Genomic DNA, 72089 nt, shown 5'->3' on the forward strand with positions numbered 1-72089 from the left:
CTTATACAGAAATCAAGGAAATCAACTGTTCATTCAAAACAAGGCAAGCGAGCTTATCCAATCATAAGAACTCAAAAGTTTTGAGAATGTGCTTACCTCTGGCACTGACAGTTAAAGATGAATTGTTGTTCCATACTGGCGCACCCGAATTGGTGGTGAAGAAGGGAGAATTGTACGCGCTCGAAGGACGAAACTGCGCAAGTAGAGAAATCGTCAGGTTCTAAATTCAAATCTTCAACTAGAGGTTAACTTTTTGTCAAATGGTCTTGTTGGGTGGATTTGCTGGCTCATGCACCGCTTCCTATTATCCACTATGCTTCTTTAAAAACCATCCTCGACTACATGGAAGACTATTGAGAGTCGGAGACCTATGTACGCCTCATTCCAGCTTGTCTTTTCAAAATTCGACGAGTCTATGATAGAGAAGTGTAAATATATATCCATATATCTCTCGTTTTTTAAAAGTTTGGCAATCCATCACAGCACACCATTCTTTGTGAATTCACAAGATCTACATGACAGATGTCTTTTAACATCTTTGAATGTGGTAAAAATGCTTTGATAGTATGCTGATCAGAACTCGGAGGATTGTTTAAAAGGTTTTAAGTCGGATAAGTGCGTGTGCATGAGCTTTATCTTTTCGTAGCTAAACATGATTACGGAGCGGGGTTGCATGTAAGCCATCTTTGTAATTGATCGAATCTATATCATTCTGTAATTGTTCATCCACTTGGGTGCATCCTAAGTTTTGATATATCATTGCTTCTTGCTCAAGATATCTTCATTGAGAATGAATCTTTTATCAACAACAGTGGGCACCTTACAATTTTGCCTTGCATGCGGCTTTAGATAGTTTCTATATTCTTAGCCTTAAGCTCCCCACCATGGTCAGTGAATGTAGGGCCCCCCCCCGGGTTGCCATCAATGCCATTAGCATCATGGTCTGCATCTACAAACTTACCAAGGACAAGAGTTGTTAAGATAAAATATGTTCTCGTTTTTCATTGATTAAATTATTTCTTGCAGCTATTCCAATGGATCATGCTACATCTCCTTTGCTAACAACTTGGAAGCTTAGAACCATCACCCGTTTGTTTCCTAAGGCATCATATAGGATACTCCAAGGGGGGGAAGACCTCAATGAGAGCGTGGACAGAATCCAATCATCGACAATGGCATCAACATAATGCTGTGAGCACCAGAATGGGGGGCCAATGGGCTAAATGGATGTTGATGGACATGTAATGTTTTCTTTTTCTTAAGCAACAATCACAACAACAAAGCAATTTTCTATAGCAACGTGGTTTTTGAGGATAAATACAATCTCTTCACCATCGAGAGATCGCGTAATGTTGCTATGATTGCTTCATCAACCCTTTACACATGAACAATTCATGTGTGAAGTCCTCCATCAAATATGAATTTTTGCATTATTCATGAATAATGAGTAGAGTGCATTTTTCCATCTTTATAGAGAGTAAAAGAGATGGCCATGACTGGTGGTGCACCATATCAACTTCTCAAATTGCAACATGAGTATGACTACTGACATTCAGGTAATATGTCGATATCTTATCTATTCACAATGCTACTTCGTGACTCTACTGGACTCTTTATTCTCGATGCTCATGACGCCCAGGGAAGGGCTCATGATGTCCAAGGAAGGGCCCATTCCCTTGGATTATAATTCTTTGGGAAAGGAAGCGCACCACCTCCTCAGCCACAATATGTGTGGTTATAATAATTACATTATATATTATTATTATACTTTGTTTTCTTTCATTGACCAAGATATTTTACTTCAACCTAAATTCTTACAACATTCCTCTATTTTGATGCATGTTCTCAAACCGAGGCAACATTTGGAGTCAGGAGAGATGAGCAGGTTGGATGCAAAATTGAAGAATGATGACAACACTATTCATGTCATTATCACAATAGTATGGAAAGTGCAATGAGGATAATGTATGAGCTCTTTTGAGTATAGCCTTATTTATGTATTTTTTAGAATTCAATTTCCAAAAGGCACAATTCTTTAGACATCACCAACTCAGTAATAAAGCACCACCTTTGACATTTACAGGGAGGATCGAATCTTGATGGACCTTGTCAATGTCTCGTTTCCATAATTTTACTAATTCTATTCTTGTCCTTCTAACATTTTAATAGTTTATATGATTTAAGTTAAATAACAAGTTACGTGTTACTTGAACAAAAGTGGACTATAGAATACATAAATGGATAAAAAACAAGGCCAAACAAGGAAAGAAATGATAAGCAGAATTAATTTGTGACCATTTCTTTGGCCATTATCTTGCAACACTGCATTTTGTTGTGATTATGTTAATGTCTATTTTATCCTCTCATGTTAGACTGCCTACCCACCCTAGTTGTTAACAATGAATGAAAATCAATTCCAAATAGTTCCCTTGTCTCCATTAGAATATCGTCGCACAATTGAGTGAGTATACAACATTGCCTAAGTGAAATGACACTCATTAGGTTTCCATTCTCAGTAACAATAACATCAAGTAACTCATTTGCAAGTCCAAAAGAGTTCACATCCTGATCCAGTGGCACAAGTTGTGTACCAATCTACCTACTATATTAGGTTTCCATTCTCAGTAACAATAACATCAAGTAACTCATTTGCAAGTCCAAAAGAGTTCACATCCTGATCCAGTGGCACAAGTTGTGTACCAATCTACCTACTATATTTATAATAAAAAGAAAATATACAATTTTGAAAAGCAATCATGTATTTTAGTTGAATTGTGTTGAGGAAAACCTCACACTACACGTTGTTGGATGTTTTCCTATCCTAACCATCATCCAAAAAATGTGGAATGCCTTTAGTTCCACTTGCTTTGTATGTCAACATTGATTTGCAATCTTTTATTGAAAAATATGAAATAGCTCTATGAACACAGTCAATGGCATGCAAAATGTTTATTTTCACTATTCTAGTAGCAATCTTTGGTCTTAAAGACTAGTGTACCTCTATGAAGAGCTTGGCTCTATATGCCTATGTTACATTGGCATCAAGAATAGGCTAGTCCACTGAATTCCATGCTGGGAGATCTTGTCTTTGTAAAGCACCATGTGTTTTACGATTGTTCAGCAGTTGGTAAAAATGGTCATAAAAAATATACCCGAATATTTAGCAAGTTGTATTGTAGATCTACCTTGACATTGCAATTCGCCTATGTCCCCATGTAAGACATCCCAGAATCCTAGAATACACTCTATTAGTTGCCACTCCTCATAGGATGAAGGGTATATGTCTAAACAAGAAAGCAGGCATTATCGATCAATGATAAAGAAAAAAGGTTTTTGTTTGAAATTCCAATAGCCTGGAAAAGATACTTACAATTAGGTCTGTGTTGTGGAAGATAGCTTGGATAATCTCGCAATACAAGTTCTCTATACATGTATGCATGCTGTATCAAAATTTCTTTTATGCATTTTTTCCCTTTCAAGATTCTAAAATATTTTACCCTACGCTTCCAAGATGCCAAAAAAATATTAGCTCACCATGGTTTCTTCCTTCTATTGGGTTGCATTAGCACGCATGATCCTTTTAACACAGCTAACTTCCACAGTGACAATACTGGAAACTTCTATACATGAGATAGAAGAGGTAGGTTGATAAGGCAGACCTACTTTGTACATCTTCATCTTTGGCATTATTATTCACACAATGTTTGCATATATAGTTTCTCTTCACCATCAAAAACTTAAAAAGATACTTCAACTTAAACTCTAGTGACTATGAGAGAAATGGGCAAGCAAGGCTATTAATTTATGTCTATTTGTTGCTTTGTATTGTTTTGCACAAGCAAAGATGTGGTTTAGGAAAGGTAATCGAGTTGAAAGAACATAAAAAACTAGACAAAATAGATGAAAGATGAAGAGAGCTTACTATTTTATGTTTGAAAGCCAAAATTTCAATCAACACATCAATAGTAGAATGGTGTAGAATGATGAAAGAGAACTTTGAAAACTAGAAAAAAGGAAATGGTTGAATGCAAGAAAACTTGAAGTTTGAAACTTTAGAGACAAGTGGAAGCGAGAAAGCTTGTATAGGAGAGAATCCATTTCAAAAAGCGTGTTTTGTTTCAAACATGACAAAAATTTGCCTTTATAGTGACAAGATCTTGTGAGAATTAGAAAAAGATCACCTCATTAATGTGGCACGCTTTGTGTCAACATAAAATATGATTTCTTTTTTCCATTTTCACCCCTTTTCTTTTCTTGAAAATTTTCAACATTATGTTGGACTATATATATAGATACATACATACATATATTCTATATATATACATATATATGTATGTATGTATATGTATATGTATATGTATATGCACACACACACACACACACACGCACGCACACACGCACACCCGCATGCACACACACAATCTCTCTCTCTCTCTCTCTCTCTCTCTCTCTCTCTCTCTCTCTCTCTCTCACTTACAAACCTTGAATTGAATGCATCCACATAAACTCTGAGAAGTTTTTTGCAAATTGAATACTTAAATACCTAGAATCTTGCATTGGTAAAGTAAAGTAGGGGAAGGGACATATTATTTGGTTAATCTAGAGATTATCCTTCTATAGTCTTCGACGTGACCATGAACTACCTTATTATAAGTAGTCCTTGTATGCATTAAACCTTGACACTCTTGAGCTAGCTTACTTAGCAAGGCCTTGGGGAACATGAAAATATGGATTGCGAGTATTCCGCTTCGATAGCCTAAGAATGATAAAAATCTCTCTCTCTCTCTCTCTCTCTCTCTCTCTACCTACCTACATCACCAACACTAAGACTATATTTTATATGGTATGGGCTTGTTAATAAAATGTAAAGGACATATGTAGTAAGTTAGTAATGTTCCCCTTAGATTAATAGAGTCGTTTTAGTAATTGAAACACTCAATTTTATCCTTTTTTAACTACACTGGACTAGGCCCATGTACTCCCATTGTATAGCCCCCTCGTGTATGAACTGGATGTGCCTTTCTCCACCTGCGGAAGCAATAGCTAATCATGAATATCACAATATGGAATTCAAGTAAATTTGCCAAGTGAGGGTTAGCCAGCTTCGTATGCCTTACCACATTTGCCCATAAGGTGCCTTCTCCAGCTAGGGGCAATAATTCTTCTAACTCCGGCTTTGGTGATCGGAGACGATATGGTACATAAGGTTGTTTTGTTGATGTAATATCAGAGTAAGCTTCTGGTAGGTTCAAATGGTGTTATTTACATTAACACCTTAAACATTAACTTTAAAATTCAATGAAAATCAAACCCACAATGTTTATATTTCATGCATTTTTTATTGTAGCAAGTACAATTGTATAGCTTGCCGTTGTCACTAAATTTGTGTTTCTACCATTCTACAATTGAACTTCATTCATCCCTGCAAATAAATTGATCGTTCATTTGAAAGCATCCCTTAGCCATAGCAATATTTAACTTTGGTGCTTTAGTGAATTTAGTTGAATTTTGGATGAGCAAAATGTTCGGCCTTGCAATTTTCAATATTTTTTTATGCTCATATGTCAAAGATCAAGAATTTGGGATGTTTACAAGGCATCACTATTTGAAAAGCTATTAAAAATGTCTTAAGAAGAAACTCATATCAATACTTAAGAAACCTTAAGTGTTGAGCACAGTTTTTTTATCATATTTGTAAGATCAAACTTAGAATTTGTGAGGCTCGCTCCCACATGAAGACAAGTACATATACATGTTGTGAGTGCACAAGTTGTTATTTGATGATAAATATCACAAATATATATTTCCAAATCGCTTTCTAAGGATATGCTCATTGTACTAGCATTAGGAGATTTTGATTCAAGCAATGTGTAGCTTGGTTAGGAGCATCTTTATTTTTTCTCATCTTTATCCTCGTTAGGGCACTTACTTTACTTAGCACCTTCTCCCTTTTGGTGATGTTGGCATAGGCATGGCCTTTTTTTTGGGATTTCTGCTACAAGCTTTGTTAAGTTAATCTTGTGATTATAATGCTAATATATGTGTATGTGTGAGTGTGTGAGTGTGTGCATGCACGTCGGGGTGTGTGTGTGTGTGCGCGTGCACGCACGTGCGCATTTGTATGTATGTATACACATCTCATATACATATACATATACACATCGTAGACACATATAGATACACATGCATACATACATACATACATATGTACATGCATGCATGTGTGTGTGTGTGTGTGTGTGGTACACACACACACACACACACACAGATATATATCCCATGAAAATTTCACAGACCCATTTTCAATGTAGATATCCTCCTTGCACCCATGGGCATTGAGCTTGTTTGGCTAACACAAGCAATCAAGGCCAAGACATGTCAACTTTAACCCCCCTCATTGCACCCAATACGGGTGCCAATAGCATTGGTAGAATTATTATCTGTAAGTAAAGAAACCAACTTGAAAACAAAAGAACTTTATTTTTTGTATTGAGGAAAAAGTTTCACTAATTTTAAAAAAAAGTGAATTGTTGGATTTATATACATATACCAATCTAATTTATAAAAACTTAGTTAAGGTAGTGTCATTCTAAGTGCTACATGTACATCCTTTCCCTACATGCGTATTACGAACAAAAATTTTCCAATAAATCCTTGGTAATTATATATACATACATGCATGAATTCACACAGACACACACACACACACATGCACGCGTGCTCTCTCTCTCTCTCTCTCTCTCTCTCTCTCCTCCCCCTTGTTTCTTTTGACAAATGGTATCTAAAAATTGTGTGACGTTTAAATTTAGGTGTTATTTATAAAATCTTCCTACTACTTGCAGTGTATTTGTGTAGAAATCTTTCAAATTTTATTTATGATTTTTATCTATTAAAATAGAGAAATTGTAATAACAAAAGCCACCAAAACATTCAAAAGACAAATCCTTTTAACTTTGTGCATGTGTCTATTTGTAGTGTTACATGGCCCTTTATCACGTTATGAGCATGAAAGATAACACCTCTCTAGAATCCAAATGAAAATAAGATGCAACCACAAATATGCATGTTAATCGATTTGTCTTGATTGTGAAAATGTGAATGTGTAATGAAATTTTCATTTTGTGATCAAATGAAATTATTTTCTTCAAAATCACTCATTTTTCCATAGATGGCACAAAGTATGCCCTCTTTCTTTTGAAAAAAGATATGTAGGAACACAATCATTACTAGAGCATTACCATGAATGAAAATGGCCACATGAATCACATGATTAACTTGACTAACATGAATGATTCTTAAAACATGCTTTTTCCACATAAGATTCAATGAGATAGTACTATCCCATTGATACATAGATTAGAATCCCTTGTAGGTAATTGGATGCATTCAATCTTTCAATGCTCATGTTTGCATAGTGTGAACATAATTTATTACTAAGATTGTTTGGCTATGATTATCCGGAGGGGTAATTTTCACATTTTTGACATCTTTGCAGTTAGTTCCCGCACAAATTTTGATGCCACCATGGCGGTCATATGATATGATGTGTCACGTTGAGGATTGTACTCCACAACATCGCCTGCAACAATGTCTCCCTTCAAGTGTTGTAAGATATTCATCACATCACGGAAGGAGAGTCCACCAGACTCTATGTGAGACACTCCTGGTGCAAAACCTGGGTCGAGGCAATCTACGTCAATGGATACGTACACACCTTTTGCACCCACGCCAAGCTCCTACAATACACAGTCCAACATGAACATAAATAATTTTGTCACATGGCAAATATGGTGATGAAACATAGTTGAATGTCTTTTCATGGTTTAAAATGGTTTTTTGCTACCTGAGTAGTAAAAGGTGGGCAAAATGTCCAAGTAAAGGTTGGACAAAAGGCCATATATGGATGCATCATCATTATCAAAATTAAGCTTGGAGCATTATTCTACAACTTAAGGCTGGGTAAGATGTGGCATACCAAATTCTCCAAAAATTCTCGATGTTTTTCAAAATGCCTCATCTCATAAAGCTCCACTCCAAACCTCTCGGCTTGCGCCCTCCCCTCTTTGTTTATAGAACGTATTCCAACCTTTGCATTACAAAGAAAAGAGCAAAAAATTATTTGAATTTCTCTCACGTACTATTATAATGAAATGAAAGGAGAATATAAAAGCAAACCTGCAAAAGACGACGGGCATGGCCACCTTCCATGATGCGTGCAAAGGATGATGCATGCGAGAACTTGTTTCCTTCAAAAGATTCATAAAGGTCCGGATGTGCATCAAAGTGGATGATATCAACTGGGCCCCCAAGCTTCTCTGCAAAACTGCTCGTACAATAGGGTAGGAGAGGGAGTGATCACCCCCAATAATCAAAGGGCGAAGAGGATACTGTCAAGAAAAGAAAACATTTATAAAACAAAAGTTGAGAATCTTTAGGGTTGTGGTTTTTTACATGCTTGTGGCTGTGATTTAATTATTGCTTTGTGGACAGGTTGTGTTCACAACTAATTGTAAAATGTGGTTGGAATTAAGAACCATGGAAATAGGATGGACATGGAAGTTTCCTAATCCAAGGCATCCATGCCTCACCCATCCTAGAATATAGCACACATGTGTAACTATGCTTAATGATATATCAATTTTACTTTTTTGGGCACAAGTTCGAAAATAAGAAAATTGTATACATCTCAAAGTTTGTAAAAGAAACATTAGTATCCCTACTAGTGCAGTAAAGAAGTACATGAAAGGTCATACTTTATGCAATATGGAAGAAGCACCAAGCTTGCGGATTCCATACTTCTCAGTTCTTGTTAAGTCTTTGAGGCTTCCTCTCTATAGAAAAACTATGGATAACTGGCTAGATGTAGAACTCCTTTGAAAAATCTAAAATATTAGCATATTTTTATGAACTTAACTCAAAATTGTTTGCTATGTAAGCCAATCCTTTAATGTTGAATCAACTTATTTAATCTCAAGGCATAGCACATTCTCAAGGCCTATGAGACTAAAGGAAGTTGTAATATGTGTATAGTCTACGTTTTGACAAAGGGATCACTATTAAAAATTGAGCTACAAATAAATATGAGAATTAACATCATAGAATTAAGACATTAACTATTCAAATTTAAAACCTCTAGTGGCTCCCATGGGCCCAAAATGTATGTTAGAAATATTTTGTCATGTACATTAGTGCTAAGTAAGTTACTTGGCAACATTCTTTCGCAAACCCTAGGCATTATGATGGTTTATCTTTAACTATTGTCTAACCTTTTGTAAGAAAGGGTGACAATAATTCCAAATGTCTTTTTTTTTTCATTTTTTGCATATTTCATGGGTCCTTAGTACAATAATTCCATATGTCTTTATGTTGACTTTTTTGCATGTCGAGAGATAGGTGGTTAACTATCACACTATGTTGCCCAATGGAAAGTGTGAGACACTATACTAAAAGGTAATTTGTTGCAGCTTTATTTTAGTAACTACAATGAACTCAAATGCTTGAAAAGGTTGTGTTTGGAGGAATTCCCATAGGAGGCTTCCTATATTAGAGTGCTCATCTAGGGAAGACTACCAATCTCACATCCACCAAAATTTGCAATGCTCATAATTGGCAAAAGACAAGCCATTTGGTGTTTCCTTTTACAAGGAAAATTGCGTTGGCTTTGTTATTCTTACATTAAATGCAAGTCTTGCATCATCATCTAGTTCTCAACCTAAATTCCCATGCAACCACATTTTAACAATTAGTTGTGAACACAACCCCTCCACAAAGCAAGAGTTAAATCACAACCACATTTTAACAATTAATTGTGAACACAACCCCTCCACAAAGCAATAGTTAAATCACAACAAGCACAAGATGAGAAGAGTCCATGTGGTAATAAATAAAGTAAAAGACAAGTAAAGTTAAGTAAACCATCACTTGAAACATCTTTTAATTTCATGTCTACCTGATCCATGACCAGCTTCACAGAGTCAGAGACTGTCTTCATTAAGAGTTCATCTCCGATCCCAAGATTTTGCAACTCTTGGATTGGAAAATCCCCAACATCAGCTAAGACCCGTGGATCTGCCAAGTCCTTCCCTGCATGGTTATGTGACAAGTCGGGAGGGAAGTTAGCATGAGCCTCTTCATGGAAGCATTGGTCCTTTGCAAGCATATTATGAAAGGATGAGGTATTTCTTGTACAAGAATATGAAAGCCTAAGGTATGTCATGACCATCTCTTGAATCATAGTCGTGATAGAAGTTAGCATGAGCCTCTTTATGAAAGCATTGGTGCTTTTTGCAAGCATATTGTAAAAGCATAAGGTATTTCTTGTACAAGAATATGAAAGGGTAAGGTATTTCATAACCATCTCTTGAATCATAGTCACGACGAGTCAAAAATCCAAATTTGCAAGTTAAAAATGCAAACCTATTCATTAAAATGCTACGTACTATACATAGTCACGAAGAGTCAACATTCCAAATTTGCATAGCTCATGATGTGTCATATGAAGGTGCAACCACTTCCCCCAAGTGACGTTATGTGTCCTCTCCCCCCTAACCTCTCATAAATGGAGCAAAGTAGCAAAATGAAAAGAGGTGAAGCACCCAACCTTCCTCGGTTGTGGAATTGGCACTTGCAGACCAAATGGCCTCTCGTACAAACGGAGGAGCAAAAGCCGTTCCTCGATGGTAAGAGGAGTTGTGGCCCAAAGGAAGTCCAAGAAGACAGGAGACTGCTTGTGCCCCACCAGCAGCATGCACAACCTCAGCCTGTACTAAGATAACAACTAACACACTAAGTCAGCAACAGGGATGATGGAATGCATGTTACTAAGAATTGGAAGCATTAGACGATATGATAAAATTGCCTTAGCCCTTGCGCGCTCGTGAAGGAGAGCTAGCGAAGCGTTTATGACACGATCCTGGGCATGGCGAGACGATGCTGTTACTGGGATGGTGTATTCGGAAAAGTTTCTCGCACGCAGCTGGGTCTCGAGCTTTCTCAGGTGCTGGGCAATCCTCATCATGGCTGCAAATCAATCAGAAACCTCTGCTACAAAGAAAATGGACAAGTCGTAAGCATGAAATCTCTGTTCCTACGCAAACTGGTAAACTAGAGAGTAAAGGCATGGAAGCAAGGCGACCACCTTATAATAATGGTCTGCTAGTTGGTAATGTGAGCGATGGAGCAATTTCTGGAAATCGGAAGTGGAGATTATCTACTATCTAGAGTTGGTTACGAGTCAGGATTCCTGACTTCTGACAGAAACGGCTTGGCCCGCAATTTGATCACGAGGCCAAAATAAAAGCCTGAAACTTGTACACTTGTGCTTTGTAGTTTGGCTCGCAGAATTCGTACCTACTAGTACACATGCATGCGCGTTGCCAGTAGCGTTAACTTTGTGTGTTCAGGCGTGCGAATACTTTGCCAGTAGCGAGACTCTCGTGCGTCGTGAATTGTGTGCAACTCTCACTCCTGCGCTTAATGCTCTTATAAAGGCCAACCTACGTAATATTTTTTTCATCTCTGGAAATCGGAAGTGTAAAAGCCTGAAACTTGTACACTTGTGCTTTGTAGTTTGGCTCGTACACATGCATGCCCGTTGCCAGTAGCGAGACTCTCGTGCGTCGTGAATTTTGTGCAACTCTGACTCCTGCGCTTACAAGGGTACATGCTTTTGGGATAGCATATATAGCATCAGCACGTTACTTTGATTTTTGGCCCTCACAGAGTTAAGAGCTTGTTGGATTTGTTTGCAAACCAGCATGCGGCAAAGTTCGGGTTCACTTGTGCATGCAGGGCTGAGGTGTCAGCAAAGAGTTCCTTAACATATCAAAATCACCTGGTGCAGACATGGTTTTTCCTTGGGTCCTTGCTCTAGAATAGGGGCCAGCCCAAAATCCAATTTCCAAGTATGAGCTGCCAATGACAAGTTGGTTTACAAACCAAGCTGCTTGCGTGAACAAGCTCCAAGGGTCTGAGGCAACTATTTCAAAGAGTTATGCATGCTGACTTTTCTTAATGCTGCTTAATGTTAGTTTAAATTCAAGTTAGTAGTAGTTTAGTTGATAGTCGTGAAGTATTTTATCTTATGTGAGATTATTTAAATGGGGGTCTCCACTCATGTCCCAGCATTTTTAATGGTCCATGCACCGGAGTGATCGACTCTAAGGTGCTAGCGAATTCATAAGCTAGGGCACGGGTTTCCTCCGAGCGTCAGGGGCTCATCAGAGCCTGAGACCCTGGCTGGTCCAAAAAAAAAAAAAAAAGGTCCATCCCCTCTCCACTTCTCTCCTCTCCTCTCTTTTTACTCATCTACCTGTTTCCATATTTATTCACCTTCACTTGCATTTTTCACTACCCCTTTCCTTCCACTTTTCCTTCCCTTTTACAAGTTATTGGAAAACATTACTGCCTAAGCTTGTTAAAAGCAAGACTATAGTGGTTTAGTCACCTTATTCACTTATGTTGGAGAGATGTAATTGCTTTTATTTTGTCAATGTTTACTATTTTAGTAATGATGTGGTTAGTATAAATTTTTAGTTAAATGTTAAATTAGATTATATGTGATGGCTTGTTTTGTCTTTTAGCTTGTATGACACCACCCTTTATTAAAAGCACATACTATTATTTAAATGTAGGAAGAGGGTCCCGCACTTATATTTGATGGTCCATCCCCTCTTTCACTCTCTCCTCTCCTCTCTTTTCACTCATCTACCCTTCCTCGTATTTATTCACCTTCACCTACTTTTTTATTTCCCTCTCCTTTCAACTTACACCCTTCATTTTGGTTTTACAACTTATTGGGAATTTTTATTGTAAATTTATTAGAGTTACTTTAAAGTTTCTCTAAATGGGAGCTTCTTGGTTGTGCCACCTTGAGACACAAAATGTAGACATAATATCAATTGAAATAAGTGTTTCAATCCAATAATTAACTAGCATGTTTGACCTTGAAACCTAAATCACTTCACTCATTATTAATGACTATTTCATAATGAGAAGCAAGTCAGTTTGTCAACATCCATCTTCCGATTGTTTACACAAGTTTCAAATGCTACAAAAACTAGGCAAAATCAAGCACCTCCTAGCTCTTGTAGTGCATGGCTACAATGTGCTCCATGTCACCTATGCACTTTCTCCAATTGAGTTGGGGGACATTTAGCCACCATAGCCCGATAAGAGCATAGTGGGATGGGACTCTTAGGGCATCTTCACATGACCAATGTAGTTTGCAAACCTGCTTGTCTTTGTCAACTTCGACTTAGAAACTAGTTTTTGGGTTGGCCCCTACCGTCAAAGTAAGGGCTCAAAAAAAAACCAAGTATGCAACTATTTGCAACATGTGATTTTGACATGTCAAGGACTTTGTAGCTAACACCTCACCTTGCATGCACACCTGTCTTGAGGAACTACATTGCGTGTGAACAATACCTCTAGTTTTTTGTCCATTATGGGTTTACAAACTAGACCCTATGTATGAACAAGCTCTTACATGTGTTAAATAAGGTGGATTATCCACTGCAGCCCTTGCTTTTAGAGAGTTTGACTTGGAAACCCCATGCAATAATGGCACACATGTAGGCTCCAGATGAAGACGATGAAGGCACAACCATGTTGTTTGCTAAATTTATTCCTGGATCTGCTAGTTGTCCTTGGTCCCCTTATGTCGAATGGAACAAGTGTTTCTCTGCAATTTATAGATGCATGTGTTGTAGCTCCTCCACCCCCATAGTGGGATGAGCTCTAAGTGACTTTCTCCTTGACTTGGTAATTCCTATTTTCAATAAAGTCAAGATTAAATCAACACACATTTCTAAATGCTTTAGTTTAGTAAGTTTTTTATTGTTAAGAAAATTATGAAATGTTTATCGATATTCATATGTTAAAATTTAGTTTGTTGTGTATGACATTAAACACAGTTAATAGTATGAATGCTCACCCAATCTTGAAAGGCATATGCTCGAGACACAAAAAAGCTTTATGAGGTGTAGACCATAGTCATTTCGGATAACTAAGAATAAAAGTTTTTGAAAATATTAATGAAAATGTTCTTTACATAGAATTTTCCTTAATCCTTTGCCTCACATTCCCATAGTGAATGTTGCTTCTGACATCACTTCTATGTTTGTAAGTACCATAAAAAAGGCAACAACCACTTGTTAGGGTGAATTTATTTGAAGTTATTCAAACAAGTGTAAAGATATACTTGATTACAACATAAAAATGTACATATAAAATACATAATCAAGCATTGTAATTTTTAAATAAACACCTGATATATGCATTATTAAACCTTGAATGTTTACACTAGGCATGTTGGCTCATTGTTGAGCCTCACACATTCTAATATATATTTCGAGTCATCTTCAAATAGACATCTATAAATAAAGACTCTTGAAAACTTCTATATATACTCTTTTATTAGCAAGTTTTCCTTTGTTTCTTCATTCCTTGTGATTCTATATGCCTCACAAAAATGTTGTCTATTAATGGGCTCAAACTAGCACTATTGCCCTTCACTTTATCTAACTTGGCCTTAGAAATTTCCCCCTCCTCAAGCAGAGCTTGTAGGTGGTGCAATAACCCTACACTGCCCTAGCAAAGCCTATCCACCAAACCTATGCTTGGAGATCTTCTCCTCCTTTAAAAGTGTAGTTTTGAATGAGTTGCCCGCCGTCATCGTGGACCACATTGATTGCTACCATTATCATCGAGCTCACTCACTCCTTGCCATCAACATTCAGCCTGGTAAGATCCTTCACTAATCTGAACCTCGCCTCCTCAAATTGCGAATGCATGGGTGAAGAGTTAGGTGGGCGGACTAATCGATCATTGCCGAAAAAACCCAAACAAGGAAAAATAAAAACCATGAATTTTAGCTTTGCCAAACAAGCATCGTGCATAAGACTTACTTATATAGGCAGGCCAAAAAACTTTCTTCTCATGCTAGACTTAAGGCTTTATATTTTTGTAGATTAAAAAAATAGATATATCGTGACATGTTCAAGAAATTCACTCAATAGTATATGTGACTAGCATGTAAGTTCAAGAGAATGACATATTTATTTCATATTTTTCTCACATTTATACTAGCAAAACAGTGGCATAAAAAAGTTTTGGAAAAAAAAAAGAGAGACTACATGGGAATTATACATAGTGAAAAAAAAAATCCCAAGGTGATGTGTGATCGTCTAACATGTATGAAAGTTCTTTTGGCCTTGCATGTTCATTTCACAATGGCAGTACATTGTCTAATTGCCTTGGGGTCGGCATTGGCAAAGAAGAAGGAACTTTTAATGCATGTGTGAAGCTGCAAGCTGCACAAGGTGGCTCACTGCAGACACTGATAGAGAGTAGCAAGAGGAGGATTAGGAGGAGGCAAAAAGAGGAGGAAGACTATAGAAACTTTAGGCAACTCCCTATACATGAATTTTAGGGGGAACCAGGAAATTTTAGCATATTTCCTAGATAAGACTAGGAAATTTTATTCCTAAATCTAGGAAATGAGTTTTCCTATTTAAATCACTAGAATAAATGTTTCCTATGTAGTAAATGAGGTTCTTTTACATAGGAAAATAAACTTTCTATGTAGGCTATGCATTGCTATCTAGGAAATATGCACTTCTATATGAAATTCAACATTTTCTATATAAGAAATGAGGTCCTTTATATAAGAAAAATTAGTTCCTAATATATAGACCATACAATAATATCTTGGAATTTTTACTTCATATATGGAGAATGAAGGTTCCCTATATAAGAAATAAGTTATTTTTCTAGAAAATACAATGTTTATTAAAACTAGAGAATCCATTTAATTTGTAGGTAATTATGTTTGTGATTTCAGTTAATGGTTTATCTATATAAGAATTCTTGTTTATCCTCATGGCCAATGTTTTTATATTTGAAAATGAGCACATACTTAACATACTTGTATAATTTTGATTTTTCTAAGATATATAATATAAGCTAATTTTGTTTTATAAATTCTAAACACTTATGTTTCTTCTATACGTACAAAAAGTTTCAAGAGAATTTGATATGAAGGGTAAGTGCACCATATAATAATGCCAATGTGAATTGTCAATTATTTCAATATTGAAATATAAAATGTAATGTCAAAAAGATGTTCAAATCAAAGTGCCCATAAAGATTGAATGTGCAATTTGAAGTTCATTATCAAATGAAAATAGCAATTTTCTTGTTTTAAAAGATAAATGTGCAAGTCTAGTCCATTTTCACGCAAAGTATAATGGTGTCACTTCATCTTTGGCCCATTGGCTTTGGATACCACAAACATCAATCTAGATTGTAAATATATCCACTATAAATGCTTGGGCCTACTGTGGTTTTGTTCTAAGCACTTAGGTGAAATCTTGGCTAGTGTGAATCTGTAGCTTCATCATTGGTCTCCTAGTAGCCTAGATTGTTGGAATTAATGTATTAGTTAAGGCAGTGGAAAATGTGTAAGCAATAAGGGTTAATGGCATGTTTTCTGTTATTTAAGGTTTTTCCCTCAAACCACAATAAGTTGTTGAGTTAGTGATAGTGTGTGTGTTTCAACCCTAGTTGGGTTCCACACTAGGGTTTTGGCATGTTGGGTAGCCATTGTGTTCTCATTCTTGCATCTTGTAAATGAGTTATGTCTGCTTTATTCCATGCTTTTCTCTTGCTACATTTGGTATTAGAGTAGGCTCTGCCTTGCTCCCCCAAACATTGATTTCTTCTCTCACATTTTTTCCTCTTAAATACTTATGAAAATTCTCAAATTTTGTGTCGGTGCGAAAGCAGCGCACTGCTTTAGAGATTCCTCTATCTGACAGCCAGGATGGCACAATAAATGTTGTCAGAGGGGGTAGGTAATAGCTAGCAGCAGCTGGCAGGCTACTGCTAAAGCGGCATACTGCTATGTATAGCGGCGCACTACTTTACTAAAGCAGCACACTCTAGGCAGTTGTTGACAGTTTTTTTGTGTCGACACAACTTTGGACTCTATCAGGGGGTTTTTGTATTGTTTTTGATCTATTTTGACACAAATGGACACACACAAACACACTCTAATGACCTATCACAAAAGAAATAATAAACAAACATTTTTTTCTACCGATTTGACCTTTTTCCTACGATGTGACACCTAGAACCGGTCACTTTAAACATCAAATCACAACTAAAAAAGAGATTTCGTACTAGTTTTTCTTGATTTTGACAACAATCAATCAAAAGCTAACCTTTCTACACAACTTTCAACAACAAACAACACTCCTATCACCTTCAAATCTCTCCAAACTCACAAAAACGGTCTATACTCCAGCTCAAGCTTCTAAGTTCGAATCGGGTGGATAATGAGGGAACGATTGGTATTGGTGGAGCGTACCTGACTAGTATCCCTAGCAATGGCACCAAAAATGTTAAGTCTTCTATGTATGCGACTCACATGTCATTGGGGATCGTCCAAGCATGCCGCAAGTGAGTGCTCAACTCCTTGCTACTTCCGGGTAGGAGCCAACCTCGCAATCGGTTCTACGAATGTCACGTTTGCAGCTCCCAACTTGTTGCAAATGCGATTCCACTTGGAGAGGAGAGGGAGAGGGAAAGAGAGAAGATGGCATACTCGTGAGCGTGGGTGAAGGGGAAACCGTGGACGTAGCAATCGCATGAGACCATAGAAGGAAAGAAAGCATGCAAGAAATCCAACACCCTTAAGGGAGTGGAGGGAAGCTTGAGCTCTTTGCATTCAACGTGGTATCCAACAAGTGAAGACTAAAGTCAAAGACTTTGCCTTTTATACAAGTACCTTTTTTCAAGGGAGGACTAACCCTTTCCATCTCTTGCACTCTCTCAAGCTCTAATTCTCCTGGCTAGTGGCGCAATGTGTGACCACCCTACTCTAGCTTCCCTCATTTTCTTTTTAGCTCTCTATGTACATGGCCGAATCGGCAAAAATTCTAAGTACATATATTACAACATGGGTGGGCTGCCAAAAGGTTAACACACCCTAAGACCCATTTCAAGTTTGGTACCAATTAGACAAGTGACATATCAATGTCATTGGCCGACGCATAATCTTCCTTCACATACGTAACATGCATGTGGAAATTGGGGCATTTGGCCTTCCCAACCAGACATACGGGGTCCAATTCTCTTTATACTTGGCAAGATCAAGGAAACCACTCAACTTAAGAACCGTTCCAAGTTTGGTACCAATCGGATAAGTGCATATATCAATGTCGTTGGCCAGCCCGTATTTTTCCTTCACACACGTACCATGCATATAGAAATTGGGACATTTGCACTTCTCCATTGGACATATAGCATGCGATCCACTTGATACATGTCAAGATCATGGAAAACATTCACCTTAAGACCCCTGCCAAGTTTGGTACCAATCAGAGACTTGCACATATCAATGTTGTTGGCCAATGCGTAATTTTCCTTCACATACATACCATGTGTATGGAAATTGGGCCATTTGTCCTTACCAATTGGACATACGATGTAAGATGCTCTTGATACTTGTGAAGATCATGTAAAAAACTCACCTTAAAATCCATGCCAAATTTGGTACCAACCAAATAAGTGCACATATCAATGTCGTTGGTCGACCCACATTTTTCCTTCACGTACATACCATGTATATAGAAATCGGGGCATTTGGCCTTCCCGATAGTGTAGCAGATAAGAGGTTCGTTGCACCGGTGGTGCGGTCCCGCTAGTTCCTGCGTCTGCTTCTGACATGACCCACGGACCTTCAAAACTCTCTTGTATGCACCATATTTATCCATGGCCGTCTCTGTAGTCACATTGAACAAGCCGCCTCATAGACAACAGTGGGGCAATTTTAGAACTAGTGATTCTCGACGTTTTGTGCAGGTAGCGGAGCATCCACGACAAGGCGTGGGGATCCTTAGCCGGCCTGTTTCATCATTGAATTCCATGTTTTTGTTAGCACTGCCGTAATGCTAGTGATGAATTTCGAAGTGTAATTTTTCAAAAATAAAAATAAATTTTGTGCCTTCTCTCTTCTCTTCTCTCTATCTATTAAGGACGGATCATCTCTACGCCACGTGGAACTATGTGGTGATCTAAGGAACATTCCTTTGACACGTGTGCCTTCATCTAGATTGCCTCCTTCTGCCTCTGTATATCAAGTTGCAATATGACACAAAGAGCATATGCATGTATCAGATTAAATCAACAACTGACTAAGAAATCACATAAATGCAAGTCACATTGAGATCCATACTTACAAATTCAGCCCCCCATGACACTCCATATTGCTCCATCTGGATCCCTCATGCGTCCCAGTGCTACTAGCCTTGTTTCTTCCATGGCAGCTTTCTTTGCTTGCTTCCACTCACGTCTATGAGCAGTGGCAACTTGCAAGCTATCTCTTTGGAGCATGTCCTTGCTCTATCCTGGCCAACTCGGCCTTGGCTTGTCTCTTGAGCAAGGACCTCTTATTGGCAAGTCTTGTCGGCAAAGACATGATCCAAAGGGCCAGCCAAACACTGCTCATAGGCACGAATGGGAGCAAGAAAAAAAAGCTATCATAGAATAGAGGACATGGGTATCGGCTACATGATTTATTATATATTTCTTTGATATACAATGTGCATAGCTACAAGAGAGGGCTTAGGGTATAGCATCCGACTTTATTATATATTTCTTTGATGTACAATGTGCAAAAAAGAGCCTGAGGTATAGGGTAGAAAAAAAAGAGCTTAGGGTATAGGGTACAAAAAAGGGTACAAAAAAGAGACGAGAGGGGTTTAGGCTCAGGGTCACTACATAACTAATGCACAAGAAAGCTAACTAGTAATTAAGACCTGAGTGCTACTCGTGGAGTGCTCTCGTCGCGCAAAGAGTTTCTACGATCTTTCGGGTCTTCCCAAGAAGATGTGCATGTAGTCCTTGGTGTCAGGCTACTCTCATCGTGATGCTCATCGCGATGATAAGCTCCGCGTACTAGCTTCCCAATCAAAAAAGAAAGGTACCCAACGAGTATTGTACCCCCAATCACTACACCACACAATAAATATGAGGGAGACATATGCACACACAGCACTGGTGGGTTAGGATTAAAACATATGCAAGATAGAAAAAGAACACATAGATAATGGATGGGAAAAAGTGAATGGAAGAGGGAAGGGGGATGGGGAAGAACCCAACTCCAGCCCCAAACTATCTCGGGTTCAAGGGGTAACGCATCTAGAAATGTGTCAATAAGCACGACTGTACTGCCAAACAGTAGCACCATTTGACGCGCTAATTGGCGCCCTACAGTTCAAATTTTCTGTGCCAACTGAGCGTGATGGGGACTGTCGCCCACAATCCAAACACCAAAAAGAAAATAACACGTGCACAAAGGACCACCACAAAAGACAACATTGCAACAGCTAAACCCCAAAAACATGTACAAAAAAGGAAGCAAGTGGCATACCTTGGAAAGGTATGAGTCAACGAGTTCTAAGTCCTCTTTGATTCTTGATCTTCCTTTCCCGTTCCTCGTATGAGTGCTCACACTTGAGGTGGGAGGTAGGAAGGTGTGGGGGTATGAACTAGTGTGGAGGTATGGAGGTGTAGAGATGGGAGGGTCAGCGACGGCAAAATGTGTAGTGAAGAATGAGCCACTGGCGTAGGGTTATAACATAGTAGTGCATCTATACACGCGTATAACACCTCGTCAATATGACAGTGTATACGTGGCTATAGATGCGTGTTTATATGCGGTATTTGGCATAGTAGATGCGCTTATAAATGCACTAATAGACTGTGGAGACACATTGATAGACACATATCATACTTGGTAAAGATCATGGAAACCACTTGCCTTAAGGACCCTGTCAAGTTTGGTGCCCATCGGACAAGTTCACATACCAATATCGTGGGCCGATGCATATTTTCCCACACCTACGTAGCATCACTACTACAGAAACACCGGTTATCGTCGTTCTTTTCATCAAAAAATACAAAGAAAATGATTTTCTTTTGACCAAAAAAATGATGGTATCTTAGACGGCATAACCGACGGTATCTTCGACGATATAATTGATGGTATAATTGATGCACAATACCATCGAACATACCATCGACAATACCAAATATGATACCATCAAATATCCCTTCTCTGCTACCATCTAATATACCGTTGATTGTACCATCCAAAATACCGTCGCTGTCTATATATTCACAAAATGACTCTTATGTAGATGCCAAGAAGAGAAAAAGTATAATAAGGTCTTCTTTTTTTTGGGGCTTTAAGCTTGGAGAGAATAGTTACCCCCCCACAATATGTGGACCGATATAGATCTCTTGTTATACAACAACTTCTACTTTATGCTCATAAAGCAGCTATGGAAAAATAAATCGCTTCAACTTATGGAGTGCAACATGAGGAGCATGTTACAGATTCAGATGTTGGGGTGAAGGAGACCATGTAGGAGGAGGCTATTGCCACAGATAATGCTGCTAGTTTGCACGAGCCCATCCTCGATGAGATTGTGACCGCTTTAGTTTTTTAGAATCAATAGACCATGCATGAGAAAGTTGTTGCCACATCATCTATTTTTGGCATGTAGGACACTATCCTTGAGGAACCTACTACAATTGCAGCTATAAATCTTGAACTTAAAGTGCTAGATGAGGAGGCGTCCACCATTTTTGTGTAGGAGATGATTTTTGAGAAGGAGACAACTTTTGGTTCTGGAGAGGGTGGTGTCATGGATGATTTGGAGCACAAGGACACCATTCATGTGGAGGATCAGCCTGCGGACGAGAATCTTGATGATGATCACATGCACTAAACTTCTAAGTGCCTTTAGTTCCACTTGCTTTGTATGTCAACATTGTTTTGCAATCTTTTATTGAAAAATATGAAATAGCTCTACGAACATAGTCAATGGCATGCAAATGTTTATTTTCACTATTCTAGTAGCAATCTTTGGTCTTAAAGATTAGTGTACCTTTGTGAAGAGCTTGGCTCTATATGCCTATGTTACATTGGCATCAAGAATAGGCTAGTCCACTGAATTCCATGCTGGGAGATCTTGTCTTTGTAAAGCACCATGTGTTTTACGATTGTTCAGCAGTTGGTAAAAATGGGCATAAAAAATATACTCGAATATTTAGCAAGTTGTATTGTAGATCTACCTTGACATTGCAATTCGCCTATGTCCCCATGTAAGACATCCCAGAATCCTAGAATACACTCTATTAGTTGACACTCCTCATAGGATGAAGGGTATATGTCTAAACAAGAAAGCAGGCATTGTCGATCAATGATAAAGAAAAAAGGTTTTTGTTTGAAATTCCAATAGCCTGGAAAAGATACTTACAATTAGGTCTGTGTTGTGGAAGATAGCTTGGATAATCTCGCAATACAAGTTCTCTATACATGTATACATGCTGTATCAAAATTTCTTTTACGCATTTTTTCCCTTTCAAGATTCTAAAATATTTTACCCTACACTTCCAAGATGCCAAAAAAATATTAGCTCACCGTGGTTTCTTCCTTCTATTGGGTTGCATTAGCACGCATGATGCTTTTAACACAGCTAACTTCCATAGTGACAATACTGGAAACTTCTATACATGAGATAGAAGAGGTAGGTTGATAAGGCAGACCTACTTTGTACATCTTCATCTTCGGCATTATTACTCACACAATGTTTGCATATATAGTTTCTCTTCACCATCAAAAACTGAAAAAGATACTTCAACTTAAACTCTAATGACTGTGAAAGAAATGGGCAAGCAAGGCTATTAATTTATGTCTATTTGTTGCTTTGTATTATTTTGCACAAGCAAAGATGTGGTTTAGGAAAGGTAATCGAGTTGAAAGAACACAAAAAACTAGACAAAATAGATGAAAGATGAAGAGAGCTTACTATTTTATGTTTGAAAGCCAAAATTTCAATCCACACATCAATAGTAGAATGGTGTAGAATGATGAAAGAGAACTTTGAAAACTAGAAAAAAGGAAATGGTTGAATGCACAAAAACTTGAAGTTTGAAACTTTAGAGACAAGTTGCAGAGCGAGAAAGCTTGTATAGGAGAGAATGCATTTCAGAAATCGTGTTTTGTTTCAAACATGACAAAAATTTGCCTTTATAGTGACAAGATCTTATGAGAATTAGAGAAAGATCACCTCATTAATGTGGCACGCTTTGTGTCAACATAAAATATGATTTCTTTTTTCCATTTTCACCCCTTTTCTTTTCTTGAAAATTTTCAACATTATGTTGGACTATATATATAGATACATACATACATACATACATATATATGTATGTATGTATGTATGTATATGTATGTATGTATATATATGTATACATACATATATATGTATGTATGTATATGTATATGTATATGTATATGTATATGTATATACACAGTGCAGGGATTTAATATTCACGTGATCACAAGATTTTTTGTGATAATAACACATGTGAACAAGTTATTCACATGTTCTCGTGTTACCGTTCACAAAATAACAGGTCACTTGCCATTTGGGAACCCCTTAAAAGCTTGGCTACACATGGGAATAAGCTATTCACATGTTCTCATGTTACCATCTTCACATAATAACAGGTCAGTGGCCACCTAAGAAGATTTTTTATGCCCGACAAAGATAATTTTTTTAGGCCCTTGTGAAAGCTTTGTGAATATAACATGTGATCACAAGATTTTTTGTGTTATTAACATATGTTATTAACATGTTCACATGTTTTCATTTACGTCAGTGAAATCCCTGATACACACACACATACACACACACGCACGCACACACACACACAATCTCTCTCTCTGTCTCTCTCTCTCATACAAACATTACAAAAGTGTTTATATATATTGCCCAAAAAAAGGCTTGTACATACATACACATGTGGCCTCACGTACGAAAAGTGATAAAGCCTTAAATAAGATCCAGCCACATGTGGCTTCTTCAAGTACAAAAAATAGTGGCTTTGTAGGTTTGTACATACATGCACGTGTGGCATGAAGTACAAAAAAATAGTAAAGCCTAAAGCCACATCCAGCCATATATGGCTTCAAGTACAAAAAATAGTTGCTCCTATCTAGCACTACATCTACTACTAGTCGGAGTCTCTCTCTCCTCACTCTCGGAGCTTTCTTCGGCGCCTTCATCTGGATTGCCTCCTTCTGTCTCCGTATATCAAGTTGCAATATGACACAAAGAGCATATGCATGTATTAGATTAAATCAACAACTGACTAAGAAATCACATAAATGCAAGTCACATTGAGATCCATACTTACAAATTCAGCCCCCCATGACACTCCATATTGCTCCATCTGGATCCGTCATGCGTCCCAGTGCTACTAGCCTTGTTTCTTCCATGGCAGCTTTCTTTGCTTGCTTCCACTCGCGTCTATGAGCAATGGCAAGATAGCTCTTTGGAGCATGTCCTTGCTCTATCCTGACCAACTTGTCTCTTGAGCAAGGACCTCTTATTGGCAAGTCTTGTCGGCAAAGACATGATCCAAAGGGCCAGCCAAACGCTGCTCATAGGCACGAATGGGAGCAAGAAAAGAAGGCTATCATAGAATAGAGGACATGGGTATAGGGTACATGATTTATTATATATTTCTTTGATATACAATGTGCATAACTACAAGAGAGGGCTTAGGGTATAGCATCCGACTTTATTATATATTTCTTTGATGTACAATGTGCAAAAAAGAGCTTGAGGTATAGGGTACAAAAAAAAGAGCTTAGGGTATAGGGTACAAAAAAGAGCTTAGGGTACAAAAAAGAGACGAGAGGGGTTTAGGCTCAGGGTCACTACATAACTAATGCACAAGAAAGCTAACTAGTAATTAAGACCTGAGTGCTACTCGTGGAGTGCTCTCGCCGCGCAAAGAGTTTCTACGATCTTTCGGGTCACCCCAAGAAGATGTGCATGTAGTCCTTGGTGTCAGGCTACTCTCATCGTGATGCTCATCGCGATGATAAGCTCCGCGTACTAGCTTCCCAATCAAAAAAGAAAGGTACCCAACGAGTATACGGTACCCCCAATCACTACACCACACAATAAATATGAGGGAGACATATGCACACGCAGCACTGGGGGGTTAGGATTAAAACATATGCAAGATAGAAAAAGGGAAAAAAATTTTAAGTGAATGGAAGAGGGAAGGGGGATGGGGAAGAACCCAATTCCAGCCCCAAACTATCTCGGGTTCAAGGGGTAACGCATCTAGAAACGCGTCAATAAGCACGACTGTACTGTCAAACAGTAGCACCATTTGGCGTGCTAATTGGCGCCCTTCAGTTCAAATTTTCTCTGCCGACTGAGCGTGATGGGGACTGTCGCCCACAATCCAAACACCAAAAAGGAAATAACATGTGCACAAAGGACCACCACAAAAGACAACATTGCAACAGCTAAACCCCAAAAACACGTACAAAAAAGGAAGTAAGTGGCACGCCTTGGAAAGGTATGAGTCAACAAATTCCAAGTCCTCTTTGATTCTTGATCTTTCTTTCCCGTTCCTCGTATGAGTGCTCACACTTGAGGTGGGAGGTAGGAAGGTGCGGGGGTATGAACTAGTGTGGAGGTATGGAGGTGTAGAGATGGGAGGGTCGGCGACGGCAAAATGCGTAGTGAAGAATGAGCCACTAGCGTAGGGTTAAAACATAGTAGAGCATCTATACACGCATATAACACCTCGTCAATATGACAGTGTATACACGGCTATAGATGCGTGTTTATATGCGGTATTTGGCATAGTAGACGCGCTTATAAATGCACTAATAGAGTGTGGAGACGCGCTGATAGACGCATATCATACTTGGTAAAGATCATGGAAACCACTTGCCTTAAGGACCCTGTCAAGTTTGGTGCCCATCGGACAAGTTCACATACCAATATCGTGGGCCGATGCATATTTTTCCACACCTACGTAGCATCACTACTAAAAAAACACCGGTTATCGTCATTCTTTTCATCAAAAAATACAAAGAAGATGATTTTCTTTTGACCAGAAAAATGATGGTATGTTAGACGGCATAACCGACGGTATAATTGATGCACAATACCATCGAACATACCATCGACAATACCAAATATGATACCATCAAATATACCATCTCTGCTACCATCTAATATACCGTTGATTACATGCCAAAAATAGATGATGTGGCAACAACTTTCTCATGCATGGTCTATTGATTCTAAAAAACTAAAGCGGTCACAATCTCATCGAGGATGGGCTCGTGCAAACTAGCAGCATTATCTGTGGCAATAGCCTCCTCCTACATGGTCTCCTTCACCCCAACATCTGAATCTGTAACATGCTCCTCATGTTGCACTCCATAAGTTGAAGCGATTTATTTTTCCATAGGTGCTTTATGAGCATAAAGTAGAAGTTGTTGTGTAACAAGAGATCTATATCGGTCCACATATTGTGGGGGGTAACTATTCTCTCCAAGCTTAAAGCCCCCAAAAAAAGAAGACCTTATTATACTTTTTCTCTTCTTGGAATCTAGTCATTGTGAATATATAGACAGCGACGGTATTTTGGATGGTACAGGACACTATCCTTGAGGAACCTACTACAATTGCAGCTGTAAATCTTGAACTTAAAGTGCTAGATGAGGAGGCATCCACCATTTTTGTGTAGGAGATGATTTTTGAGAAGGAGACAACTTTTGGTTCTGGAGAGGGTGGTGTCATGGATGATTTGGAGCACAAGGACACCATTCATGTGGAGGATCAGCCTGCGCGGACGAGAATCTTGATGATGATCACATGCACTAAACTTCTAAGGAAGCTTCACATATGGAGCCTCCCACATCATCTACATAGTAGGACATTATTGCATGAGTGTTTTAGTCACTCATTCTTGTAAATCTTACTTGTATTTATACAATACCTGGAATTAAAATCTTTCAGCTATCTCAATCATTCCATTTGGGATGTCTTTACATTGTATGATGCTCGCTCTTCTTTGCATTACCTGTGAACATGTGATTGGAATCAATATTATGAATAAGAAACTACACGTAAAATTATGTTGACGGTGGAGAACCTCACGATTAAACGACTCTGTACACCAAGTGCCCGTAGGAAGTCTATGCAGGTGAGATGTGAAATATCACGTGTCACTTCGAAAAAGCCCTTCGCGTGCACCACGCGTTCAGGGATCCTCTCCCGATCGAATTGAGCGAGCCTCTTGACCAAATGATAATCTTCTAAAAGGATAGGACCTGCAGATAGAATATGATTTACACAACCTCTGATTAGTAAACATTTGAGCAGGAAAGAGTTTAAATGTAAGGGAGCACAACTTATACAGAAATCAAGGAAATCAACTGTTCATTCAAAACAAGGCAAGCGAGCTTATCCAATCATAAGAACTCAAAAGTTTTGAGAATGTGCTTACCTCTGGCACTGACAGTTAAAGATGAATTGTTGTTCCATACTGGCGCACCCGAATTGGTGGTGAAGAAGGGAGAATTGTACGCGCTCGAAGGACGAAACTGCGCAAGTAGAGAAATCGTCAGGTTCTAAATTCAAATCTTCAACTAGAGGTTAACTTTTTGTCAAATGGTCTTGTTGGGTGGATTTGCTGGCTCATGCACCGCTTCCTATTATCCACTATGCTTCTTTAAAAACCATCCTCGACTACATGGAAGACTATTGAGAGTCGGAGACGTATGTACGCCTCATTCCAGCTTGTCTTTTCAAAATTCGACGAGTCTATGATAGAGAAGTGTAAATATATATCCATATATCTCTCGTTTTTTAAAAGTTTGGCAATCCATCACAGCACACCATTCTTTGTGAATTCACATGATCTACATGACCGATGTCTTTTAACATCTTTGAATGTGGTAAAAATGCTTTGATAGTATGCTGATCAGAACTCGGAGGATTGTTTAAAAGGTTTTAAGTCGGATAAGTGCGTGTGCATGAGCTTTATCTTTTCGTAGCTAAACATGATTACGGAGCGGGGTTGCATGTAAGCCATCTTTGTAATTGATCGAATCTATATCATTCTGTAATTGTTCATCCACTTGGGTGCATCCTAAGTTTTGATATATCATTGCTTCTTGCTCAAGATGTCATCTTCATTGAGAATGAATCTTTTATCAACAACAGTGGGCACCTTACAATTTTGCCTTGCATGCGGCTTTAGATAGTTTCTATATTCTTAGCCTTAAGCTCCCCACCATGGTCAGTGAATGTAGGCCCCCCCCCCGGGTTGCCATCAATGCCATTAGCATCATGGTCTGCATCTACAAACTTACCAAGGACAAGAGTTGTTAAGATAAAATATGTTCTCGTTTTTCATTGATTAAATTATTTCTTGCAGCTATTCCAATGGATCATGCTACATCTCCTTTGCTAACAACTTGGAAGCTTAGAACCATCACCCGTTTGTTTCCTAAGGCATCATATAGGATACTCCAAGGGGTTGAAGACCTCAATGAGAGCGTGGACAGAATCCAATCATCGACAATGGCATCAACATAATGCTGTGAGCACCAGAATGGGGGGCCAATGGGCTAAATGGATGTTGATGGACATGTAATGTTTTCTTTTTCTTAAGCAAGAATCACAACAACAAAGCAATTTTCTATAGCAACGTGGTTTTTGAGGATAAATACAACGTCTTCACCATCGAGAGATCGCGTAATGTTGCTATGATTGCTTCATCAACCCTTTGTACATGAACAATTCATGTGTGAAGTCCTCCATCAAATATGAATTTTTGCATTATTCATGAATAATGAGTAGAGTGCATTTTCCATCTTTATAGAGAGTAAAAGAGATGGCCATGACTGGTGTTGCACCATATCAACTTCTCAAATTTGCAATATGAGTATGACTACTGACATTCAGGTAATATGTCAATATCTTATCTATTCACAATGCTACTTCGTGACTCTACTGGACTCTTTATTCTCGATGCTCATGACGCCCAGAGAAGGGCTCATGACGCCCAGGGAAGGGCCCATTCCCTTGGATTATAATTCTTTGGGAAAGGAAGCGCACCACCTCCTCGGCCACAATATGTGTGGTTATAATAATTACATTATATATTATTATTATACTTTGTTTTCTTTCATTGACCAAGATATTTTACTTCAACCTAAATTCTTACAACATTCCTCTATTTTGATGCATGTTCTCAAACCCAGGCAACATTTGGAGTCAAGAGAGATGAGCAGGTTGGATGCAAAATTGAAGAATGATGACAACACTATTCATGTCATTATCACAATAGTATGGAGACTGCAATGAGGATAACGTATGAGCTCTTTTGAGCATAGCCTTATTTATGTATTTTTTAGAATTCAATTTCCAAAAGGCACAATTCTTTAGACATCACCAACTCAGTAAATAAAGCACCACCTTTGACATTTGCAGGGAGGATCGAATCTTGATGGACCTTGTCAATGTCTCGTTTCCATAATTTTACTAATTCTATTCTTGTCCTTCTAACATTTTAATAGTTTATATGATTTAAGTTAAATAACAAGTTACGTGTTACTTGAACAAAAGTGGACTATAGAATACATAAATGGATAAAAAACAAGGCCAAACAAGGAAAGAAATGATAAGCAGAATTAATTTGTGACCATTTCTTTGGCCATTATCTTGCAACACTGCATTTTGTTGTGATTATGTTAATGTCTATTTTATCCTCTCATGTTAGACTGCCTACCCACCCTAGTTGTTAACAATGAATGAAAATCAATTCCAAATAGTTCCCTTGTCTCCATTAGAATATCGTCGCACAATTGAGTGAGTATACAACATTGCCTAAGTGAAATGACACTCATTAGGTTTCCATTCTCAGTAACAATAACATCAAGGAACTCATTTTTGCAAGTCCAAAAGAGTTCACATCCTGATCCAGTGGCACAAGTTGTGTACCAATCTACCTACTATATTTATAATAAAAAGAAAATATACAATTTTGAAAAGCAATCATGTATTTTAGTTGAATTGTGTTGAGGAAAACCTCACACTGCACGTTGTTGGATGTTTTCCTATCCTAACCATCATCCAAAAAATGTGGAATGCCTTTAGTTCCACTTGCTTTGTATGTCAACATTGTTTTGCAATCTTTTATTGAAAAATATGAAATAGCTCTAGAAACACAGTCAATGGCATGCAAATGTTTATTTTCACTATTCTAGTAGCAATCTTTGGTCTTAAAGATTAGTGTACCTCTGTAAGAGCTTGGCTCTATATGCCTATGTTACATTGGCATCAAGAATAGGCTAGTCCACTGAATTCCATGCTGGGAGATCTTGTCTTTGTAAAGCACCATGTGTTTTACGATTGTTCAGCAGTTGGTAAAAATGGTCATAAAAAATATACCCGAATATTTAGCCAGTTGTATTGTAGATCTACCTTGACATTGCAATTCGCCTATGTCCCCATGTAAGACATCCCAGAATCCTAGAATACACTCTATTAGTTGCCACTCCTCATAGGATGAAGGGTATATGTCTAAACAAGAAAGCAGGCATTGTCGATCAATGATAAACAAAAAAGGTTTTTGTTTGAAATTCCAATAGCCTGGAAAAGATACTTACAATTAGGTCTGTGTTGTGGAAGATAGCTTGGATGATCTCGCAATACAAGTTCTCTATACATGTATACATGCTGTATCAAAATTTCTTTTACGCATTTTTTCCCTTTCAAGATTCTAAAATATTTTACGCTACGCTTCCAAGATGCCAAAAAAATATTAGCTCACCATGGTTTCTTCCTTCTATTGGGTTGCATTAGCACGCATGATCCTTTTAACACAGCTAACTTCCACAGTGACAATACTGGAAACTTCTATACATGAGATAGAAGAGGTAGGTTGATAAGGCAGACCTACTTTGTACATCTTCATCTTCGGCATTATTATTCACACAATGTTTGCATACATAGTTTCTCTTCTCCATCAATAACTTAAAAAGATACTTCAACTTAAACTCTAATGACTGTGAGAGAAATGGGCAAGCAAGGCTATTAATTTATGTCTATTTGTTGCTTTGTATTATTTTGCACAAGCAAAGATGTGGTTTAGGAAAGATAATCGAGTTGAAAGAACACAAAAAACTAGACAAAATAGATGAAAGATGAAGAGAGCTTACTATTTTATGTTTGAAAGCCAAAATTTCAATCAACACATCAATAGTAGAATGGTGTAGAATGATGAAAGAGAACTTTGAAAACTAGAAAAAAGGAAATGGTTGAATGCAAGAAAACTTGAAGTTTGAAAGTTTAGAGACAAGTTGAAGTGAGAAAACTTGTATAGGAGAGAATGCATTTCAAAAATCGTGTTTTGTTTCAAACATGACAAAAATTTGCCTTTATAGTGACAAGATCTTGTGAGAATTAGAAAAAGATCACCTCATTAATGTGGCACGCTTTGTGTCAACATAAAATATGATTTCTTTTTTTCATTTTCACCCCTTTTCTTTTCTTGAAAATTTTTAACATTATGTTGGACTATATATATAGATACATACATACATACATACATACATACATATATATGTATGTATGTATGTATGTATATGTATATGTATATGTATATGTATATGCACACAGACACACACACACACATGCACACACGCACGCACACACACAATCTCTCTCTCTCTCTCTCTCTCTCTCTCTTACTTACAAACCTTGAATTGAATGCATCCACATAAACTCTGAGAAGTTTTTTGCAAATTGAATACTTAAATACCTAGAATCTTGCATTGGTAAAGTAAAGTAGGGGAAGGGACATATTATTTGGTTAGTCCATAGATTATCCTTCTAGAGTCTTTGACATGACCATGAACGACCTTATTATAAGTAGTCCTTGTATGCATTAAACCTTGACACTCTTGAGCTAGCTTACTTAGCAAGGCCTTGGGGAACATGAAAATATGGATTGCGAGTATTCCATGGGCTTGTTAATAAAATGTAAAGGACATATGTAGTAAGTTAGTAATGTTCCCCTTAGATTAATAGAGTCATTTTAGTAATTGAAACACTCAATTTTATCCTTTTTTAAATTATCTCTCTCTCTTTCTTTCTCTCTCTCTCTCTCTCTCTCTCTCTCTCACACACACACACACACACACACACATACACACACACAAAATATACTCTCTATAACATGAATACACAATCATATGCACACATGCACATGCATTTGTGAGGCATGCTATACTCACACACACACATACACAAACTTCACACCCATGGCATCAATTACACAAGTTCACTTTTATTTCTGATAAGTTTCTAATACTACAAGGGAATGGATCCAATGGAGTATGGTTGGGGGTTGCTTAACATCATTTTGTAACAAATGATGGGATGTTATTACTTCAATAACTTTGATAACCAAGAAATTGATTACCGTTGAAGATCTTGTGAGAATCAGAAAAAGATCACCTCATTAATGTGGCACGCTTTGTGTCAACATAAAATATGAATTCTTTTTCCATTTTCACCCCTTTTTTGTTTTAAAAAAATTTCAACGTTATGTTGGACTATCTATCTATATATCTATATATCTATATATATATATATATATATATATACATACATATACATATACATATATACATAAACATATACATATATACATACATAAACACATACATACATACATGTATATGTATATGTATACGCACGCACGCATGCACGCATGCACACACGCACACACACACACACATTTATATCTTTAGAGATATAAATGTGTGTGTGTGTGTGTGTACATATATATACATATGTATGCATGTATGTATGTATGTATGTATGTATGTATGTATGTATGTATGTATGTATGTATGTATGTATGTGTGTATGAATGTATGCATGCATGTATGTATGTATGTATGTATATGTATGTGTATATGAATATGAATATATATGTATATGTATATATATATATATATATATATATATATATATATAGAGAGAGAGAGAGAGAGAGAGAGAGAGAGAGAGAGAGAGAGAGATTTCTCATGTAATGTTTCCAAAAACAAAAAGTTAATAAATTATAAAATTCAATGAAAATCAAACCCACAATGTTTATATTTCATGCATTTTTTATCGTAGCAAGTACAATTGTATAGCTTGCCGTTGTCACTAAATTTGTGTTTCTACCTCATTTGAACATTCTACAATTGAACTTCATTCATCCCTGCAAATAAATTGACCATTCATTGAAAGCATCCCTTAGCCATAGCAATATTTAACTTTGGTACTTTAGTGAATTTAGTTGAATTTTGGATGAGCAAAATGTTGGGCCTTGCAATTTTCAATATTTTTTTATGCTCATATATATATATATATATATACATATACATATACATATATACATAAACATATACATATATACATAAACACATATACATATATACATACATATACATACATACATAAACACATACATACATACATACATGTATATGTATATGCACGCACGCATGCACACACGCACACACACACACACATTTATATCTTTATAGATATAAATGTGTGTGTGTGTGCGTGTGTGCGTGCATGTGTACATATATATACATATGTATGTATGTATGTATGTATGTATGTATGCATGCATGCATGCATGCATGTATGTATGTATGTATGCATGCATGCATGCATGTATGTATGTATGTATGTATGTATGTATATGTATGTGTATATGAATATGAATATATATGTATATGTATATGTATATATATATATATATATATATATAGAGAGAGAGAGAGAGAGAGAGAGAGAGAGAGAGAGAGAGAGAGAGAGATTTCTCATGTAATGTTTCCAAAAACAAAAAGTAAATAAATTATAAAATTCAATGAAAATCAAACCCACAATGTTTATATTTCATGCATTTTTTATCGTAGCAAGTACAATTGTATAGCTTGCCGTTGTCACTAAATTTGTGTTTCTACCTCATTTGAACATTCTACAATTGAACTTCATTCATCCCTGCAAATAAATTGACCGTTCATTGAAAGCATCCCTTAGCCATAGCAATATTTAACTTTGGTGCTTTAGTGAATTTAGTTGAATTTTGGATGAGCAAAATGTTGGGCCTTGCAATTTTCAATACTTTTTTATGCTCATATGTCAAAGATCAAGAATTTGGGATGTGGCATCATTATTTGAAAAGCTATTAAAAATGTCTTAAGAAGAAACTCATATCAATACTTAAGAAACCTTAAGTGTTTAGCACAGTGTTTTTATCATATTTGTAAGATCAAACTTAGAATTTGTGAGGCTCGCTCCCACATGAAGACAAGTACATATACATGTTGTGAGTGCACAAGTTGTTATTTGATGATAAATATCACAAATATATATTTCCAAATCGCTTTCTAAGGATATGCTCGTTGTACTAGCATTAGGAGATTTTGATTCAAGCAATGTGTAGCTTGGTTAGGAGCATCTTTATTTCTTTTCATCTTTATCCTCGTTAGGGCACTTACTTTACTTAGCACCTTCTCCCTTTTGGTGATGTTGGCATAGGCAAGGCCTTTTTTTGGATTTCTGCTACAAGCTTTGTTAAGTGAACCTTGTGATTATAATGCTAATATATATGTGTATGTGTGAGTGTGTGAGTGTGTGCACGCACGTCGGGGGGTGTGTGTGTGTGCGCGTGCACGTGCGCGCGCATTTGTATGTATGTATACACATCTCATATACATATACATATACACATCGTAGACACATATAGATACACATGCATACATACATACATATATACATATGTACATGCATGCATGTGTGTGTGTGTGTGTGTGTGTGTGGTACACACACACACACACAGATATATATCCCATGAAAATTTCACAGACCCATTTTCAATGTAGATATCCTCCTTGCACCCATGGGCATTGAGCTTGTTTGGCTAACACAAGCAATCAAGGCCAAGACATGTCAACTTTAATCCCCCTCATTGCACCCAATAGGGGTGCCAATAGCATTGGTAGAATTATTATCTGTAAGTAAAGAAACCAACTTGAAAACAAAAGAACTTTATTTTTTGTATTGAGGAAAAAGTTTCGAAACCAACTTAAAAAAAGTGAATTGTTGGATTTATATACATATACCAATCTAATTTATAAAAACTTAGTTAAGGTAGTGTCATTCTAAGTGTTACATGTACATCCTTTCCCTACATGCATATTATTATGAACCAAAATTTTCCAATAAATCCTTGGTAATTATATATACATACATGCATGAATTCACACACACACACACACACACACACACACACATGCACGCGTGCTCTCTCTCTCTCTCTCTCTCTCTCTCTCTCTCCTCCCCCTTGTTTCTTTTGACAAATGGTATCTAAAAATTGTGTGTTGTTTAAATTTAGGTGTTATTTAGAAAATCCTCCTACTACTTGTAGTGTATAATTTGTGTAGAATTCTATTAAAATAGAGAAATTGTAATAACAAAAGCCACCAAAACATTCGAAAGACAAATCCTTTTAACTTTGTGCGTGTGTCTATTTGTAGTGTTACATGTTGGCCCTTTATCACATTATGAGTATTAAAAATAACACCTCTTTAGAATCCAGATGAAAATAAGATGCAACGACAAATATGCATGTTAATCGATTTGTCTTGATTATGAAAATGTGAATGTGTAATGAAATTTTCATTTTGTGATCAAATGAAATTATTTTCTTCAAAATCACTTATTTTTCCATAGACGGCACAAAGTAGGCCCTCTTTCTTTTGAACAAAGATATGTAGGAACACAATCATTACTAGAGCATTACCATGAATGAAAATGGCCACATGAATCACATGATTAACTTGACTAACATGAATGATTCTTAAAACATGCTTTTTCCACATAAGATTCAATGAGATAGTACTATCCCATTGATACATAGATTAGAATCCCTTGTAGGTAATTGGATGCATTCAATCTTTCAATGCTCATGTTTGCATAGTGTGAACATAATTTATTACTAAGATTGTTTGGCTATGATTATCTGGAGGGGTAATTTTCACATTTTTGACATCTTTGCAGTTAGTTCCTGCATAAATTTTGATGCCACCATGGCGGTCATATGATATGATGTGTCACGTTGAGGATTGTACTCCACAACATCGCCTGCAACAATGTCTCCCTTCAAGTGTTGTAAGATATTCATCACATCACGGAAGGAGAGTCCACTAGACTCTATGTGAGACACTCCTGGTGCAAAACCTGGGCCGAGGCAATCTACGTCAATGGATACGTACACACCTTTTGCACCCACGCCAAGCTCCTACAATACACAGTCCAACATGAACATAAATAATTTTGTCACATGGCAAATATGGTGATGAAACATAGTTGAATGTCTTTTCATGGTTTAAAATGGTTTTTTGCCACTTGAGTAGTAAAAGGTGGGCAAAATGTCCAAGTAAAGGTTGGACAAAAGGCCATATATGGATGCATCATCATTATCAAAATTAAGCTTGGAGCATTATTCTCAACTTAAGGCTGGGTAAGATGTGGCATACCAAATTCTCCAAAAATTTACGATGTTTTTCAAAATGCCTCATCTCATAAAGCTCCACTCCAAACCTCTCGGCTTGCGCCCTCCCCTCTTTGTTTATAAAACGTATTCCAACCTTTGCATTACAAAGAAAAGAGCAAAAAATTATTTGAATTTCTCTCACGTACTATTATAATGAAATGAAAGGAGAATATAAAAGCAAACCTGCAAAAGACCACGTGCATGGCCACCTTCCGTGAGTCTACACACGACTCACGGAGTCACGAGTCACAGGTTTCTGACAAACTCGTCGTTTGCCCGTGGACATGGAGTCTCTGGAGTCTGAGACTCAAGGACGGAAGAAGGCTGAGAAATTAGAATGAAGAAGAAGGCTGGACACTGCACAGTGCACACACTCGTTTTGCATACCTGGAAAGAGAAGTCATAGCATAACTGGAGGCTAGCACTGAGCAGTGAGTGAGTGGACTGTAAGCGTCCTCGAGTGAGCGATAAGATAATGACTCGATAATTTATAGTTAATTTTATAAACGTTAGATTCTATAACGATTAAAAATAAACGTTTTAAAACGTTTAGATTCCATATTACATAACGTTTATTTTTTTTATTTACATTAAATTTTATAATATATATATAATGTAAAAGAGGGGGTAGGTAATAGCTTGCAGTAGCTGGTAGGCTACTGCTAAAGCGGCATACTGCTATCTATAGTGGTGCACTGCTTTACTAAAGCAGCACACTCTAGGCAGTTGACAGTTTTTCTGTGTCGACACAACTTTGGACTCTATCAGGGGGTTTTTTTGTTGTTTTTTGATCTATTTTGACACAAATGGACACACACAAACACACTCTAATGACCTATCACAAAAGAAATCATAAACAAACATTTTTTTCTACCGATTTGACCTTTTTCCTACGATGTGACACCTAGAACCGGTCACTTCAAACGTCAAATCACAACTAAAAAAGAGATTTCGTACTAGTTTTTCTTGATTTTGACAACAATCAATCAAAAGCTAACCTTTCTACACAACTTTCAACAACAAACAAAACTCCTATCACCTTCAAATCTCTCCAAACTCACAAAAACGGTCTATACTCTAGCTCAAGCTTCTAAGCTCGAATCGGGTGGATAACGATGGAACGATTGGTATTGGTGGAGCGTACCTGACTAGTATCCGTAGCAATGGCACCAAAAATGTTAAGTCTTCTATGTATGCGACTCACATGTCATTGGGGATCGTCCAAGCATGCCGCAAGTGAGTGCTCAACTCATTGCTACTTCTAGGTAGGAGCCAACCTCGTAATCGGTTCTACGAATGTCACGTTCGCAGCTCCCAACTTGTTGCAAATGCGATTTCGCTTGGAGAGGAGAGGGAGAGGGAAAGAGAGAAGATGGCATACTCGTGAGCGTGGGTGAAGGGGAAACCGTGGACGTAGCAATCGCATGAGACCATAGAAGGAAAGAAAGCATGCAAGAAATCCAACACCCTTAAGGGAGTGGAGGGAAGCTTGAGCTCTTTGCATTCAACGTGGTATCCAACAAGTGAAGACTAAAGTCAAAGACTTTGCCTTTTATACAAGTACCTTTTTTCAAGGGAGGACTAACCCTTTCCATCTCTTGCACTCTCTCAAGCTCTAATTCTCCTAGCTAGTGGCGCAATGTGCGACCACCCTACTCTAGCTTCCCTCATTTTCTTTTTAGCTCTCTATGTACATGGCCGAATCGGCAAAAATTGTAAGTACATATATTACAACATGGTGGGCTGCCAAAAGGTTAACACACCCTAAGACCCATTTCAAGTTTGGTACCAATTAGACAAGTGACATATCAATGTCATTGGCCGACGCATAATCTTCCTTCACATACGTAACATGCATGTGGAAATTGGGCATTTGGCCTTTCCGACTAGACATACGGGGTCCAATTCTCTTTATACTTGGCAAGATCAAGGAAACCACTCAACTTAAGAACAGTTCCAAGTTTGGTACCAATCGGATAAGTGCATATATCAATGTCGTTGGCCAGCCCGTATTTTTCCTTCACATACGTACCATGCATATAGAAATTGGGGCATTTGCACTTCCCGATTGGACATATGGCATCCAATCCACTTGATACATGTCAAGATCATGGAAAACACTCACCTTAAGACCCCTGCCAATTTTGGTACCAATCAGAGACTTGCACATATCAATGTTGTTGGACAACGTGTAATTTTCCTTCACATACATACCACGTGTATGGAAATTGAGCCATTTGTCCTTCCCAATTGGACATACGATGTAAGATGCTCTTGATACTTGTCAAGATCATGTAAAAAACTCACCTTAAAATCCATGCCAAATTTGGTACCAACCGAATAAGTGCACATATCAATGTCGTTGGCCGACCCACATTTTTCCTTCACGTAAATACCATGTATATAGAAATCGGGGCATTTGGCCTTCCCGATAGTAGCAGATAAGAGGTTCGTTGCACCGGTGGTGCGGTCCCGCTAGTTCCTGCGTTTGCTTCTAACACGACCCACGGACCTTCAAAACTCTCTTGTATGCACCATATTTATCCATGGCCGTCTGTGTAGTCACATTGAACAAGCCGCCTCGGAGACAACAGTGGGACAATTTTAGAACCAACGATTCTTGACGTTTTCTGCAGGTAGCGGAGCATCCACGACAAGGCGTGGGGATCCTTAGCCGGCCTGTTTCATCATTGAATTCCATGTTTTTGTAAGCACTGTTGCAATGCTAGTGATGAATTTCGAAGTGTAATTTTTTAAAAATAAAAATAAATTTTGTGCCTTCTCTCTTCTCTTCTCTCTATCTATTAAGGACGGATCAGCTCTACGCCACGTGGAACTATGTGGTGATCTAGTGAACATTCCTTTGACATGTGTCGTACAATAGAACCGTCAACCCAACCGCTCCTTCGGAGTCGCGGCCAAAAGGTTCCTGGCCCAAGGAAGCCCCCGACAATGTCATCGTGGCTGTTGGTGCCTGCGCTAAAAATCTTCCTCTTGATATGGGCATCCCAGAATTCGGCCTTAGCCTAGAACTCACTGAATTTGGCCCCTCCAAAAAAGAAAAAAGACCCTCAGCCCCAAACACAAGTTAACATAGACTTGCCGCAAACGAACGACGACTCAGCCAACAAAGGACCTGCGCCCGAAGACAACCTAAGGCCTTGACACAGAAGAGCAGATTAATGCTCAGAATATATTCACAAAAAGCATCGATGGAATGATGGATGTGTCTAGAATATAACCACGACAACGATTTGACCACCCAGATCCTGCACCAAATGAATTTTCAAACGTTGCAAAGCTCGATTGCCTTCCATGTGAGCAAGGAGTTTTCATTGGTATGTGTATTCCAGCCCTCACACATCCATTGGCACGGCAATTTGACTGGCTGAGAGTGTGCGAGAACAAGCTTTTTGTAACTGGAGCCACTGTCCACAATTTTGTCTCCCGGCCGCTATTACAAGTCTAAATAACATCGGGATTCTTCAACGCTTTGCAAGGAAACACCCTCTCCTCACATATCCATCGATGCAATTCCTTTAACGACTCCTCAAGATATTAGGGAAAGGCCTCCGGGAGGCCAGAAGGCAACCGGCGGCGGCAGCCGGGGGCCTTCTTGCCGACCGGTGGCCTTAACCGTGTCGTCAAGGGTCTGGGCGAGCTGGGAGGCCCATTTCCTCCCGTCTCGATGGCGACCTGTGAGACTATTCTGCCAGTCCTGCCGGTATTCCAGCAAGCCCAGGACCTTGACACATTGGGGCTACTCTCTTCCACAAAAAGACAATAGCAAGCGGCAAGTCAAAGCCATCTCGAACTACTGTGGCGTACATTCTTCTATGTAATGACCGTTTTTATATGAATGTGTGGAGGCAATGATGTGTACCCATAAGCAAGCGGTATCATTTAAGTACAATAGGACGGGTATGTAGAGCTTATGAGGACGTAATGCTGACGTCCGAAAGTTCTTTACTCTGATTTTATATTCACGTGATCACAAAATTTTTTTTGTTAATAACATGTGTGAACATGTTATTAACATGTTCACATGTTAACATGTTCTCAAAATGTTGGCTATATATAGAACGTCTCTATATATATAGCCCTAGGATCTCCTCTATATATACTCATCTATTGTGTGTATTCTACACACCTTTGGGGATGCATATGACATGTCTCTCTCTCTCTCACGTTGGTTCAACATGGTATCAGAGCTCAAAGAACAAGGGACGAAGCTCTCGTGCTGCTCCGAGCGATTCTTCTCAGCAAATTACAGCCGGGTAAGCTTCCATAGCCATCGCCATCTTCGATTATGTTCTTCCCGAAGCCCTACTTCTTCCCTTACACGATTCTATGTGTACGAGGGAGCAGTAGAAGGCAATTTCGATTGATTTGGGATGATTCTTCTTGTCTCTTGCATTAATCATGATCCTCTACATCATCTAAGCCTTAATCCATGTGCAATTGAAAAATTGCTGATCACTGTAATTCTGTAATTAATCCTTAATTAAGCGGATTAGTGACCGCTAAGTCACATAGTCTTCGTAGTCTTGCACCTAGCTATAAGCAAAATTAGGAAGGGTATTTTTCTGATGTTTTCACACAAAATCAGAGCTAAACCAAAGCCTAATTAACTCTGCTAATGATTTTTATAATTAAGCTTAATTTTAAAATTAATATTTTGGCTTTTTGTCTCCAAAAATCATAAGAAAATTATGGCGTGATCTACAGACCTCCCTAATCATGGGAAAAATACTGGAATGATTTTTGCGAAGTCTGATTAATTTATAGTTAATTCTTAATGCCAAAAAAAAACTACTTTTTTTTATCACTTTTTGATTTTTCAGACCATTCTCTGATAGTCCAAAAATCGCAAAAAAATTACAGAAATTCGAGCTCACTTAGTTTGATATCCCTGATTTTTCTTATAATTTTCTGAGATTGGGAAGCTGGTCTGAAAATTTCCGCAAGGCAAATTTTTGCCTATCTCTCAGTGTAAAATTCGGCAGTTTTCGCCTGTTCGAGCTAAATGGGGAAGAGAGAGGAACAAAGGGCGGGCCGTCTCAAGGCCGAGTTTTGTGATGAGGATTCTTCTTCTACTCTCTTATGATGTTTTTAATACATATCCATACTCCTCTTACCTATCTACATCATCATCTGTGGCATATGAGAAGAATAGCAGTGAAAAGTGTTTTTTTCGGCAGGCTCAGGGGGCTGTTTTGCAGAGGGCATAACTTTCTGTAGGAATGTTGGATTTCAAAGATTTTTATATTAAAATGTAGCCCTGAATAAGGTCTACAACTCTTGTGTGATGAAAATTTTCTGGTTTGGTCATCTTCATGCTCAAAAATTCGCCGCAAAAACCGGCGGAGAGCGGTTTTGGCAGTTTTGCAGGGAAATCTGATTTTTTGCCATTTTGGGGGTGGATTTTGGAGGTCCTCCACTACTTTTTTGCAGGGGCTCCAAAGAGACAAAGTTGTTCATTTTGTTTCCCTCTACAACTTTGTAGTTTTGAGTTTTTTAAGATTTCTTCTAGTTTGAGAGTTATGGCTCTCTGAAAGTGGCCGTCGAAACTGGCAGGCAGTTTGGCACTTAGAAAAATTTTGCCCAGTTTGTTCTGTTTTGACCCAACAGGGGGTAGAGGGTGGTTTTTGGTGTAAATTGAACAGGTTTATTTGTTGATGGCGATCGGCAGAGGTCCGATAGTGAGAATTGTATTCCTGATTGGCATGCATAAGGGTATATATGATTGATACGATCGGTAGAGGTCCGATAGTGAGAATTGTATTCCTGATTGGCATGCATAAGGGTATATATAATTGATATTGTGGTTGTGGGTAGAGACCCGTATGGTTATGATATGCTGATGGGTTGCAGGCTCATTTGTTTGTGATCCCGATAGTGGAAATTGTATTCATGATTGCTATTGGTTGTACCCTGATTGTTGAGCACTTGTGGTATGCATGAGCATATGGTTGACTAGGCTACAGAGTCCGAATTGCATTGTGGAACTCTTCTATGTCGATGTGGTTGTTGTCAAGCAATCACTGCCACGTTTCATTCTCGGTGTGGCTCTCCCGATACCGCACCGCCTCTCGAGTTGACCGCGACATGGTGATATTGTAAAACTTATCCTTCCATGCATCTTTTCCGCCGGACCCGTAGTGCGTGGGTGTTTGGCGCGCCCTTGCATCCCTTTGTTGGGAGTGTGCTCGTTGCCCCGCCGCCTGCTCGTTCATCGCCGTCTCCCACTCTATGTCGTGGACTTGGCCGGGGCGATGATTATGGTCAGGGTCTTCGATGTCCTTGCCTTACATTGATCGTGACTTATGCCTCTGTGCTAGCTACAGGAATCACATGATTAAGCTTAGACGTTCATAATGTATTTATTGACAATCCAAGGTATTATCACATGATGGTAATTATGCCTCTCTTTTCGATCGACTGCTGATGATATGTATATGGTTTTTGTTCATCCTGCCTCGGTGATGATCTGATTGTTTTATCTTATGACTTCTAAATCGTTACAGTTACTATCTCATGGTCATCTCGGTGATGATCTGATCATTTTAAATCTTATGACTTCAGAATCGTTACAGTTACTTTCTCATGGTCATCTCGGTGATGATCTGATCGTTTTAACTCATGACTTAGGAATCGTTATAGTTACTTGCTTATGGTCATCTCGGTGATGATCTGATTGTTTTATCTTATGACTTCAAAATCGTTATAGTTACTTGCTCATGGTCATCTCGGTGATGATGATCTCATTATCCTTTTATCTCGGCGGTGATGTTGATCTCTCGTTTGATTGTTCTCACAAGGAAGTTGTGTATTTGTTCTTTCTATGGCTTCGAGGAAGTTCGTCTTGTGCGTAAAGAGGACGTTATTGATGCTTAACATGCTGTTACTACTAGTTAAAGGTGCCATGTGTTCTACCTTTGCTTGTTACATTACAACTAGTCTCACGGACTTGACAATTATTATTTTAAGCATGCAAGCCTCGGTGATTCTGACAGGTTTGGTGAGTTTGTAATTTTGGTGCCTTGGTATGATGCCATGGTGGTGATGGTTACACATTTTATAGATATATGTATATGTGTTCATTGCATTGATGTAATTCACTCACTACAATCCATGATGCCATGGTGTTGTTCCATGATGATGGTTACATGTTTCATCAATGATGGTTGACTACGTTTCCATGGATTGTATCCATGATGCCATGGTGTTGTTCCATGATGATGGTTACATGTTTCGTAGATGATGGTTGACTACGTTTCCATGGATTGTATCCATGATGCCATGGTGTTGTTCCGTGATGATGGTTACATGTTTCGTCGATGATGGTTGACTACGTTTCCATGGATTGTATCCATGATGCCATGGTGTTGTTCCATGATGATGGTTATATGTTTCGTTGATGTTGGTCATTCCAAGCTATATGTTTTGTTGATGTTGGTCATTCCAAGCTACATGTTTCGTTGATGTTGGTCATTCCAAGCTACATGTTTCGTTGATGTTGGTTCACTTGGCTAATCTATACTGGTTGATTGTGTTTCCATGGATTTTATCCATGATGCCATGGTGTTGTTCCAAATGATGGTTACATGTTTCGTGAATGATGGTTGACTACGTTTCCATGGATTGTATCCATGATGCCATGGTCATTGGATGCACCGTGCCTTGGCTTTGGCTCATCAGATTGACTAGGTTTATTTAAGTCTATCAATGTCTTTTGTGGTCGACAATGCAACCATGCAGGTCTAAATGGCTATAATGGTGGTCAAGTCTTGGAATTCAATCTATGGCAACTAACAAGAAATTTCGTCGAGCATATTTCCCGAGAGGTTTAATTTCTCGTCCCGTCAGCTTATGAGGTTTATGTTCACGTCATGTCATCCTGACTACATGTAAAAGGTTTGATTTCTCTTCCCGTCAGAGGTTTGATTTCTCATCCTATCAGCTTATGAGGTTTATGTTCACATCACCTGGCTACATGCTGCCTGTGGGATGTCAAAGGTTTGATTTCTCGTTCCGTCATCTTATGAGGTTTACTATCCTGATTGTGAATGTCACACGTTTGATTTCTCGGCCTATCATCTTATGAGGTTTACTTTCAAGTACGTCATGTCAGAGGTTTGCTTTTTCGTCCTGTCAGAGGTGTCTACATCCTAATTATTGGTTTGCTTTTTCATCATGTCTGGTCATCCTACCTATGGACATCAGAGGTTTGATTTCTCGTCCTGTCATCTTATGAGGTTTACTTTCATATCATGTCATCTTGGAGGTTTGATCCAAGTTATAGTTGTCTCATTATCTTGACTCATAATATTGGAGGTTTGATCTTATGTCATAGATTTTTCCCATGGCAAAGATATGATTCTAGCTTTCCATGATATCCTTACTAACTAGAATGAGTGTCATTTTCTATTTTAGTGTTTATTTGACAGGTCAATCTTCCAAGTCAACTTCTCCAAGTAACCAGATTCTCTTACTAAATCTAGTTCATTTGCCATTGATTGGATGATCTTCCACAAGTTGACATTGCCATGCATGTCCTTGCGGATGGACTATATTCTTAAGCAACCATATAATAGATACCTTTATGTCTATTTCTTTATGTACATTTTTTCGTGTACATCTCATATTTCTATAACAAAATTATGGTTTTCCATTTGTTATGGAGACTTCTTCCATATTACAGGGTTTATGGATCAAGATTGTATTTGGATATTGTTGAGCTTCAATATAGAGAAGAGACTACAAAAATATTATTTGGCATCGTCACGAAGATAGACTCGCACCCAACCTACATGAATGGATCAAGACAACATGAAGATGGATGACCTTCAAAGCCTTCATGGCTATTGTACACATAAGAGTGATGAAGTATATATGGGAGTGATGTAGCTCCTTCATGGCTATTGTATATATGGGAGTGATGTAGCTCCTTCATGGATATTGTATATATGGGAGTGATGTAGCTCCTTCGCAGCCTTCATGGCTATTGTATATATGGGAGTGATGTAGCTCCTTTGAATAATACTTTGTAACTATAAAATAATTTAATATAGCGGTAGGTGTATATAGAGCTGTGGGTTTTTCCCTTGAGCCCCCAAGGGTTTTTTCATCCACAGTTAGAGACCCTTCTTTGAGCGGGGGTGTTGGCTATATATAGAATGTCTCTATATATATAGCCCTAGGATCTCCTCTATATATACTCATCTATTGTGTGTATTCTACACACCTTTGGGGATGCATATGACATGTCTCTCTCTCTCTCTCACGTTGGTTCAACACAAAAAAGCCGGTGGCAAGCGACCTGGTAACCGGGAAAAATCCCGCCGGGCTTTTGCTATACCCGGCGGGCCCGCCGGGATAAAGCAAAGCCCGGCGGGTCCCTGCGGGGTCGTCATAAAGCCCGGCGGGGTACAATTTTCTATAAATATGGGCCCGGGGGGCCCTTTGGGATTTCATTGCTGACAGCATACACAGGTAATGAAAACTTGTGTGTGTGTGTGTGTGTATGTGGGTGTGTTCGTGCGGGCAGCCACCCACTGTCGCAATGCGCGGCAGGATGTGGGTGGTCCGCCACACAAGGGATGTGTGTGTGGGTGAGTTCGTGCGGGCAGCCGCCCATTGTCGCAATGCGCGGCAGGATTTGGGTGGCCCGCCACACGACTGGTGTGTGTGTAAGGCCATTCTTCGGAATGGTGCTTACCCTGGGGCACTTAGTCGGTAACGCGGCTAGTCTGTGTCCTATGGTAAGTATGGCACGCCGTAGCGGTACTAGTCGGTAACGCGGCAAGCATAGTATCGTTATGGCGATGTCACCTTCCCTTCCCTTCCCTTTGTCAAATGCGGATATATGGTCGGTAACACGGCCAGTGTGTGTTCGTATCCTATTGGTATTCCCATAGAATCGGGCGGCATTTTGTCGTTAACACGGCAAGTTGGTGTCGTCCGCTAGTGCATAAAATGTTTTTTGCATATTGCGGCATTTGATCGTTAACGCGGTCGAAAAAGTGTCGTAAATTTGCTTGCGTATTTCGGCATATGATCGTTAACGCGGTCGAATAAATGTCGTAAATTTGTTTGATTTGACTTGTATTGTTTTTATTGTGTTTGATCCATGCGATACTTGGTTGCTAACGCGGCATTAGTATTTCATGGATCAAAGTTTACACCATATTGTCTAAACGTTTTATTTTATAATATCGTGGTTCGTAACTCGAAAAATATGAATCTCTCTCTTCTTACCCCCCTCTCTCTCTCATGATACACTTCATAACTCTTTCTCTATCTCTCTCATGATTCACTTCACAACACGATAGATGTGTAAATAATGATTTTTTTTTATTTCTCTTAAAATATACATAATTCTTAATAATTTCTTTTTTCTCCCTCTATTTACTTAAAAATTAAAACAATACATTATTTTTCTCTTTAGGAACTCTCTATCTGTCACAACTCTCTCTTCCTCTCCTCTCTCTCTCTCTCTCTCATGATACACTTCACAATTCTCTCTCTCTCTCGCAATGATACACTTCACAACTCTTTCTCTCTCTCTCTCATGATACACTTCACATCTCTCTCTCTATCACGATAGGTATGTAGATGAGGAGTGCTTTAGGATTACAAAACATTATTTTTCTCTCTTTAGGAACTCACAAAACTATAAAAAATGTCATTTAATTTTTCCTCTCTCTATCTGTCACACCTCTCTCTCTTCCTCCCCCTCTCTCTCTCTCTCTCTATTTCGATAATGTATACACTTCGTAAGTAATAATGCGCTTGTTGTGGTTGTGTCACGTTCGATAATGTATTGCATGATGTTGAGTTCAGTAATGTTGTTTGCTATATTCTGTTTTTGTTTGATCATTGATAAGTAATGATACACTTATTGCTGTTTTCTCACGTTTGATGATGTATTGGATGATGTTGAGTTCATTAAAATTATTTGATATTCCGTTGTTGTATGAACATTGACGATATTGATATACTTGTTGTGCTGTTCTCTCACGTTTGCTTGATGTTTATTTCAGTAATGTTTGATATTCTATTTTTTTGTGTTTAGTGATATTTGCTAGATTTACGAAGACGATCAACATGCTTTCTCCCGAAGAGCGCAAAATCGTTCTGCGAGCAATTCGCATTGAAGCGGTCATCACAGTATCACAATGTACTGATGATGTCGTCAAAAAGATCAATGAGTCTGAGATACTCATGCGAGATCTAATAGACCAAATATGGGAAAATGCACAGCGTCGGCTTCGAAGCGGAGGCAACGCTGAGCTGCTAGATAGACAGAAGATAGCAGATTTCAACCATCAGCACATAACACGAACCATTTTGGGGAGCATGCGTGTAGCATGCAGTGATCTTAGGGATGCTGCCCCGCCTGAAGCCAATATGCAACGTCTACAGTTATGGGACGTTGTATGGAGCGAGCAAAGAGCCAAGAGCAAGCGCATGAAGGCGTTGGATGCAGAGTCCCTCCCCAAAAGAGTGCGCATTGCCCAGGACGTCGCTGCAACGTCCAGTCAGGCAGATGCAAGTGGTACAGGTGTCATTAATCGTACCATCTACAATTCTATGTGCACACATCTTATTGGCATCCCGCACGAGGCTCTTCACGAAGGACGAACAATAGGCTCCGGTGTTTTTGGAACAGTAAAAGAGTATGCAATTAAAGGTATATCATTTTTACCGGAGCACATCACTTTTTGCGGAAAGCACTACAAAGGAGAAGGCAGCGCGAAGTTCGAGAGCTTCCAGGCAGAGCAGGGTATGCAAGTGCTACATCCATCGATTGTCCGATGCATTGCCTTTACAAAAGAGGCTCCTTGGATCACAATTTTCCCGTACTATAATGGCGGCGCTCTTGGTGATACTCTTCTGAAGGTTCCCTTCAGATTCAGTGAGTTCACCAGAGCAATTTTTCGTTTGGATCGAGGATGGAGACAACCCCCGCCTGATAATATCCCTTTAAGTCATCTAGAACTTTCAAAAATAAAACAAATAGTAATAAGCATGCCACATATTATGCATGCCCTGGTGGAAGGTCTAGCGGCAGCACATATGGCAGGTATTGTACATACCGACCTACATCCTTTCAATGTAGTGTTGGATTATACAAAAGAGCTAAAGCCACGCATAGGTATTATCGATTGGGGGTTGCTGCTGAGAGCGCCCAAAAAACGGGTGTCTCTCAATTTTGTATTTGAAGCAGACAAGAACCCTGAGAAGGTGACACAGGCAGTCTCCTACGCAGACAGAGAGCGAAATAAACGACCGTGGATAGCCCCAGAGCTTTATGATCCATTTTTGGCAGATGCATACACTCCTGCATCTGATGTTTTTGCCTTGGGATATTTATTACAAACTTTATATGACTTTTGGCAGAAAGTGCAAGAGTTGTGGATGGATAATAGTTCCCATGACAAAGTTACCATGGATACTATTATTCATAGAGTCAAAAATTGGATGTTTCTGCCTAATCGCGATGAGCGAAAATCAATTTTACAAGTAGTTGAATTTTTTCAATCACTAAATACTGACCCTACGAGGGCACAACGTCCTCTTGTAGAGCTATCGGTGGCATTCACCCCAACTTTGTAATGATACAGTATCAAGAGATTAAGTTTCAGGAATGGCATTTTGTTTCTCTCTTCAAAATTTGATGTGTCCAATGTTTCAAAATTTTGTTTCTCTCTTCATTGAGTCTTTGCAATATCTCTCTCCTCTTGTGGTGTTTAAGTTTATGTTTTCTCTTCAAAATTTGATGTGCGAGCATTGTTTGAAGTGTTTTTGGAGTCAAGTGGATATTTCTCATCGAGTCTTTGCAATACATATCTCCTCTCGTGGTGTTTGACTTCAAGATTTTGAGAGTAATGGTCAATTTATCTTACGTTGATCTTTACAGTTCATTAAAATCCTAAAGTCATTTACGTTCATGCAGATATGGAGCAGGCGCAAGCGAACGAGCATCAGGAGTTAGCCAAGAAGGCATACGAGCGAATGAAAGCCCTTGCACATGGCCTGACAGCCCGCGAAGCTACAAGAACAGCATGCAGGTTATCGAAATGGACAAATCCAACTTATGCCCAATGGAAATACATAAACAAACGCGTAACCACAGAGATGATAAAGGAAATATGGCCATGTCCAGATGGCGAGATTAAGAAGGGAAGATGGAAGATTTCTCGTTGCACTCACAATGATATCAAAACTAATGCCGAGCGCATTTTCTTGGAGGTGTACGGTCGTCCTCTCCATAACGCCGACGCTCCACTCTATTTTGCTAAAATGCTATATGCTCACTTTATCCTAGAAACTCCAGTGGACTTCGCCTCCAGAGAGGCCACTGTCAACACCCACGACATACGTGAAGAGACAGTGACATTCACAAGAGAAGAACTTGCTCTCATGGTGGAGGGCGCTGGACTTGAGTTAAACCAGGTCAAAGAAAGCTTAGGGGCACAGCTAGCAGAGAAGGAGAAAGAAGCTGACCGATTAACTCAAGCGTCAACTCCTCCCCCGGCCAATAGAGGGATTCAAGAGCAGCTAACAAAGATCAGCCAAGATGTGCAGAGCATCTCTTCACGTATTGCTCCTGTGCGCCAAGGAAACCACATCTCTCATTTTTTGATACATCCTGATCTTGTGGGAGTTTCTGCTGAGGCTACAAGTTCCTCCACCCCCCAATGTCCTGTATGTTACAAAGTATTCGATGGGTGGAGCGGCCAGTATATACTACCATGTGGACACTACTACCACTTAATATGTTTAGTGAGACAAATGCAAAATACTTCCACATGTGCATTGTGCAATCTCCCAATAAATCAAGGTATTTATACAGTGTTCGGCATGGCTAGCGAATATAAACCACCACGACCTTTAGATACAACTCCTAGTGCAATTTGCAATTTATTTCAAGATGAGAGCTAAGAAAAACAAATTCTACTTTTGTATTGATAATTTCTCCAAATATGATCATTTGTACAAGTACTTTTTATTAAATTAATGAAGTGACTTCTTCCTCTATGTCAGTATCTTGCTCCAAAATTCTTTCACCGTTTACTCTCTCGTCTGCTAAATTAAGCTCATCTAAGTCAATGTCTAAATTGTCTTCTATCTCAAGGGTGGTGCACAACGTACGTCCAACATCAAAGTTCTCGTCTACTACATCTTCACAATTGTACATCCATCTGGGCATATCTTCTTCATACTCTTCGCTTTCGATGTCTCGCAAGATCTTTTCATTGCAGTACATATAAACAAGTTTATCTGCTCGATCTGCAAGAAGTCGATTGCGAATAGTACTATGAATATATTTATACATGCTCCAGTTTCTTTCTGAGCCTGAGTTTGAAGAGCACTGACTTAGAACCTTCATCGCAAGGTTGCGCAATAAAGCATAATGCTCACCACCATTCATCATCCACCACTTCCATGCAGGTTGCTCTTTAGCCATTTGTTGAACAAGGGAGTTGGAAAATAAACCCTCTTTCAACCGAAATGAGGTCATCTCCTTTATGCACTGTACACGATCATCATCATTATTATAGAAAGTGTTTACCACTTTATAAAAATCTTGCACCACCTCAACGTTGGACATCAAATCCATATTCCAATATTCAGGATCTAACATGTAAGCAGCACTGTGCAGTGGTGAATGCGCTCCAATCCATCTAGCATGAAAGTACTTCAACAGAACTTTTCTTTGTCTACTGGAGAATGGTACATGCCATTGCTTTTCCACCACTGAATGCTCTAATTTCTCAGGACACTCCAAACTCCGCTGGACAGTCCACCATTGCATCCATGCTTTTCCGAGATTAGGCGCTCTTTGATCAAGACTTCGTACAGCATACATAACAGGCATCATTACATGGTATGCATCCATCACACTGTTCCACCAACTTCTTCTCGTAAGCGCTCCCTTCAAGACTTTGATTTTCTCTTTCACTTTTTCAAGTTGAGTGTTCTCCCAGTCATGAAATGCCATGCATGTAAATGTTTCACAAACTGCATCTTTATTTCTAAGAAGAGACTCAAAAGTGTAAAAGTGAGTGCAAAACCTAGTCTCCGCTGGAAGCTTTAACATAACTGACATGCGAGGTCGAAACATATCTAAAACTCTCTGTCTCTTGAGCATGAATTTCACAAGCTGGCGAGCAGTGTCGACGATTGAGGCAAACCATTTAGTATCATCAGATTTATACCAATCTTTTAATACAAGATTCAAACTATGAGTATTACAGCCTACCGGAAAAATATGTGGATATTGTCGCTGTAGGATTCTGGATGCATTTTTACAATTTTTTGCATTGTCCATGACGACTTGGACTACATTTTTGGCACCCACTTCCTCTATCACAGAGCTAATGACTTGAGCAATGTAAGCCCCAGTTTTGATTGAACCAGCTGAATCCACGGCACGGATGAAAGTCTCACCTCTAGGTGAAATAACCATTACATTAATTAATGGTTTTCTTTGCACATTAGACCATCCATCACTTACTATACTACATCCAGAAAGCTCTATATTGCTAAGAATTATTCTTTGTACACGTTCTTTTACCTGCGCATAACATTTCTCTAATAGATCATTTCGCATAGCATGGTACGTAGGCGGTGAAAACCCTGGTCCAAACTCACCAATTTTCTTCCATGCTCTCTTCCAATGCTCACTGTCCACCATCATCATAGCACTCCCAGAAAAGTAAATCGCTTCAGCAAGGACGAGTTGTGCATCATCGAGTCGACCTTGACGTAGGCTTTCTTGCAATGAAGTTTGACGCATGGGTATATTTCCTACGTCAAAGTTTCGCTTGCAAGAAGATGCACTGGGTAGATTACTTTCTGGTTGCACATTGCCGTTCGGGGTACAAGTAGGCGATGTAGCGGGAGTTTGATGATTAGAACAACAGTGTTCTTGCTGCCTTGATACATTAACAGTAGGAGTGTCATGTTTTCTTGAATCTTTCTTTTGAATTTCTTCTCTTATGCGTTTGGCCACTATAGGTGCAGAGGGGTGGGTACATGACTTTTTCTTCGGTCTGCCTAAAAAGTGTTCTCTTAGTCGAGGCGCCCCACCTGATTTTACTGCATGGCATAGCTTACACTCCCAATCTATGAATCGATCACCAACGTTAATTGCATATTGCCACTCTATCCCAGGTGCCTTTTTTTCCTGCTATTTGAAATTTGGACTCTATTGGAGGTATCACTGGATCCAACATTGTCCTCCATCTCAACAAATAACCTATTCAACCAAGCATATAACAATGAATACACAAATGAAAAAACAACAAATCACTCACGTATAACAAAACATACATCTGCAGACAAAGTACTTCGAAACTATCTTGACAAATACAAAAGATCATCACATAACACAAAACTACTTCAAACTATCTTGCAAGGTCTTACTACAAAACTACTTCGAAACTATCATGCACATTGCACCCCCAATGAAGGATGCCTTTTGTACCCAATTAAGGATACTTTACACAATCAAAGATCTATGCTTGCCCAATACTCTAGTATAGGACAATAGACCTTCTCTAACATTCACAAAAAAAATCAAAGATCTATGCTTGCCCAATACTCTAGTATAGGACAATAGACCCTTGTCTACTCTAAACTATATCAAGTATCAAGAACCAATACAAGCCCCTAAGCAGGACTCTTGGCTCCATCAAACCATTCATAAAGCAGAATGAGGTAGATTACGTACGTGGCTCAAATGCAAAGCTGAATGACTCCAAATTTGTCCCTAAATCTCCGCAAGTATTAGCTACGAACCACACCCTGCCCCCAGTTCAAAGAACTAAGGACGAGTGGCCCAATAGCCTTAGGAGTGCCTACAAGGAAAGACGACAGCCCCTAAAATAAGGACGTTCTTCCCAAGAGGACACTTCTAGCAACTCGAGAGCTCTACAAGTACTTTGAGGAGAGATATCACGCCCCCAAAACAAGGACTATCTTCCCAAAAGTTGTACGATGAGTGTTGGGCAGTGTTTATATACAGAATAATATCCCGCCGGTGTTCCTTCTTTTTCCCGGCGGGCCCGCCGGGCTTTTATCTTTCCCGGCGGGCCCGCCGGGAAAACTCTATATCCCGGCGGGCCCGCCGGGAAAGATAGAAGCCCGGAGGTGTTACTGGACTAGTGGGTTCCGGCAGGTCATTTCTCAGGTCATGTGAATATGCAATGTGATCACAAGTTTTAATATGTTAAAACTAGGTTTTCTTAACGTGATCACGAAATTGTGAAGACGTTAATGAAATCCCTGGTTCTTTATCATAAAAGAAATCCGCGTCTTGAGACAATGGGTTATCAACATCTGTAACAAGGTCACACAGGTAGCCCAAGAGGAGACGGAGGATTCGGCACAGAGCACGAATCAAGAGAGTAGGTAGAAACCAAGAGGGATTCGATGTCGTAGCTCGCGGCATAATAGAGAGAAAGCACAACTCGATGATCTTATCAAGATCCAATCTTTGCTGGCGTCAATCCTGGGCGATGAGTTGCAATCACTGTACCTGAAGCAACGAGAAGAGGTCGATCAGCTCATCAAAATTTGGGTAATCTTTTTGTCCATTCTTTGAAATCATGTTTTGCCAATCCTTGCGTCGGAATTTGATTTTTGGAATTTCGACCTTTGGATCTGATGGTGGAACGGTCTTCAGGGAGAGCGGATGAGACAAGCGCTCGAGGAAAAACGGTAGCAGCACACCAGAGCATTATTGACCTTAATCAAGGAAAGTGTATGGAGGCGGCTAAAGAAAAAGGACGTGGAGGTTGAGAGAATAGGCCGCAGGAATTGGGAATTGGAGGAGCGTGTGAAACATCTCAGTCTAGAATCCCAGCTCTGGCAGAACTTGGCCAAGAACAATGAGGCTATGGTCTCCAATCTCAGAAGCAATCTGGAGCAAGTAGTAGCACAGAGCAGGGAACAAAGCAAGGAAGGATGCGGGGAGAGTGATGTGGATGATGCAATTATGGAGAGTCAGGTGATGCTCATGGGTGATGCTTATGCCCGCACTGTGAAAGAGAACAGGGACCTCAAGGAGCAATGATCTCAAGCTGACAATGTGGAAGAAGGATGATTTACTCCATGTAAACCTAGGTCTTGCATTCTTTGGGGCTCCACATAGAGGACACTCAGTTCGACGAGTGTCACATTCTTTATACAGGCAAAGATGTCTGCAAGGAAGGAGGAGAATGCACACGCTATTCGTTCTACACATATGCATACATAAATACACATGCACATGCATACACAACACGCACATAGGTAGGGGGTTGCACACACATAAACATACACACACTTGAAAGGGTGTACACAAATGCACATATATCTGCATATGCAAGCACACACTCACGCGTACAAGCGTTGTGCGTGCACACACACACACACACACACACGTAGGTGAATATGCACAAATGTACATGCAGATAATTGTTATATATACACATAGCAAAACACACATGCGCACATTCACGCATACACCACACACACATACATATATGCATGTGCGTACATAGGCACGGGGCATACACATGTACATGCACATGCATATACAACATACACATAGACAGGGGGTGCATAAACATACTCATACACAAACATGCAAGTGTGTGGAAACATGCACGTATGCACGTGTGCATATACACATACACACGCACACACCACACACATGTACACACACAACAAGGAAAAGCGGTCACATGTACGTGTGCATATACACATACACACGTACACACACAACAAGGAAAAGCGATCACATGTACGTGCGTAGACACGTTTTCTGGTCTGGGTAGTAAAGTTACGGGAGCGTCTATTCACGCCGCTATTTATGCACCTATCGACAAGCATTTATTTATGCTGCTAAAGTGTAGTTGGACGCACATATAGATGAGTGTATAGACACGCTCACAGGCGAGAAAATGCACAATGCACACAGGGCACTTTTTTGCGTGTCTATACACGCGTGTATATTGGCATCTATATGACAACTAGATGCGTGGATAGACACAGACCGTAACTGCGCTTATAGACACGACTCAAAATTTGTAAATAAAAAAAAAGCAACATGCTCATATTTCATACCCTTTGCTCATACATGCATGCATTGTATTTAATGCAACCAACATCAATGCATTGTGTATTTAATGCAACCAACATCAATGCATTGTGTATAATTCACATGATTCCGTGCACGAGTTAAGAGACGAAGCAGATTTAGTTGTCTTATACAAGCCCATGATTACAATTTCGAATAAAAGATTTTGAGTCCACAACATTAGACGCGTGTAAACCATCCATGCACGAGAAGTTGAATACAAACATTACAAAAGTGTTTATATATATTGCCCAAAAAAGGCTTGTACATACATACACATGTGGCCTCAAGTACGAAAAGTGATAAAGCCTTAAATAAGATCCAGCCACATGTGGCTTCTTCAAGTACAAAAAATAGTGGCTTTGTAGGTTTGTTTATACATGCACGTGTGGCTTGAAGTACAAAAAAATAGTAAAGCCTAAAGCCACATCCAGCCATATATGGCTTCAAGTACAAAAAATAGTTGCTTCTATCTAGCACTACATCTACTACAAGTCGGAGTCTCTCTCTCCTCACTCTCGGAGCTTTCTTCGGCGCCTTCATCTGGATTGCCTCCTTCTGTCTCTGTATATCAAGTTGCAATTTGACACAAAGAGCATATGCATGTATTAGATTAAATCAACAACTGACTAAGAAATCACATAAATGCAAGTCACATTGAGATCCATACTTACAAATTCAGCCCCCCATGACACTCCATATTGCTCCATCTGGATCCGTCGTGCGTCCCAGTGCTACTAGCCTTGTTTCTTCCATGGCAGCTTTCTTTGCTTGCTTCCACTCGCGTCTATGAGCAGTGGCAAGCTAGCTCTTTGGAGCATGTCCTTGCTCTATCCTGGCCAACTTGTCTCTTGAGCAAGGACCTCTTATTGGCAAGTCTTGTCGGCAAAGACATGATCCAAAGGGCCAGCCAAACAACGCTCATAGGCACGAATGGGAGCAAGAAAAGAAGGCTATCATAGAATAGAGGACATGATTTATTATATATTTCTTTGATATACAATGTGCATAGCTACAAGAGAGGGCTTAGGGTATAGCATCCGACTTTATTATATATTTCTTTGATGTACAATGTGCAAAAAAGAGCTTGAGGTATAGGGTACAAAAAAAAGAGCTTAGGGTATAGGGTACAAAAAAGAGCTTAGGGTACAAAAAAGAGACGAGAGGGGTTTAGGCTCAGGGTCACTACATAACTAATGCACAAGAAAGCTAACTAGTAATTAAGAGCTGAGTGCTACTCGTGGAGTGCTCTCGCCGCGCAAAGAGTTTCTACGATCTTTTGGGTCTCCCCAAGAAGATGTGCATGTAGTCCTTGGTGTCAGGCTACTCTCATTGTGATGCTCATCGCGATGATAAGCTCCGCGTACTAGCTTCCCAATCAAAAAAGAAAGGTACCCAACGAGTATACGGTACCCCCAATCACTACACCACACAATAAATATGAGGGAGACATATGCACACACAGCACTGGGGGGTTAGGATTAAAACATATGCAGGATAGAAAAAGAACACATAAATAATGGATGGGAAAAAAAATTTAAGTGAATGGAAGAGGGAAGGGGGATGGGGAAGAACCCAATCCCAGCCCCAAACTATCTCGGGTTCAAGGGGTAACGCATCTAGAAACGCGTCAATAAGCACGACTGTACTGTCAAACAGTAGCACCATTTGACGCGCTAATTGGCGCCCTACAGTTCAAATTTTCTCTGCCGACTGAGCGTGATGGGGACTGTCGCCCACAATCCAAACACCAAAAAGGAAATAACATGTGCACAAAGGACCACCACAAAAGACAACATTGCAATAGCTAAACCCCAAAAACACGTATAAAAAAGGAATCAAGTGGCACACCTTGGAAAGGTATGAGTCAACGAGTTCCAAGTCCTCTTTGATTCTTGATCTTCCTTTCCCAGTCCTCGTATGAGTGCTCACACTTGAGGTGGGAGGTAGGAAGGTGTGGGGGTATGAATAGTGTGGAGGTATGGAGGTGTAGAGATGGGAGGGTTGACGACGGCAAAATGGGTAGTGAAGAATGAGCCACTGGCGTAGGGTTATAACATAGTAGTGCATCTATACACGCGTATAACACCTCGTCAATATGATAGTGTATACGCGGCTATAGATGCATGTTTATATGCGGTATTTGGCATAGTAGACGCGCTTATAAATGCACTAATAGACTGTGGAGACGCACTAATAGCCGCATATCATACTTGGTAAAGATCATGGAAACCACTTGCCTTAAGGACCCTGTCAAGTTTGGTGCCCATCGGACAAGTTCACATACCAATATCGTGTTACCATATTATAGTAGTGATGTGTGTGAACACACTTAGGACCGCCGGGGCACTTTTTCCCTCACTAGGAGGTTTTTTCCCCCGTGCATTGTATATACGCCCATTATCTTCTAGGGCTTGTTATCTTTCATTTTTGGCACTCATAATACACTACTGTGTTGTGCTCAAGCTTCCTCATCTTCTTGAAGTTGTGTGTGCATTCCTGCAACCCTAATTCCAACAATTGGTATCAGAGCAGGCTTCCTCCTCCCGGGCAGCATCACCGGCACCTGCCGCTTCATCTCCTCCGATTGCGACGAGGTTTCACGAGCGTCTGCAGGTTAGTATATGCCGTGATCTGAAGTCATTTCGCCCTCCGTTTTTGCATTCCAAGTACTGCGCAGGCAAAATCGTCCTACTGTGCAGATTTTCTGTCAAGATTAAAATCTGCAGGACAGGTGCCCATTCGTCTGTTTTGGGCTGTGCTACATAGCACAGGTCGATTTTATACAGGTTCACCTCTTACAGACAGCATTTACATCTAGTAGTACAGTCATTGGCCATGGCTGACAACAATGATGTATTCCGCATGTTGGCTGCTGAGGATAAGTTGGATGGCACCAACTATCCATTGTGGGCATATATGATGCGACATGTATTGGTAGCAAAGGGGTTATGGAACATTGTGCAGGGTATTGATGCACGTCCTATTGTGGCTGGGAATGCTGCAAACACATCAGAAACAGGTACTGTTGATGATGGTGCAGGCACAAGTGCTGTAGCAGCTGTTCGAGAACCACCACTTTCAGCAGAGCAGATTCGTTGGGATGGTAGAGATGCGCAGGCTCATGCCTTGATTGCGCTGTCTGTCAAACGTACCATTATCCCACATATTCGCTCCTGCAGGACTTCTAAGGATGCTTGGGATGTACTTGCCACATTGTATCAGGCAAGAAATGAGGCTCGTGTTGCTTACCTCCGAAAACAGTTGGAGAGTGAGCATATGAACGAAGGTGATTCTATGGATAGCTTTTTAACAAAGATCAAGGATTTCAAAGAGCAGCTCATTTCTGCAGATGAAATCCTGTCAGACAGTTCACTTGTGCAGACTGTTTTGAATGGTCTACCAGATTCTTATCAGGGTTTTGCTTCCACTCTTCGCTTGATGATGAAAGGCAATCCCAATGCCTTATCATTTGAGGAGTTAGTTTCTGTTTTGCTGCAAGAAGACCAGTCAAGGCAAAACAGGAATATTATGCGTGTCGCAGATCAAGCTTTCGTTGCTAGTCAGAGAAGCGGGAAAGGTAAAGCTGGCTTTTCTTCTAGTAAGCAGAAATCTGCAAATGCTGCGCAACCAAAGAAGGAAGACAAAGATGAGAAGAAGGGTGACAAACAGAAGACATTTTGCAAGTACTGTAAGGGAAATGATCATGTCATCAAAGCGTGTCCTAAGCTGGCTGCGAAAGAGGCTAAGAAGAAAGAGGCTGGTATGGCTGTTGCAGATGCCTCTCCTTCTAACAATGAATCTGCTAATGTTGTTCAAGATACAGAATGGGCATTCAATGCGCAGTGCAGTTATGACCCATCTTTGCATGACACATGTATGTCTGCAGTAGATTCAGATGTATGGTACTTTGACAGTGGTGCCACTAAGCATATCACCTCGCAGCGCAGTTTATTCACTTTCCTTGAGTCTGCTCCCACAGGGAATACTGTCACTTGTGCCAATAACTCCTCTTATCCCGTTAAAGGAGTTGGACAGATTGTGCTGAATGTTGCAAATTGCAACACCTTTACACTTTTTGATGCATTGTATGTGCCAGGGATCAAAAAGAATCTGCTGTCAGTCTCCGCATTTGCCAAAACAGGTTTGGTTGTAAAATTTGTGGATGACAGATGTACTGTTCATGATCTCTCTTGTGGTGACATCATTGTAGCATCTGGTTCACTATGTCGAGGGCTGTATAAGCTCAATATGGATGGCAAATGTGTAGAGGATTCAGCATGTGCTATTATGGATACGCAGGCTATTTCAAATGCAAAACTGTGGCATGCACGTTTTGGTCATCTGAATTTTGCAAGTTTGCTGCGCCTGCAGAAATCTGAAATGGTGTCTTCTTTGCCTAAGCTTGAGGCACCTGTCAAGCATGTTTGTGAGGGCTGCATATTGGGTAAAATGCAGCGTGCTTCCTTTCCCAAAGATGGATCAGTGAGAGCTGAACGCAGATTGCAGCTTGTTCACAGTGATGTTTGTGGTCCCATGCAAACTCCATCATTTGGAAACTACCTTAACTTCGTGACTTTCATTGATGATTTTACCAGGCATGCATGGGTATATCCTTTGAAGGCAAAGTCCGAAGTGTTTTTGTGCTTCAAACAGTTTTTGGTTATGGCTGAAAATGTGTCAGAAAGTAAGATGGGCACCCTCCGTTCAGATCGAGGGGGGGAGTATATGTCTTCAGAATTTAATGCATTTCTGGCTGAGCGTGGGATAAAACACCAATGTACAGTGCCGTATACACCACAGCAAAATGGTGTGGCTGAGAGAAAAAACAGGTCTCTCATGGAAATGGCAAGATGTATGGTTAAGAGTCAAAGTCTACCACATGGTTTTTGGCTTGAGGCTGTCATGTGTGCCACTTATGTACTAAACAGGTGTCCCACCAAAGCATTACAGGTTGTCACTCCATATGAGGCTTGGCATAGCCGCAAGCCATCTGTTGGCCATTTACGTGTTTTTGGTTGCCTGGCATATGCATTAGTGCCTGTGCAACATCGCAGAAAATTGGATGACAAAGCTGTCAAATGTATTTTTGTTGGATATAGTGCTGAGAGCAAAGGCTATCGTTTGTATCATCCACAGACAAAGCGCATTTTGGTTAGCCGTGATGTTGTATTTGTGGAAGATGCAGTTCAGCCCTTGGTTTCATGTACTAAGGAGACAGATATCAGCTCACGTGATGTCTATGATACATTGTTGCCTCTTTTCAGTGGTGCACAGTCAAGTGCAATACCTCATGAGGCAGTTTTTCAGCCTATGCAGGTTTTAAATGATGGCACAGATCAGCCTATATCTGATGCAGATGTGCATGATGCACTTGAGGATGAGAGACAAGAGATTGAGGGCTCTAGGAACATGCCTAGATGGCTGGTGCAGACTTTGCGTGACAGCAAGTTGGATGCCCCTTTGTCTAGTCGCACTCGTTCTGGCTCTCATGGTGCCTCTTATGCGTCAGATTGTTATGCATTGGCTGTTTCTAGTATGTGCGATGAAAGTGAGCCTGTTTCATTTGATGAGGCACAAAGTTCAGAAAATTGGATGGCTGCTATGCAAGCAGAATACGATGCTATTATGAAGAATAGTACATGGTCTTTATGTGACTTGCCCCCTGGCAAGAAGGCCATTGGCACTAAGTGGGTATACAAATTGAAGCGTAAGCCTGATGGCACAGTGGATCGCCATAAGGCTAGGCTTGTTGCAAAAGGTTATGCTCAAGAGAAGGGCATTGATTTTGATGAGACTTTTGCTCCCACATGTCGTATGACCACTGTTCGTAGCATCTGTGCATTAGCAGCTCATAATGGTTGGAATGTACATCAGCTGGACATAAAGACTGCGTTCTTAAATGGAGATTTGCATGAGGAGGTGTATGTATCGCAGCCTCGTGGTTTTGTTCAAAGAGGGCAGGAAAACAAAGTGTGCAGGTTAAAAAAGGCTTTATATGGTTTAAAGCAAGCTCCACGAGCTTGGTATGAAAAAATACATGCATATTTGACTGCACATGGGTTTCAGAATAGTCCAACAGAAAGCACTTTGTATGTTAAACGTGTGGATGGTGTACATCTAATCATTGCTCTCTATGTCGATGACATGCTGCTCACAGGACCAAATGAGAGTCATATTGCTGATTTTAAGGCTGATTTGAATGCCTCTTTTGAGATGTCAGATTTGGGGCATTTGCATCATTATTTGGGGATACAATTTAAGCAGTGTGATGGAGGTATTGCTTTGTGTCAGACAAAGTATATTGAAACATTGTTGCGGAGATTTGGCCTTGAAGACTGCAAGCCTATTGCTACTCCAATGGAGACAGGTTTGAAGTTGAGTCTTCATGATGCTGGAGATCACTTTGATGTCACACTCTATCAGACAGCTGTTGGTTGCCTCATTTATGTATGCATTACGAGGCCAGACATTCAGTTTGCAGTCTCACAGGTGAGCAGATTTATGCATAGCCCAGGCATTAAGCATTGGCAGGCAGTGAAGCGTATCTTTCGCTATTTGAGTGGTACTCGGCATCTTGGGTTGTTTTATCCCAAGGGGGGATCATTGCCGCCAGATTTACATGTTTTTTCAGATTCTGACTGGGCTGGTTGTTATGACACACGCGTGTCCACGAGTGGTTTTTGCTTCATGCTTGGAAGCTCATGCATATCATGGTTGAGCAAGAAGCAGCCTACTGTGGCCACTTCTACTTGTGAAGCTGAGTACAGGGCAGCTTTCACAGCTACGGTTGAGTGTGTGTGGCTCAGACGCCTTATGGCTGATTTGGGTGTTGGGCAGCCATCTGCCACCACCATCTTCACTGACAGTCAGAGCGCATTGGCAGTTGCGCGGAACCCAGTGTTCCATGCTCGTACGAAGCACATTGAGGTGCACTACCATTATGTCAGGGAGAGACTCTCTGCAGGAGAGATCAGTTTGGCTTATGTGCCAACACAGGATAACCTTGCAGACCTTTTCACAAAGGCTCTGCCTCGTGAGAAGTTCGAAGCTTTTCGCAAAGCTTTGGGCTTACTCCCTTTTGTGGATTCGTCCACATAGCTAGACACTTCCCTATACATGAGTGCTAGCTCTTGTTCACCGCATCACTCCAGGGGGGATTTGTTACCATATTATAGTAGTGATGTGTGTGAACACACTTAGGACCGCCGGGGCACTTTTTCCCTCACTAGGAGGTTTTTTCCCCCGTGCATTGTATATACGCCCATTATCTTCTAGGGCTTGTTATCTTTCATTTTTGGCACTCATAATACACTACTGTGTTGTGCTCAAGCTTCCTCATCTTCTTGAAGTTGTGTGTGCATTCCTGCAACCCTAATTCCAACATATCGTGGGCCGATGCATATTTTCCCACACCTACGTAGCATCACTACTACAGAAACACCGATTATCGTCGTTCTTTTCATCAAAAAATACAAAGAAGATGATTTTCTTTTGACCAAAAAAATGATGGTATGTGACGGCATAACCGACGGTATCTTCGACGGTATAATTGATGGTATAATTGATGCACAATACCATCGAACATACCATCGACAATACCAAATATGATACCATCAAATATACCATCTCTGCTACCATCTAATATACCGTTGATTGTGTTGCCATATATATATAGGCAGTGATGTGTGTGAACACACTTAGGACCGCCGGGACACTTTTTCCCTCTTTAGGAGGTTTTTTCCCCCGGCTTGTATATACGCCCATCCTTCTAGGGCTAACTGATCTTTTGTACATTGACACAATCTAATACACTTTGTGTTGTGTGCATTCTTGCTTCTTCTTCTCCAAGCTTTGTGTGCTTTCCTGCAACCCTAATTCCAACAATTGGTATCAGAGCAGGCATCGGCTCCCAGGGCTACGCCGCCAGCACCCTCCGACTCACGTTCTTCGATTGAGGTGAGTTTTCATGAGCGCTTGCAGGTCCCTATACTCTGCGTCTGAGGTCGTTTCAGGCTCCGTTTTTGCATTTCAAGTTCTGCACAGGTGTTTTCGTCATTTTCTGCAGAAATTTCGACAGTGCAGTTTTCTGCAAAACAGGCATACGTGTTCTATTGTGGACCGTGCTACATAGCACAAGTTGTCTTTTGTTCAGTCTTTGCTTTATTACAGGTAGCTTTTGTATCAGTTTCAGTCAGTGGCCATGGCTGATAACAGCAATGATGTATTTCACATGTTGTCTGCTGAAGACAAACTGGATGGAGACAGCAACTACCCACTTTGGGCATACATGATGCAGCATGTTTTGGTTGCAAAAGGAGTGTGGAACATTGTGCAGGGTACGGATGTACGTCCAGGTTCTGTGGATGTAGGATCTGTTGAGGATGTTGCAGGTTCTAGCAGCTCTACTGTTGCTGCTGTTTTACCCACTACTGAACAAGCTCGTTTGGGATAGTAAAGATGCGCAGGCTCATGCCTTGATTACACTTTCTGTCAAACGTAACATCACCCCACATATTCGTTCAGCTAAAACAGCAAAACAGGCTTGGGATATTCTAGCTGGTTTGTATGCAGGTCGTAACGAGGCAAAAATCGCTTACCTGCGTAAAGAGCTAGAATTGAAGATTATGCAAGAAGATGATGACATGAATGTTTTTCTTACTGAGATTAAAGATCTCAAAGAACAGTTGATTTCTGCAGGTGAGATTATTCCTGATCATTCTCTTGTGCAGACTGTTCTTGATGCTTTACCTGAGACATATCAGACTTTTGCTTCCACGTGGAGACTTCTTAATGAGGACAGACCTGATGCTGTCAAGTATGATACTTTAGTCAACAAACTCTTGCAAGAAGCGCAGTCCACGCAAAACAGGGCCAGGCAGCGTGCAGTTGATCAAGCATTTATTGCTGCCCAGCAGCAGCAGAGAAGGAGTGGTAAGGCAGCCCCTTCCACTGTTTCTTCTCCTATTAGTAGGTCTGCAACTTCTTCTCCTTCCACAGGTAGCAACAATAAGTCTGAGAAGGCTCTTGATAAAGGCAAGAAAAAGACTAGGTGCAACTATTGTAAGGCAAATGATCATGTCATTAAGAATTGCCCTAAGCTAAAGGCTAAAGAGGCAAAGAAGAAAGAGTCAAATGCAGCCACAATAGCGGATGCTTCTACAAATGCAGATTCTGCAAATGTTGTGCAGGATACAGAATGGGCGTTTAGCGTGTATTGCCAGTATGACCCATCTGTACATGATGCATGTTTGGCTGTTTCTGTTGACTCTCATGTTTGGTATTTTGACAGTGGTGCTACAAAGCACATTACCTCGCATCGTGATATGTTCACTTCTCTTGAGGCTGTCCCTAATGGGAATACTGTCACATGTGCCAATAATGCTTCTTACCCAGTGAAGGACATTGGTAAAATTATGCTTACTGCTGCAAATGGCAGCGCTTTCACACTTTCAGATGCTTTGTATGTGCCAGGGATAAAGAAGAATCTATTGTCTGTCTCTGCGCTTGCTAGACTTGGACTTGTAGTCAAATTTGTGGATGACAGATGTACTGTTCATGATTTGACTTCTGGTGATACGATTATTGTATCTGGCACCTTGTTTCGTGGGCCGTATAGGCTCAATTCTTATGACAAGTGTGTAAAAGATTCAGCAAATGCAGTTTCTGATGAAAAGGCAGTTTCAGATGCAAAACTATGGCATGCTCGTTTTGGTCATCTGAACTTTGCTAGTTTGCTGTGTTTGCAGAAATTTGATATGGTTGCTTCATTGCCCCCTCTTGAGGCACCATTGAAACATGTTTGTGAAGGCTGTATTTTGGGCAAAATGCAGCGTTCTGCGTTTCCAAAGGATGGTTCTGTGTGGGCCACTCGCAAATTGCAACTTGTACATAGTGATGTATGTGGGCCTATGCAAACTCCTTTATTTGGTAAACACTTGTACTTCGTGACTTTCATTGATGATTACTCAAGGCATGCATGGGTATATCCATTGAAGGCAAAGTCCGAAGTGTTTTTGTGCTTCAAACAGTTTTTGCTTATGGTTGAAAATGTATCCAATTGTAATGTGGGCACCCTCTGTTCTGATCGAGGGGGGGAGTACATGTCTAAAGAGTTTGATGCATTTCTAGCTAGTCGTGGGATAAAACACCAATGTACAGTGCCGTATACCCCTCAGCAAAATGGTGTTGCTGAGAGGGAAAACAAGTCACTTATGGAGATGGCACGATGTATGGTCAAGAGCCAAGCTTTGCCACATGCGTTTTGGCTTGAGGCTGTCATGTGTGCTGCATATGTACTCAACAGGTGTCCTACTAAGGCCTTGCAGTCTATTACTCCATACGAAGCTTGGCATGGCAGGAAGCCTTCTATTGGTCACTTACGTGTCTTTGGTTGCTTGGCCTATGCTTTAGTGCCTGTGCAACAATGCACAAAATTGGATGATAAGGCTGTCAAATGCATTTTTGTTGGTTACAGTGCTGAGAGCAAGGGTTACAGATTGTATCATCCGTAGTCAAAGCGTATCTTGATTAGTCGAGATGTTGTTTTTGTGGAAGATGCTGTGCAGCCTTTGTTATCATGTACCAAAGAGACAAGTGTGAGCTTACGGGATGTATGTGATACATTGTTGCCTCTGTTTACAGATGGGAATTCAAATGTAAGTCCTAATGAGGTAAATATTCAGCCTATGCAGATTTCAAACGACATCATAGATCAGCCTATTTCTGATGCAGATTTACAGGATGTAATTTCTGAGGATAGGGCTGAAAATGAGCAGGCTAGAGGTATGCCTAAATGGCTGGTGCAAACCTTGCGTGATAGTAAAATTGATGCACCTATATCTAGTCGTACTCGTTCAGGTTTTCAGCATGCCTCTTATGCATCAGATTGTTATGCTTTGGCTGTGTCTAGTATGTGTGAAGAGGAAGAACCTCTTTCATTTGATGAGGCACAAAAATCAGAAAATTGGTTGGCTGCAATGCAAACTAAATATGATGCTATAATCAAGAATGGTACATGGTCTTTGTGTGATTTGCCTATTGGTAAAAAGGCCATTGGATGTAAGTGGGTTTTTAAGTTGAAACGAAAGCCAGATGGCAGTGTTGATCGCTATAAGGCTAGACTTGTTGCAAAGGGTTATGCTCAAGAAAAGGGCATTGATTTTGATGAGACCTTTGCTCCCACTTGTCGTATGACTACCATTCGTAGCATTTGTGCATTGGCAGCTCATAATGGTTGGAATGTACATCAGCTGGACATAAAGACTGCGTTCTTGAATGGAGATTTGCATGAGGTGTTGTATGTATCGCAGCCTCGTGGTTTTATTCAAAGAGGGCAAGAAAACAAAGTGTGCAGGTTGAAAAAGGCTTTATATGGTTTAAAGCAAGCTCCACGAGCTTGGTATGAAAAGATACATGCATATTTGACTGCACATGGATTTTAGAATAGTCCAACAGAAAGCACTTTGTATGTTAAACGTGTGGATGGTGTACATCTAATCATTGCTCTCTATGTCGATGACATGCTGCTCACATGACCAAATGAGAGTCATATTGCTGATTTTAAGGCTGATTTGAATGCCTCTTTTGAGATGTCAGATTTGGGGCATTTGCATCATTATTTGGGGATACAATTTAAGCAGTGTGATGGAGGTATTGCTTTGTGTCAGACAAAGTATATTGAGACATTGTTGCGGAGATTTGGCCTTGAAGACTGCAAGCCTATTGCTACTCCAATGGAAAAAGGTTTGAGGTTGAGTCTTCATGATGCTGGAGATCACTTTGATGTCACACTCTATCAGACAGCTGTTGGTTGCCTCATTTATGTATGTATTACGAGGCCGGACATTCAGTTTGCAGTCTCACAGGTGAGCAGGTTTATGCATAGCCCAGGGTCTCAACATTGGAAGGCAGTTAAACGCATCTTTCGCTACTTGAGTGGCACCATACATCTTGGGTTGTTTTATCCCAAGGGGGGATCATTGCCGCCAGATTTACATGCTTTTTCGGACTCAGATTGGACTGGTTGCTATGACACAAGAGTGTCCACAAGTGGTTTTTGTTTCATGCTCGGTAGCTCATGCATATCTTGGTTGAGCAAGAAGCAACCTAGTGTGGCCACTTCTAGTTGTGAAGCTGAGTACAGGGCAGCTTTCAGAGCTACGATTGAGTGTGTGTGGCTCAGACGGCTTATCGCTGACTTGGGTGTTGGACAGGAGTCTGCCACCTCTATCTTCACTGACAGTCACAGCGCATTGACAGTTGCGAGAAACCCAGTTTTTCATGCTCGCACAAAGCGCATTGAGGTGCATTATCACTATGTCAGGGAGAGACTCTCAGCAGGAGAGATCAGCTTGGCCTATGTGCCAACACAGGACAACCTCGCCGATCTTTTCACAAAGGCGCTCCTCGTGAGAAGTTCGAAGCTTTCCGCAAAGCTTTGGGCTTGCTCCCCTTTGTGGACTGATCCGGGCATGGCACTCCCCTATACATGAGTGCCAGCTCTCGTTCACACCATCACTCCCAGGGGGAATTTGTTGCCATATATATATAGGCAGTGATGTGTGTGAACACACTTAGGACCGCCGGGGCACTTTTTCCCTCTTTAGGAGGTTTTTTCCCCCGGCTTGTAAATACGTCCATCCTTCTAGGGCTAACTGATCTTTTGTACATTGACACAATCTAATACACTTTGTGTTGTGTGCATTCTTGTTTCTTCTTCTCCAAGCTTTGTGTGCTTTCCTGCAACCCTAATTCCAACAGATTGTACCATTCAAAATACCGTCGCTATCTATATATTCACAATGACTCTTATGTAGATGCCAAGAAGAGAAAAAGTATAATAAGGTCTTCTTCTTTTTTTGGGGCTTTAAGCTTGGAGAGAATAGTTACCCCCCACAATATGTGGACCGATATAGATCTCTTGTTACACAACAACTTCTACTTTATGCTCATAAAGCACCTATGGAAAAATAAATCGCTTCAACTTATGGAGTGCAACATGAGGAGCATGTTACAGATTCAGATGTTGGGGTGAAGGAGACCATGTAGGAGGAGGCTATTGTCACAGATAATGCTGCTAGTTTGCACAAGCCCATCCTCGATGAGATTGTGACCGCTTTAGTTTTTTAGAATCAATAGACCATGCATGAGAAAGTTGTTGCCACATCATCTATTTTTGGCACGTAGGACACTATCCTTGAGGAACCTACTACAATTGAAGCTGTAAATCTTGAACTTAAAGTGCTAGATGAGGAGGCGTCCACCATTTTTGTGTAGGAGAATCTGATGATTTTTGAGAAGGAGACAACTTTTGTTTCTGGAGAGGGTGGTGTCATGGATGATTTGGAGCACAAGGACACCATTCATGTGGAGGATCAGCCTGCGCGGACGAGAATCTTGATGATGATCACATGCACTAAACTTCTAAGGAAGCTTCACATATGGAGCCTCCCACATCATCTACATAGTAGGACATTATTGCATGAGTATTTTAGTCACTCATTCTTGTAAATCTTACTTGTATTTATACAATACCTGGAATTAAAATCTTTCAGCTATCTCAATCATTCCATTTGGGATGTCTTTACATTGTATGATGCTCGCTCTTCTTTGCATTACCTGTGAACATGTGATTGGAATCAATATTATGAATAAGAAACTACACATGTAAAATTATGTTGACGGTGGAGAACCTCACGATTAAACGACTCTGTACACCAAGTGCCCGTAGGAAGTCTATGCAGGTGAGATGTGAAATATCACGTGTCACTTCGAAAAAGCCCTTCGCGTGCACCACGCGTTCAGGGATCCTCTCCCGATCGAATTGAGCGAGCCTCTTGACCAAATGATAATCTTCTAAAAGGATAGGACCTGCAGATAGAATATGATTTACACAACCTCTGATTAGTAAACATTTGAGCAGGAAAGAGTTTAAATGTAAGGGAGCACAACTTATACAGAAATCAAGGAAATCAACTGTTCATTCAAAACAAGGCAAGCGAGCTTATCCAATCATAAGAACTCAAAAGTTTTGAGAATGTGCTTACCTCTGGCACTGACAGTTAAAGATGAATTGTTGTTCCATACTGGCGCACCCGAATTGGTGGTGAAGAAGGGAGAATTGTACGCGCTCGAAGGACGAAACTGCGCAAGTAGAGAAATCGTCAGGTTCTAAATTCAAATCTTCAACTAGAGGTTAACTTTTTGTCAAATGGTCTTGTTGGGTGGATTTGCTGGCTCATGCACCGCTTCCTATTATCCACTATGCTTCTTTAAAAACCATCCTCGACTACATGGAAGACTATTGAGAGTCGGAGACGTATGTACGCCTCATTCCAGCTTGTCTTTTCAAAATTCGACGAGTCTATGATAGAGAAGTGTAAATATATATCCATATATCTCTCGTTTTTTAAAAGTTTGGCAATCCATCACAGCACGCCATTCTTTGTGAATTCACAAGATCTACATGACCGATGTCTTTTAACATCTTTGAATGTGGTAAAAATGCTTTGATAGTATGCTGATCAGAACTCGGAGGATTGTTTAAAAGGTTTTAAGTCGGATAAGTGCGTGTGCATGAGCTTTATCTTTTCGTAGCTAAACATGATTACGGAGCGGGGTTGCATGTAAGCCATCTTTGTAATTGATCGAATCTATATCATTCTGTAATTGTTCATCCACTTGGGTGCATCCTAAGTTTTGATATATCATTGCTTCTTGCTCAAGATGTCATCTTCAGTGAGAATGAATCTTTTATCAACAACAGTGGGCACCTTACAATTTTGGATTGTGCCTTGCATGCGGCTTTAGATAGTTTCTATATTCTTAGCCTTAAGCTCCCCACCATGGTCAGTGAATGTAGGCCCCCCCCCCGGGTTGCCATCAATGCCATTAGCATCATGGTCTGCATCTACAAACTTACCAAGGACAAGCGTTGTTAAGATAAAATATGTTCTCGTTTTTCATTGATTAAATTATTTCTTGCAGCTATTCCAATGGATCATGCTACATCTCCTTTGCTAACAACTTGGAAGCTTAGAACCATCACCCGTTTGTTTCCTAAGGCATCATATAGGATACTCCAAGGGGGTGAAGACCTCAATGAGAGCGTGGACAGAATCCAATCATCGACAATGGCATCAACATAATGCTGTGAGCACCAGAATGGGGGGCCAATGGGCTAAATGGATGTTGATGGACATGTAATGTTTTCTTTTTCTTAAGCAACAATCACAACAACAAAGCAATTTTCTATAGCAACGTGGTTTTTGAGGATAAATACAATGTCTTCACCATCGAGAGATCGCGTAATGTTGCTATGATTGCTTCATCAACCCTTTACACATGAACAATTCATGTGTGAAGTCCTCCATCAAATATGAATTTTTGCATTATTCATGAATAATGAGTAGAGTGCATTTTTCCATCTTTATAGAGAGTAAAAGAGATGGCCATGACTGGTGTTGCACCATATCAACTTCTCAAATTTGCAATATGAGTATGACTACTGACATTCAGGTAATATGTCGATATCTTATCTATTCACAATGCTACTTCGTGACTCTACTGGACTCTTTATTCTCGATGCTCATGACGCCCAGAGAAGGGCTCATGACGCCCAGGGAAGGGCCCATTCCCTTGGATTATAATTCTTTGGGAAAGGAAGCGCACCACCTCCTCGGCCACAATATGTGTGGTTATAATAATTACATTATATATTATTATTATACTTTGTTTTCTTTCATTGACCAAGATATTTTACTTCAACCTAAATTCTTACAACATTCCTCTATTTTGATGCATGTTCTCAAACCGAGGCAACATTTGGAGTCAAGAGAGATGAGCAGGTTGGATGCAAAATTGAAGAATGATGACAATGTTTTACGATTGTTCAACAGTTGGTTAAAATGGTCATAAAAAATATACCCGAATATTTAGCCAGTTGTATTGTAGATCTACCTTGACATTGCAATTCGCCTATGTCCCCATGTAAGACATCCCAGAATCCTAGAATACACTCTATTAGTTGCCACTCCTCATAGGATGAAGGGTATATGTCTAAACAAGAAAGCAGGCATTGTCGATCAATGATAAACAAAAAAGGTTTTTGTTTGAAATTCCAATAGCCTGGAAAAGATACTTACAATTAGGTCTGTGTTGTGGAAGATAGCTTGGATGATCTCGCAATACAAGTTCTCTATACATGTATGCATGCTGTATCAAAATTTCTTTTACGCATTTTTTCCCTTTCAAGATTCTAAAATATTTTACGCTACGCTTCCAAGATGCCAAAAAAATATTAGCTCACCATGGTTTCTTCCTTCTATTGGGTTGCATTAGCACGCATGATCCTTTTAACACAGCTAACTTCCACAGTGACAATACTGGAAACTTCTATACATGAGATAGAAGAGGTAGGTTGATA

General features: G+C 39.8%; 1 protein-coding gene and 1 pseudogene across 1 annotated transcript; both read right to left on the minus strand.

Annotated features, from left to right (window-relative positions):
- Positions 1–7334: 7334 nt before the first annotated feature.
- Positions 7335–11187, minus strand: LOC147625875 (arginase-like; annotated as a pseudogene).
- Positions 11188–36009: 24822 nt separating this feature from the next.
- On the minus strand, positions 36010–36932 carry LOC147625876 (arginase-like). Its single transcript, XM_086817743.1, has 4 exons — positions 36916–36932; positions 36712–36748; positions 36512–36622; positions 36010–36273 (listed from the first exon to the last, which is right to left on the minus strand). The coding sequence occupies exons 1-4, from the start codon at positions 36930–36932 to the stop codon at positions 36010–36012; spliced, it is 429 nt and encodes a 142-aa protein (XP_086673869.1).
- Positions 36933–72089: the final 35157 nt, after the last annotated feature.

The sequence above is a fragment of the Cibotium barometz genome, chromosome 23 (assembly GCF_041138505.1).
Source record: "Cibotium barometz isolate CiBa-2024 chromosome 23, ASM4113850v1, whole genome shotgun sequence".
Classification (NCBI taxonomy): Eukaryota; Viridiplantae; Streptophyta; class Polypodiopsida; order Cyatheales; family Cibotiaceae; genus Cibotium; species Cibotium barometz.

What these genes read in the sequence shown, in the direction of transcription:
- LOC147625876 (XM_086817743.1), bottom strand. An exon ending in ATGCACGTGGTCTTTTGCAG is followed by an intron (nt 36,623 to 36,711) that starts GTTTGCTTTTAT and finishes TGTAATGCAAAG; the next exon opens with GTTGGAATACGTTTTATAAA. An exon ending in GTAAATTTTTGGAGAATTTG is followed by an intron (nt 36,274 to 36,511) that starts GTATGCCACATC and finishes TGTGTATTGTAG; the next exon opens with GAGCTTGGCGTGGGTGCAAA.